The sequence below is a fragment of the Primulina huaijiensis genome, chromosome 14 (genome assembly GCF_012295235.1).
Source record: "Primulina huaijiensis isolate GDHJ02 chromosome 14, ASM1229523v2, whole genome shotgun sequence".
NCBI classification, from domain to species: Eukaryota; Viridiplantae; Streptophyta; class Magnoliopsida; order Lamiales; family Gesneriaceae; genus Primulina; species Primulina huaijiensis.
In genome coordinates this window covers 16,432,018-16,503,184 of record NC_133319.1, presented here as the reverse complement: position 1 = coordinate 16,503,184, position 71,167 = coordinate 16,432,018, and the positions used below count along the sequence as shown (strand labels likewise).

Below are 71,167 nucleotides of genomic sequence, written 5' to 3'. Positions count from 1 at the left end.
TTGATGGGGATTGAGCTCATATTTAGTTGAGGAAAGGAAGGAAATCATGGAAAGATCATTAGTTTATCTTAAAGTAAAGATTGGGAGTTTTATATCTCCGGTGATGGTTCTAAAAATGGAGGCCAACGAGATTTAGCAGAGATTCTAAATTTCACCCAAAAAAAAAAGTTAATCAACTTTTTTACTTTATACTTCTTTAATCAGTTCTGTGCTTTTGAGAGGGCACCCACTTTTGTTTCTATTCTTTTAAGGCGAAGAAAAGGGGAAGTTTCTTTCTCTGTTGTGCCTTTCATCAGCTGTTCATGGAGTTAACATAACCTCAAGTTCCTGGTTAGTTATTTATTTCAGAAACCCATTGTTTGTTTTTGACTTTTGTTACTTATCCCTTTTGTTGTAAGGTGTTGGTAATTTTTGTTCATTTCTGGTATTTTTTGTTCTTTGCAGTTGTGTTTGTTTGTTGCAGAAGAAGTCTTGGCTGAATAATGCTGAGTAATAGATCTAGAGCAGTGGCCAGCAAGCAAGCTCTCATGGCGGATCAAAGCAACTCATTGCTTTCTTCTCCTACTAGAACTCCCACCACACCGATTTCATCTTCCTTGGGATCACCAAGATTTTTCAATGGGCTTTTGACTAAGAATCTTTCTGATGCAGAAGCTAATGTAATGAGTCCAACTTCAATTCTTGACCCCAAAGTTTCATCCAGTTTTGCGAACCCTTTTGGCTATGACACCAGTCTATCCAATCCTCCAAGTAAACAAGAACAAGAAGCCATTGGACTGGCCCTTATTGATTCAATCGATGAGAAAAACGATGAATATGGAAACTTTAGCAAGCCATTGAACAGAATGGTTCTGTTTGGATCAAAGCTTAAGGTGCACATTCCCTACAGTAATCACCCCTCTTCACGTTCTCCGGCTGAATCGCCGAAATCTCCGGCGGATTTCGGAATCAAGACTAGGAATTCTCAGTGCTTCAGCCCTTTTTCGGGCAACCCGAAAAAGAGCTTTAGCAGGCAGCTATCTTTGAAAGAAATGGAGCTTTCTGAGGATTACACTTGCGTGATCACCCACGGCTCGAACCCAAAAACTACTCATATTTTCGATGATTGTATCGTGGAGAATTGTGGCGCAAATGATGATGAAATAACTTCAGATCCTCCAAGGGAAACGGAAAATGGTTTCGAAATCAATGTTTCAACTTCTCCACCAAATTTCTTGAGCTTTTGTCACACTTGCAGAGAAATTCTTGAACAAGGCCAAAATATTTACATTTACAGGTTAATTTAGTTTATTGCCTAAACTTTCTGTTAAAAAACATTAATGGCTTTATTTTTTTGTGGTTTCGCTTGTCAGGGGTGATAAAGCCTTTTGCGGCCATGAATGCCGCTGCCAAGAAGTGATCACTGACGGTATAAAGAATCCAGAGTTGGATGACAATATTTAGAACTCGAGTTGGATTTGATTCTCTCTTCTCCACTTTCTTGTTTCAGAGGAATTTAGCATCTTCAAAAGAGATTCTGAACTAAGAATCCCAAATTTTCCATCCCTTTAGTTGAATGGGAAGATAACGTGGCTTAAGGAGCAAGAGTTTCGTACATCAATGTGAAATATTTCTTGATTTTTTTTTATCCCTTTTCTGTTCCCTTGAATTCCCCTGTCGCACACGATGAGAGGCAGCAGAGATATAATGTAAACATTCTTATTGTACAATCCATCTCTACTACTTAACCCTGAAATGTTGGGATCTCAATAGTTTATGATGAACTATTAAAGGATTGCTCTATTCTCATTCAGATATCCTTTATGCAAGCGTACAAACGGCCCACATATGTCACATGAAGTAATTCTCTCATATCCCATTATACATATGGTGGGTCGTAATTTTACGAAAAATCCCGTTGTGTTTTATTCAAAGGTCAAGATTCAAGCATATCATACGAGAAAGAATCACTCTAAACTAATCGAGACTGAACCATTGTTATGATTGAAAGGAAAATGTTTTGCTGTGTAATTTATAGGATGCAACGGAGAAACTGACTCGTGACAAGGCTGTGACGAGAGAAGACGCGGAGGGAGTAATACAGGCTAAGATAAGGGACAGGCCGGATATGGCAGCGGACCCTGGTAGCGTGGCCACGTCCATGGCGAACACGGCGAGGCTCAACCAACAGAAGTTTACCCGTATTGAGAGGAACAACAATCACCAGATGTAAATGAAAACATAAAGTGTAATAAATAAATTTTTTTTAGTTGATTAGGAAACAAATATTAAATCTAATATTTATAGTATATAATCCATCTGCTAAAAGAAACAAATATCAAATTGCGAAAATACCCCATAACGTTTACGTGCGATGCATTATAATAGCCAATCAGTTACACCGACACTTTATGTTATTGGATGAACAGATTGTTAGGATAAGTGTTTTGCGAGTCAATTTGTGACATGAGTTTTATTAATTTTTATGTAAAAATTATTTTTATTTTATAAGTATTTTACGATTTTATGTAATTATGCTTTTATCTAATTATGACAATTACGTTATATGTATGGAAATTACATAAGTGAAGTCTTTGAGTATACAAAATTAACATGAGATCTGACTCGCTGTGATACATTGTACAACTTATGAATTCTATGATGTAAACAATATGTTTCATTGATAAAGACATGAAGGTATCTGTTCATACATATGAATGATCATTTGATGATACATTATACAACTTTCTCTCGGAATGTTCAAGTGTTTCTACTTATCGAATAGAATAGTCTACGGTTATGGTTGTACATCATTAGTCATTTTATCAGTACAACATAGAGGCACTATGTACTAACATGCAGTTTTGATCCGTTTAAACGACTCCATTGATGGTCAACAGACGGCAAGATTGGATGTAGTTTCGAAATACGTAGAATTCAATGCATTGTAGTAGTGGATTTACCGTTTGCTTACAGGTGAAGATATCTTATGTGATCTGATCAGTTAATAATGCAAAGAGTCTTTAGCCAGAGTAAAACATGTACTTCTAAGGAAATGTGTTTTCCTAGTTGTACATACGACGTCACTATTATTACTCAAAGATACATCAAATCATTATCGAATTCATTTGCAATTCTTGACATGTCAATGCTTGCAAATTCGATTGGGAGATATAAGTTGAAGGGAAGGGACCATACTGTACGCTAACTATAACTTTTGGTTCTTGCATGCACTATCAATGATACCTGAGGATCATGGAGCAATGTTACTAGATGCTCTTACCATGATCCGATGGGTGCGATCATATTTGAGTTCTGACATTCTTGATTAAGGGGTTGATGAAAAGAATGAGGCTATTAGTTAAATAATAATGTTAGTTCTGACATTCTTGATCAAGAGGTTGATGAAAAAAATTAGGCTACTAATTAAATAATAATGTTAGTAGGGATGATTACTATATGTACATGATTCTAATAGACTATTTTAGAGAAATCTAGAATTGATTAANTATTATAAAGAGTTGAGATTGCATGATATGTACTACATGAGAGTTTTAATTAATAATAATAAAGGAATCCTAAGAGGATTATGATTATGAATCCTAGTAGCATTGGGTTAGTACATTTTTATTAATATGTTATCAAAGGTTTGTAACATGTAACATGATTATACAAGAAAATTCAAAAATCTTCTTCTACAGAAAACAAATTTTAGGCTGACTTCAATTTTTGCCGGAAAAGTTCAGCCACCCACTTCCACCGTGCCATCATCCCGACTCCGCCGCAACACCGTCGAATATTTGAAATTTCGGTTATCCAATTTCGACGCTAAATCGTTTAGATCTCTAGTGCGAGATAAACGAAAGACTCAATTATCTCTGATCGTTGACTTTATTTTGATGAACGAATGAAGAAGATTCGTTCGTAGGGATACACGGAGTTGATTTATAAAAAAGACCAACTCCATTAATTTTGGACTGGTTTGATGTCGAACATTAAATACGTATACAATCAAAACACCATATGAATATTTTAAATCATATAACATTAAAAAAGATTTTAAACGTCAAAACAAAAAAAATTAATGATTACGAAAAAATATAATCCAACACAAACGACAATGTTTAGAAGGACAAATACCACATCTTAGGTATTTGAATCTTGTATTTTAAAGACGCATACTTCAATTATAGGCACGCAAATTTTGTTTGATTACAAGTTCTACTGTATGATACATATTTTACTCCATGGAAGTAAATATTTTTTGCTACGAATCATTCAGACAAAACATAATCAGATCAAATGCTAAACAACTTATTATCCAAAATCTCAACTGTGCTCCCAAAATAACGACGTAACAAATGACTTGAAAAAAGAAATAGCATACACGGTCTCTTCTAGAAAGGCGGCTCTGAGAAGAAAATTCTCAGCTACGAAAATTTTAATTAAACAAGATCCCAAAGTGATGCAATCCTATCATTCAAAACTACTGAAAATTGTAAGATTAAGCAAAAAACAACACCTTGTAGGACAATCTTCCAGGTTTCAAATCTAAAACGCACATTAGCACTCGGAGGTTTATTTCTTCTTGCCGGCCTTGGCTGCATCACCCGCCTTAGTCTGCACAAATTTAGTCAAAACCAAGGTTAGCAGAGGTAACTTAATATACAATTCTGTTGGAAGGGGACCTTTTTACTCCAGGAAAAATGGTTGCAGCAGCAGAATGGCTCCAAGACTTAAAATAAAAAAATTATGATTTGAGCAATGCGTTTTTTGTATGGCAATTTCTTAAGCAGCCTCGGTACATAAAGTGGATAAATAATATTGATTGCATGGCACATAATTGTACCTTCTTAACACCACGAATCTTCTTTGCTCTGTTCTTCCTTTCTTTCATTTGCTTCCTCGACTTCTCGACCTTGGTATCAAGACCATTCTGCAAACATGGGTTTCAGATATCTTGTCAGAAACATAGGGAGTTCTGGTATAATGTGCCCTTGTAAATGATTTCGGTGCTGTTCTTCGTATCAATACAATAACAGGTAAATGATTTTAAAAACTTTAACACGTTGAGAACTAGACAGTAAAAACCTTGAAACATTGAGAGCCAGAAATTTTATAAACTTTTCAGTACTTTTTGGCAACAATAATTAGTGAGGGGGGAGCAAAGAAATATAAGAGGCTAAGAGCTAAGATTGAGGACACAAACACATGGATCTCTTAATGTTCCACAAACTGAAGGAAAAACCAAAACTCAAGGCTTGTATTAATGGATTTCAAATTTCTTGACTTGCTATGATGGCAAAAATTGAAATTAATTCTAAATCCGCCTATATTAAGTTATGTACTTTCAATAGTAATTTTGGTGGATTTCAAATAGTTATTGGAAACACATCCATCAAATCAAATCATACATCCATCAAATCAACCGACGCCATCAATGCAGTTAATGTCAAAAGACAGCACCTTCAGAAGAACTTAGCTACAAAGTTCTAGAATCCATGAATGCTAACAATACAGCTTTAAATTCAAAAAAGTACTTTTACGAACAAGACTCAAATAATCTTTTTCAAAATGTTAAAATCAATTCCAGAATTAAAAGAAATAACAGCTAAACAAACAGATGAATTACCCTGATAAGCCTGTATTTGGGCTCAAATTTCTTCGCATTTTCAACAGAATCATAGATCAAGCCAAACCCAGTAGATTTCCCTCCTCCAAAGTGAGTCCTGAATTTGAATACGAAAATGGCATTTGGATCCTTTACCTCATACATCCTAGCCAATTTCTCCTTCAATTCAGCCTTCAATGGCACGATAAGCAGGAACAAAAAGAAAGTAGAACATTAAGTGAGCCTTCTGCGTCATAACCAGTCACAATTAAACTTTAAAAACAAACTCATAGTGCTCCATACATGCGCTAATAAAGAAAATCAGTATTTTAAATTTGAAGCAAAAAGATCATTACTCAACCAAGAATACCAGACGACTAAAGTCCGAAATTATAAAAGCACTCTTTAATTTCCTTTAATAATTCTATCACATATTGATAGAAATTCTAGAAAGCACCATTCATTACTAGCAATAGTGTATCGCATTGTTTAAAGGGTATGAAACAAAATAGAAAAAGCTTCCAAAACCTTCTCCATGTTTTCTAATTACTATCTTTTCTGGAGCCTCCACTACTCAAAATGAAAAAAATTATCCAATAATTCTCAAGGTGGAATCACTGCATTCCCATGGTACTCCAAGAGAAAAAGAAAAAAACATTTATCAACTAAATCCCATTGCCCCAAAAAATACAACAAAACTATGCAAACAGCAAAAGTGCAGTTCAAAAAACGAATGCAATTGAAAATCACACCTTGGAAACATTGGGCCTTCCTGGATGCAACACATCAATGATCTGAAAAATAAGTCCGAAAAACAAATAAACAAACAACCGTTAACGAAATGAAATACAAAAAATGTAAACACAACTACACAGGCAAAAGAAAAAACAACAAAATTCACATAAGCATACAAATTGTTTCCTCGATAGAAGACGATTTGTCATGAACTTCCTCGTTCTAATCGTTACTGCCTTGTCCGCCATTTTCTGAAAAATCAAAACCTCTTCATATTATCTTGATCTACAAACAAATACACAAAAATCACTAGCATTTAATGCAGGGGACAATCAGAAGTGAATGCGCAAACTTACAATTTCTTGCTATCGCACTCCCGCCTCGTGCCGATGCACTTGAAAAGCTTAGTTCTGTGTGTGTTCCGTGAGGCGTCTTCCTACTTCCCCCGGGACTCGAGGAGAATTTTCTCTAGGTCTAGTGTTTGTAAATGGAAGCAGCCGCTCGAGTAGTATATAAAATGTGGCCCAATTTGATAAACAGACCAGACCCGAATATCTAATAAACTCAAATTTAACATTATTGTGGCCCATGGCTAGGAATGACAACTTTTCCTACAAGTTTGGGGCAATCTGAAATTGAGACAGGGATCTCCGATTTTTTCGAGTTTGGATTCGAGTTCGAGGATTTTTTAAAATCTCCGAAATAGTTCGAGACGGATATAAGATTATTATCTTTATCTCCGAACATGTCCCGAAAGTAATATTAATAATAAAATAATAATAATAATAGTATTAATAATATTAATAGATAATAATAAGTTTTAATTTGAGAAAATATCTGAACTCGCTCTCATCTTGTCCTATTAATATTTTTGAAGCGATGATGAGAATTTAATCTTCGTGGTTTCGATTTCGGGGGAGATCGGGACGGATATGGAGTGAAGATGAAATTCAGTGACAGAGATAAGGATAGCAAACATGTCTCATTGCCATCCCTTCCCATTGCCATGTATATCTCTTTCTATTTTTATTAAGCAATTCAATCATCAAATTGCATATATAACCCCAAAATTGAAGTGCAAAATTATATGTTCTAAATCCAACTGCGTACACACCTCAGGGTATTTTTTTTTAAGCTTCGATCAACTCTTTTTTGAAAAAAATGACCTCCTCAAGTTTATTTGAAATAAACATGAGGAGATCATTTTCTTAAAAAAAAGAGTTACCGAGGTCATTTAACTAATTTCCCCCCTCGACTCCAACTTCTCCTTCACCAATGAAATCGACGAGAACAATTTTCTTCTCCAGCCTAAATTTCAATGTTCCCACGATGAAAAATTTCCAGCCTCTCATATTTACGCTGCTCAGATTTCACAGCAAAAAGAGAATTCGAAATTCAGTCATATTTTGATCTTATTACATCAAATCAGGCAAGGTATATTCTTTTCTATTTTCCTTTATTTCTTGGTAGTTGAATTCATACTCTTCGTATTTATTTTTCGGTCATTTTTATGCAAACTTATTACAATAGAAACCCCAAAAAAAATATAAATTGAAAAAAAAACAAGTGACATAGCGATACATTTTCCAGATAAACTATAATTGCACACACAAAAACTATAAACTACACCAACCTTCCCACTATCACAATTTTCAGCTTTGCTTGATCGTATCAAACATTAAACTACTGAATCACGTTGAATGAGATCTTCAAGCCCTAAAGGACACCAGAAAACGAGAAGAAAAGCTGGAATCCACGAGTAGCTAGGCCCTTTCGAAGCGCAGAACAATAGCTCAAGAACAGAACTCTATGGGGACAGAAACACACATAAAAAATAGCAATACATGGTTCAAATCAAAGCTACGGATGTGGGGAACAAAACAGTTCAAGAATATTTTAGTTTCGATATCGGATGAAGAAGTTATAACGATTCTTCTATTGCTGCTACAATAGTGACCGAAAAATGGTTAGGGTGTGAGTTTTCTTATTTCTTATTTCTTATTTTATTTTAATAAGAGATGAGTGTATGTAAACGTGTGTATTATATTTATTTACTAACAATAGTTAATTTGGGTTTGCATTTTTTTTAATGAAATATAATTTCCATTAAATGGTAAAAAAGATAAGTTCGGTACAATCAAAATGAACTCGAACAAGTGATATAACTTTATTTGAAAGAATCTTATCTTTGAAGTATAAAACACAAATCGAATATTCAGTATTCTATAGAGAGGGAACCACAACTGGCTAAATCACATGAGAAGGATCGAGCTCATACTTGAACGACATAGACATATGAAACACATTGTGGATGCAAGACAATGACCGTGGAAACTCCAAACGATAAGCACAAGTCCCAATGCGCTCAAAAAATCTCAAAATGGCCAACATATCTAGATGACAACTTATCTTTCATTCCAAAACGAACAACATACATATATGGTGAGATTTTTAGAAACAAAAATCTTCATCTTGAAATTCTAAAAGCCGGCGACGTTTAGTTGCATAACTCGCCTGACGATCTTGAACAGCTTTCATTCTCAGATGAATTAAATGAACTTTGTCATATATTTTTTGAACAATCTCAGGTCCAGTCAATTGATTTTCACCAAATTCATCCCAACAAAGAAACGATCAGCATCGTCTACCATGCAAAGCATCAAAAAGAGTCATACCAATAATAACTTGAAAACTGTTATTATAAAAAAAATTCCACTAATAGTAAAATTTCTTGTCAAATTTCCTCGAAATATTAATTACAAATCGAAGAAATCCTCGAGTGCCTAGATTGTACGCTCTATTTGACCATTTGTCTGAGGATGGTAAGCGACACTCATTGCAAGCCTTGTACTCATTTCTTTTTGGAAACTAATCCAAAACTTTGATGTGAATCGAGGATCACGATCTGAGACTGCTACAACTAGAACTCCGTCCAATCTAACTACACTATCTATGTACAAACGATCCATTTTTTATACTGATAAGTACTTTCATACCAAATAAAATGAGTCGATTTAGACAACCTATCCATAACTACCCAAATGACCTAGAAGTGACGAGATGTATTAGTCAAGTGAGTGAAAAATGAAGAAATCAATTAGATTTCATATCTTTACACACAATCCCCAAATACTATTCAATTCTCAAGAAACAACATATAAAATGATCATAATTGCGGAAGCGTACCCGAATCCATGATTTTGCAGTCAATTTTCGGTGATGATCTTCAATCTTGCAGTTTTCTTCCAAAACCAAAGAGTTCTGTTGATGGGAAACAAAACAATACGTCGTTCTGCAAAATTGGGACCATAACCTCATTTTATAATTAAACAAATTTCACTATTTCTAATTTGGCCCCTCAACAAACCAGAAATATCATATATGGTATCCACACAATAATATCATGACAATTAAGACATTAAGTCAATTCTTATTCTAAATTAGACCACATCAATTAATGTCTTATTTAATTGATGACATTAAACATTTATAATTACAATTATGGCCCTTAAAATTCTAACAATCTCCCACTGGCCATATGTGTAAACTTATAAATGTGTTAAACTTAACGAGCTCAAAAATTTTTTTTTGTCATCACAACCATAGGACTTCTTAAACAATCTCGTCCATTAATTATATCGACATAAGATCAATGCAGTCTTTGTTGTATCTATCACAACTGAACCATCAATGGTCACACATATCAATACAATCAAATGACATAGGTCAATCATGAATGTGTGGCATGAAAATTACATGCAAGGTGATCTATTCATGTCAATTTTCAACTTGTCCTTCTTTACCAAAGTGAGATCAAAACCTTAATTTCAGTTAGACAAAGTATAAAGTAAACAATGAACTTTATTTCTGATCAGAAAATATCTAAATACATAAGTTTGAACAACAGAACCAAACATAAAATGTATAGTACAAACTCCCACTAGATCTAGACTTCATCAAACTAAATAACACCCATATGAGTATTGTGCTCATGGAAAACATTGGGTGGCAAACCCTTCGTAAAAGGATCTGCTATCATGGAGTTTGTGCCTATGTATTCTATCAAAATCTGTCCACTTTGTACTCTTTCTTTCACAACAAGGAACTTGATGTCAATGTGCTTCGATTTTGTCGAGCTCCTATTATTGTTGAAATATAATACAGTTGATCTATTGTCACAAAACAATTTCAATGGTCTTTCAACCTCTTCTAGAATACGCAGCCCAGTGACAAAATTCTTCAGCCATATTGCATGATTAGATGCCTCATAACATGCTATAAATTCAGCCGCCATGGTGGAAGAAGCTGTTAGTGCTTGTTTGGCACTTCTCCAAGAGATAGCTCCGCCAGCCAATAGAAATACATAGCCTGAAGTGGATCTCATGCTATCTTGGCATCCCGCGAAATCGGAGTTCGAATATCCCATGATCACAAGATTATTTGACCTCTTATATGTGAGCATATAATCACAAGTTCTCTTTAGATATCTCATTACTCGTTTGGCTGCTTTCCAGTGATCCATTCCTGGGTTGCTTAAATATCTGCCCAACACTCCAACAATGTACGCAATATCTGGACGCGTACAAACTTGAGCATACATAAGACTTCCTACAGCCGAAGCATAGGGAATCTTTTGCATTTCTTGAATCTCAAGGCTTTCTTTAGGGCACTGTTTAAGACTAAACTTGTCTCCTTTAGCGACCGGGGTATTACCTGGCTTACAATCTTGCATACCAAATCTTTTAAGTACCTTATCGATATAGCTCTTTTGCGATAATCCAAGAATACCTCGAGAACGATCTCGATGTATTTGGATTCCTAGTACAAAGGAGGCGTTACCAAGATCTTTCATTTCAAAATGTCTAGAGAGAAATTTCTAGGTATCGTTCAACATGCCTATATCGTTTGTGGCAAGCAAAATGTCATCCACATATAAAACCAAGAATATATGTTTACTCCCACTGAACTTATGATACACACAATCATCTACTACATTTACCTCAAAACCAAATGAGATAATTATTTGATGAAACTTGTGGTACCATTGACAAGAAGCTTGCTTTAACCCATAGATGGACTTCTTAAGTTTGCAAACCATATTCTTTGGATTTCCAAATACAAAGTGTTCTGGTTGCACCATATAGATTGTTTCCTCAATGTCTCCATTGAGAAAAGCTGTCTTGACATCCATCTGATGGAGTTCCATATCAAACTGTGCGAAAAGTGCCATGATTGTCCTAAAAGAGTCCTTCGATGAAACTGGAGAGAAGGTCTCCTTAAAGTCAATCTCATACTTTTGAGTATAGCCTTTAGCTACAAGATTGCTTTGTACCTTTCCACATTACCTTTTGAATCCCTTTTGGTTTTGAAAATCCACTTACAACCAATGGGTTTCACACCTTCTGGTAATGGGACAAGTTCCCAAACTTTATTGTCTTGCATTGACTTATACTCCTCACTCATTGCCTCGGCCCACTTTTGAGCATTTGAATCTTGCATTGCTTGACGAACATTGCTTGGATCATCTTCCGCCATACCATCATTTTCCTCATGTTCTTGGAGTAGCACTATGTAATCATCCGGAATAGCGCTCTTCTTTTCTCTAGTGGACCTCCGTAAAGACACTTGTTCTTCAGATGCTGGTTCTTGAGGTTGTTGAGTTTGTTCGATTGGAACTTGATTGATAATGTCTTGTTGTTCTTGTATCATATCCTGATCAATGACAGGAATACAATCCTGAGCATTATCAGTATCAATCATAGGAATATGAACCATTTCCTCTTGAAGAGTATTTGGATTAAATTCCTCCTCGAAGACAAAGTCTGTTATTTTATTCTTCCCCCCAAACTCAATATCCTCAAAAAATACCGCAGTTCCCGTCTCAAATATTTTCTTTACTTTGGGATCATAAAATTTATAGCCCATTGATCGCTCAGAATACCCAATAAAGTAGCTACTGACTGTTTTGGAGTCCAGTTTCTTTTCATATGGTCGATATGGTCTAGCCTCAGCTGGACATCCCCAAATATGAAAATGTTTTAGACTTGGCTTTTGCCCTGTCCAAAGCTCATAAGGTGTTTTAATAGCTGCTTTAGTTGGTACTCTATTTAGAATGTAAGTTGCTGTTTTTAATGCTTCTCCCCAGAGTGACTCTGGTAAGGTTGAATGACTGATCATACTTATTACCATATCCTTAAGAGTCCTATTTCGTCGTTCAGCTACACCATTCATGCTTGGTGAGCCTGGCATAGTGTAATGTGGGACGATTCCACATTTCTCTAGGTATTGAGCAAAAGGTCCTGGACGTTGTTCCCCTGAACCGTCATTTCTACCGTAGTATTAACCACCACGATCAGATCTGACTTTCTTAATTCTTTTGTCGAGTTGATTCTCGACTTCATTGTTGAATGACTTGAAAACATCCAATGTCTGTGATTTTTCATGAATAAGTATTAAGTATGCATATCTAGAGTAATCATCAATGAATGATACAAAATATTGTTGACCATTCCAAGAAGGTGTTGGAAATGGTCCACAGATATCAGTATGTATCAATTCCAATATTTCGGTAGCTCTATATGCACCCTCTTTCTTTCTTTTGGTATGTTTGCCTTTGATGCATTCAACACAATTGTTTAAATCTATAAAATCAATGGAGTTCAAAATTCCATCTGATACAAGTCGTTCAACTCTATTTCTAGAGATGTGTTCTAATCGTTTGTGCCATAATGCACCAGACTTTTCATTATTAAACTTACGCTTAGTACCACGTGATTCCACATTTAGGGTTTCAATATAAGAAGCGTTTGTATCAAGCATATATAGACCGTCATAAATTATAAGTGAACCAGTTCCAACAACATCAGAATTAATAGATAACCTAAACATATTGTTTCCAAATGAACAACAATATCCTAATTTGTCCAAACTAGAAACAGAAATTAAATTCCGTCTAAACAACGGTACAACAAAAGTATCTATTAAGTCCAAATAATAACCAGTACTTAACAACAGTCTAAAATGCCTTATTGCTTCCACTTCGACCGACTTGCCATCACCTACATAAATGCATCTTTCAGCACCATTTGGCTTTCGGCAGCTCAGGCAACCCTTTCTTTGCACGCCATGCATAGTACTTAGGACAATCTTTCTTGACATGATCATCCTTATCACAGAAGAAACAACCTTTCTTGTCCTTATCTTGCTTGTTCTTCTTTGCATATGGACCTTTAGCAGCCTCATTCATTCTTTTCTTGCCCTTATCTTTAGAGGTGCTTGCATAATGGGCACTTTCAGTCTTGTCTCGCTTCAATCTCTCTTCCTCTTGAACACAATAAGAAATGCGCTCATTGAGAGACCATTTTTCTTTTTGACAGTTATAACTCATCTTGAACTGACTAAATTGGTTTGGAAGAGAAATCAGCACTAAATGAACAAGCATGTCTTCCAACAATTCAAGATTAAGTGCCTTCAACTGCGATGCAAGGTGGGACATTTCCATAATATATTCTCGGATATTTCCCTTGCCTTTATACTTCATGGAAATCAAGCTCTTCAGAATCGTGCTTGTTTCCGCCTTATCGCTTTTGGCAAAGTGCTTCTCAATTTCATCGAGATATTCTTTAGCTTTGGTGACTTTGTCGGACACCGCACCTCTAAAAGCCTCAGGTATGCCGCGTTTGATGATCATAAGACTCATGCGGTTAGAGCGATCCCACCTCTCACATATAGCCCTCTGTTCAGAGGAACTAGAATCCGTAAGAGCGGCAGGTTGCTCTGTCCTGATCGCAAGATCTAGATCCATGCAGCCAAGAACAATATGAATGTTCTACTTCCAATCCTTAAAATTTGTGCCATTAAGGATCGGCACTGAACTTATATTAGCATATATAGTAGCAACTTTTGCTGAAAAGAGAACATAATAATAACAACATAAATAACATGCTCATCTCAAACAAATTAAAATAAATGGCAAATCCCATCTCAAGATACCTAGTGCAATATCAATATTAAATCTTTGGACAATAATATTATATGCAAGTGGTACTCTTGTTGCAATAATCAAACATTAATAATAATATATGACAAACAAGAAACCTATCTTTGGATAGATTTAATATTTTCATGAAAAAAATAACTCATAAAACCTTATAATTGTTATATGTTTATTATCACAAGCAAATGAATCACTTTGTCAAGTATAAATCTTCCTTTGGGTCGATCAACACTCACATAAATATACTCATTTGCACTTTATATAAAACCTTAATAATATCCTAATATCTCAAATAAAAAAATTTAAATAACAGCGGTCACTTTGACGACATATAATTCAAATTTAATTTAATTTGAAATATTAGATATTAATAGATATATGAAATTCAAATCAAAATTTTAATCAATTACGGTAAACCAAATTATTTTACTCAACATGAGTAAACACAATGAATTTTTAAAAAATTTTAGGCAAAAATCAGTGCAGTTATCAGAATAAAAAAAATGTCAAAAGTTAAACGATTTCAACCAAAAAAAATGTTCATTGATTTGCAATTCCCAAAAGTCACTTACGGTAACTGTATCAAAAGAATCCAAACACATATAACAGATTATTAAACTAAATTATAACAAAATTATTATTATTTTAAATAATAATCATGCCCTTACCGAATCCAATGCATGTGGAACCGATTCAATATTCCAAGAAAACAAACAGCACCGATTCAATCATTTGGAGGAAATTTTTTTTTTCCACCGATTATTCCCTTAATTTTATTTTGAAGGAAAACAAAAAACCAATTTTGTTATCACTAATCATGCCATTAACCGATTCAATATGTATTTGGAAGAAAACAACAAAATTTTAATGTTTGCCATCATGACTGATCACCGAAGCAAAATTTGGAAACTAAATTTGTCATACACCGAAAAATCCACGATTACGCCCAAAAAAAAATGTCATCGCATCGGCAAAACAACCAGATTAATTGGAATAGAAAGTATAATCATAATTTTCCAGAATTCGGTGATATACCTTGGTGGATTTCACAAACGTAAATATATACACCAAAGCAAAACCGAATCAACAAAACAAGAGCAATATAATTTCTTAAGAATTTGAAATATAGGGCTCTGATACCAATTGAAGAAATCAATTAGATTTCATATCTCCACACACAATCCCCAAATACTATTCAATTCTCAAGAAACAACATATAAAATGATCATAATTGCGGAAGCGTACCCGAATCCATGATTTTGCAGTCAATTATCGGTGATGATATTCTATCTTGCAGTTTTCTTCCAAAACCAAAGAGTTCTGTTGATGGGAAACAAAACAATACGTCGTTCTGCAAAATTGGGACCATGATCTCATTTTATAATTAAACAAATTTCACTATTTCTAATTTGGCCCCTCAACAAACCAGAAATATCATATATGGTATCCACACAATAATATCATGACAATTAAGACATTAAGTCAATTTTTATTCTAAATTAGTCCACATCAATTAATGTCTTATTTAATTGATGACATTAAACATTTATAATTACAATTATGGCCCTTAAAATTCTAACAAAAAAATCCATTGCCACGTGCTCCCAATTCCACTGAGGAACTTCAAGATTGTGCAACAATCCTCCTAGTCTCATACGTTCTGCCTTGACTTGCTGACATACTATTGAACGGGATACAAACTCAGCCACATCATTTTTCATGTTTTTCCACCAAAATCGAGGTCTTAGAATATAGCAATTTCCTACCTCCAAGATGGATACTATAACGAGTGCAGTGAGCTTGTTTAAGGATAGTTGTACGCAATTCAAAACTATCAAGAACAACCAATCTTCCATTCAAACGATGAGAATCATCTGAATGAATTATGAATCCATATTGATGTACTTGAGACACTAACTCATAGGATCTGAACCTGGTCATCATTTTTCTGAGCTAACTTAACAATCTGAATCAACTTTGGTTCAATAGAAATATAAGACACACAAATGACATTTTCTTGAATCTGAAAATCCAAACCAGAAGTGCAAATATCCTCACGCAACTGAGAAACATGAATAGAGGATAAATTAACATCAGAAATTTTACGACTCAAATCACGAGCAATGACGTTCACTTTTCTTGGCTGGTATTGGATCTCACAATCGTCTTTCAAAATATCGATACAACGCATCTGTCTCATATTCAAATCGGATTGAGATAATATGCACTTCAAACTTTTATGATCTGAATAAATTTCAAATTTCCTGCCAAAGAGATAATGCATCTAAATCTTGAGTGCAAAGACAATAGCAGCCAATTCCAAGTCATGGAAAATATATCTAGATTCATGCGGTTTCAACTGACGAGAACCATAGGCTACAAATCGAACATATTGCATTATAACACAACCTAGGCATCGACTTGATGCATCAGTGCAAACAACAAATCCTCATGAACCACTTGGAATGGTGAGAACTGGTGCAGAAGTCAATCTCTTCTTCAATTCGACAAAACTTCTTCTTCTCTCTTTTGTTTTTCCACACACTTCTATATATTGATGATCTTAGTCTGGTATTTATAGAGGCAATGTGACCATACACCAAGACTCATCAAATATGTCTGTTGCAATTTGAATTCGTTTCTCGAAATGTGTCTGTACTTTTAGACAGCCATTCTGGAACGTTTTGGCTTTAAGCTCTGTTGTAACGTCTATTATTGTCCTTTGACTGGACAAAATATTTTCCTCAATGCGCACAGCTGGGTTCCATTTGAATAAGCTTATCGTGTTCTGCAAACTGATTGATTTCTAACTGATGTTCTGAATTGGTAAGTTGAACTTATCTTGAACTGGTTTGGTGAAATCAGTTGGCTCATCAGCTGAACTGATTTTGCTGCTTCAATTGAACTGGTAAGCTGGACTCTTCAACAGGTGAGCTCTTCATCAGCTGTTCGGGCTTCTCAAGGTCTTCTGCTGAACTGCCTATCAGCAGGTCAATCAGTTGAACTGATCTTTGATATATCATTTAAACTAGTTCAGTTTGGACAATCAGTTGACGCTTTCAGTTTGCGTCTCGATAACTTCAGTTGTGGCTCGATAATTGATCATTTCGAATCCTAATCAGTTTCAGCTTTTACTTAGGTAAATTCATTAGAAACAAAATAACAAGTTTTGTTAACATCAAAATCAAGATTGCGAATTATAAAAATATGACATATTGCTTATTTGATAATGACTTCCATGAATTATAAATATGATACCTAAAAAATGTGACATTAAAAATGTTTAATTTGACATCCCCAAATAATCGGATATATGTATTTATGGGGTAAAATCAACTATTTATAACTCGAATCAAGTTTTTTCCTTGTACCAATTTATGTATCACATTTTTATTTCACGAATGATACCATATAAAGTATTAACTTCAAACTATATTTTTTACATCATCAAATAATCAAATTTGAGTTTTTAAATGATAAAATCAAATATTTCTGAACTCGAATTAAGTATTATCTGTATTAATTTAGGTATCACAATTTTTTTCACGAATAAAATAATCAAAGTCCACTCAATATTACATTCAAACTATATATTTTGACATAAAAAATTAATTGATTTTTATTATTTAAGGAGTAAAATAAAATATTGGTAGACTTGAATTAGATACTTTTTGTACTAATTTAAGCATCACATTTTAACTTCATAAATGACACATCAAAAGTCGCTCAATATTACTTGAAACTATATTTTTTATATCCCAAAATAATCAAAATTGAGTCTTAAAAAAGTAAAATCAAATATATGTAAGATCGACTTATGTAATATGTATACCAATTTAGGTAGCATGCACATTTTTAATTCACAAATCTCATCATCAAAGGACACTAAATATTAACTTCAAACTATATATTTTGACATCTCCAAATAATCGAATTTGAGTATTTAAAAGGTAAAATCAAATATTTGTGGACTCGAATTATGTATTATTTGTATTAATTTAGGTATCACATTTTTACTTCGCGAATGTTATCATTAGTGTCACTCAATATTAACTTCAAATTATATTTTGACATCTCCAAATAATTGGATATTAGTATTTAGGGGGTAAAATCATGTATTTGTAGACTCTAATTAGATACTTTTTGTGTCAATTTAAATATCACATTTTAACTTCACAAATGACACCATCAAAAGTCACTTAATATTAATTGAAACTCAAGTTTTTTCTTACACATTTGAAGTAATCAAATAGCCAAATCAAATATTTGAAACCCCAGAATAGGTATTTTATCACTCAAAATAAGTACTTTTTATAATTTCATGATGAATGACATGAATAAGTCATCTTAACACATTTTCAATGAAAAAACAAATAATTATTTAATTTATGGTGATAGCTCGAAGATCTTGTATTTTATTATACATTGGAGTATTCAGATAGTCAAATCAAGTATCTGGAACTCAAAATAGATACTTTGAAGGTCAAAATAAATGCTTAATTTCATGATGAGAGATGTCCTATGTTTTTTTTTTTAAAAATATAAAATGACATGAATAGGTCATCCTAATGCATTTTTCTTGAAAAGATCAACAATGACTGAATTTATGGTGATTGTTCGAAAATATAGTATTTTCTTATACATTTGGAGTATTCAAATAGCGAAATCAAGTATCTGAAACCTCATAATAGGTACTTTGTATGTTAAAATATGTAACGTCCGAAAAACAAACCTACGTAAACTATATGCATGCAAATAAATTAAATTGCACAATTTTTTTATTTTATTGATTTTAAATGCTTGCATGATTCATATTAAAAGATTAAATGTATGATTGCATGATTAAATAATTATATGACATGATTTCATGAAATTGAAGAATTTTACCCGAATATTCGATAATAGGCTGGGGAAAGGAGACCGGGGATGACGAAGACAAGAATAACTATTTTCTCTAAATATTTTCAAGGCTTCCATATATGATTAAAAATGATTAAATTTTTCTAAAAACGATCGAGTTCGAATTATTTTACGAGACAAGCTCGATTTTACCCGAGAAGCCGGTTTTGGACAAACGATGAGTTTTTAAAAGATAAAAAATATTATTTTTGAAAACTAAATTTTATAAACTTTTTTGTTTCAATTAAATAAGAGTCATTGAGCCCAATTTAACTAAATTGAGCAGGCCCAATTGCTCCTATACTTGGAAGCCCAAAACCTAAGCCTATTAACATGCAAATTAAAATTTATAAATTTAAAACCTGGGCTTCTAAACACACATAGCACCCGAAAAATACACACCTACACACACAAAATACGAAATATAGGAGAGGAAGAAAAGCTAGGGTTCTTCGTCATTCTGTCGTCCATCTTCGCACCATAGCCAATGATTGAATATTCGAGCGTTTTAAAAGTAAAAGCACATTTTCTAAACCCTTTGACGCATCATTCAAACTATTATATGCATGTTTTATGTATTTTTGCGTGAAAAATATTGGAGTTTAAAACTCTAAACGTTTTGTCAATTATTTTCAAAGTTTTGAAGATTTTTACATATATATGAACGTGATATGATTTCCAACGAGTACGCTGCCAACATAGGATGATTATTGGATAGAACATGAACAAAAAAGGTGGAAACAAGGGCTGGTCGAGCATGAGGAGGCCTTGCATGGTGATGTAGAAAACTAGGGCTTTTCATGAAACTATGGGGGTTCAAGGGACGGCTAGCTTACATGGTCACGTGGGGCTCAACCAGGGCTTGTCCAGGGACATGGTTGGTCTCGGTCTAGGGCTAGAAAGAGTCCTAGCATGGCTAGGACTCTAGTTCGTAGGCTGGGGAAGAGTCCACGCGAAGAGGGACTCCTGCCCATGCTTGCGTAAAGGGGCTGCAGCCAAGGGGGCTCGCGGATAGGGCTGGCTGGTTCAGGGTTGGTCCATTAGGGGCTATGGATGTTGGTCAGGGGTCGGGTCAAGGGCTGGTGCTGGGTGGCTCGACCACAGCATGAGGGAACTCGCGCGGCTGCTCTTGTTCTGTTGTAGCGGCTGCAGCATGGACCAGGAGGACTCGGGGCTAGCTCGGTTGGGTCTGAGACTGGTTCAGGGTCGGTGAGGGTCAGAGGTGATCGTTGAATAAGTAGCTAATGGTCTCCTAGATTGATTAGGAGTCCTAGTGAAGGTAGGATGCTCTCGTGCAGCTCGGGTCCTTGTGCAGGGTTCGTGCGTGAGCTAGGGGTTGGTACCTTGGGTCAGGGCTGGTCAGGAGGGTCCATGAGAGGGTCGGTCAGGGTTTGGCTTGAGGTGGCTCGGGCGTGGATCGATAAAATTGGGAGAAGGCTCGGTGGGTTCATGCAAGGGTCAAAAATCGAGTTTAATAGAAAATGGTTCGAACCATGGGTCCACGGGGGTGGCTCATGACTCACAAGGGTGTTTTAGGTAATAAAAAAGTCTATGTTTAAAATTTGGAAAGAAAATATGCAAGTTTGAATTAATTCGGGAATTTAACGCACCCCAAATTAGTAATTAAGGAATTCAATCGAAAGCCTCGAATTTAGGTTAAACAAAATTATCAAAAATTTAATTTAAGCTTAAATAATTATTTGAGATAAACCCATGTCAATAAAAGTAAGAAAAAGTCAAAATCGAGAAAAATTACATTTAGGGGTAAAACAGTCATTTTACACTTGGGTATACGAAAGAGGTTGACAGTGTCCAGAAGGGGTCAAAACACATGTTAAATGATTTATTATGATGAATTTGATGAAAATATGATATTTTATGATTTGTGGTAAATCTGTGCAATTTTTACTGTTAAAATACTATTTTTGAAAATCATGATATTTTAGCTTTAAAAGAAAAGAAAAAATATTTTGAGAGATGTGAATTGACTGTGACAAAGGATAAAGGATATGTGGGGGATCTGTTTTAAGAATGAACGACGAACTTACAATTTTATGGGAATGTCGTGATGGAGAAGGCCCCAGAGGGAGTCCGTTTACGGGGAAAGGCCCAGAGAGTGCCCGAAGATGTATTTCCATGGCGGTGCCTAGTGCCCGTCCCCATGAGCTATGTGGAGCTGAAGACTGATCAATCGACCAGATGATAAAATTTTAGTCACTTTCAAGGATCAAACTTCACCCAAAATGATAAAGGATTGAAAGCTTTACAATTATATGATTTTACGATTTACGATTCATTTATACTTAAAAGTTATTTTAAGTAAAAGTATGCTTTTTAATGCTTGTGATTGTATATGTATTATTTGCTACTCATGTTTAGGACGTGATGAGTCATTAGACTCACTAACTTTGAATGTTGCAGGATTTGATGATTTGAGGGAGATGCTGACGATTGAGTGTATCGAGTGCGACAGTACACTCCCGAGATACATTTATTTTCCGCACTAGCTTGATAGATAAAATATTTGAATTATTTATGTTAATGAATTTATTAGAGATTTTTATGCTTTATTTTGATGTTATGCTATGTTTTTAAAGGCCGACGTTTGATTTTTGGTTAGTTGACGATTTAGGGATTTTTATGCACTTGAGATTCAAATTGTTAAATTATTATGATTTATGGAAATGTTAAGTTATTTTAATTAGTAATTTTCGAGTTTATGATTTATGTATAAAAAAAATTAGTAGATGACGTTTCAAAATAAGTATTTAATCTTATTCCATGATAATTGAGAAACAATATTTTTTTTAAAATTATATTTTTTATGGAGAAGATACATGTAAATTTTGTGGATAAAATAATATATTTATTTAAATAATAAAATGACAAAATTGTAAATTTGGGTTTGTAGTGAGTTAAAACTAAAAGTATAACATTGTCATGTATTGATTTTTAAAAAATTGTGGTTAAATTCTGTAGGGGTGTCAATCGGGTCGGGTGGGTCTGGTTTCGGGTCAACCCGCTAAATTTTTTAATTTTTTTTCCCAACCCAAACACTAACTCGTGATACCGTCTCACACAAGTTTTTGCCAACACACACGTATATGTATATGCAAATATTTCGTACCACGACTTTTTGCACATATATATATATATATATATATTAGACAACGTAGTATAAGTGACCCAACCCTAGATCTCCCATCCGTTTCCAATTGTTCGGATCTTATCATGGCTAGGATCTCATCCGCCGTAGAAATTCCGCAAGACCGACGTCGCAGAAATATTCGCTGTTCTCCCGAATCACGTCAAAGCAACTGGCGCAACCGAAGCTACAGCCGGAGCCGGAGCCCTAACCACGTAAGCGGTCGTGGCCGTAGTTACGGCAGTCGGATCCCCTACAACAACAACGGTTATGACAGGTACAATCGTTCTTCCCCTGACTACTCATATCCTACGATCGACGGAACTCTTAAGTCTGGTGAAAGAAATGAAATCAATTATGATAATCGAAGGAACGACTATCTCGATCGCGATTTTAGAAACGGGCATGATATGGATCCTCAATCCGATGAAGAGCTGAAAGGGCTAGGTTATGAAGAATACCGTCGGCTCAAGCGCCAGAGACTGAGGAAAAATTTGAAAACTTGTATATGGAATTGTACTCCTAGTCCCCCTAGGGATTCGTTTACATCGTTGGATGGGAAATTAGAAGATTACCACGGAGTAGAAGACGACAGTCTTGATAAAGAGGTTTGTAAAGTAAACCCAAGCATACAAAAATTGTCCGAGAGGGAATCTGTGTCGAAGCCTGCTGATTCTGAATCTGAGTCGGGTGATTCTAGGTCAAAAACGAAGAGAAAGGTTAGAAAATCTGATTCAAGGCGCAAGAGCAGGAGGACAAGATATGTTTCTGAGAGTGACAACGATTCTGAATTGGAGTCTGCCGATTCTGAATCGGAAACAGACGATTCTAGGTCAAGGAAAAGAAGGACGGTTAGAAAATCCAGGTCTAAACCCAAAAGTAGGAGATCAAAATCTGTTCCTGAAAGTGACAGTGATTCAGAGGGGTCCAGTGATGATGAATCGGAAGAAGAGAGGAGACGACGGAGAAGAAATCGAAAGAAGAGTAGTAAGATAAACACAAGTTTTAAGAGAAAGAGCAGCAGTAAGAAGAAGAGCTTATCGAGTGATCTTGACAGTGGAGACGAAAGTGAAACTCAAAGTTCTGATGTTAATGATTTTACGGTGTTGAAGAAACCGAAGCATGATTTATCAAAAAGGTCTACAAGAAGCAAGAGGAAGAGAAAATCGGAGAGCCCTGGCACATACTCACACGAGAGCCATTCTGATCCGGAAAAGGATGCAAATGGTGTTAAAGAAAAGGTGAATGAAGTTAATGTGAATGATGATGAAAATAACGAGGTGATTAAGTTCAAGGAAATGATTGAATTAGGGAAGAAGCCTGCGTTGGATGATGATGCAGTTGTGGGTCCGATGCCTTTGCCAAGAGCGGAAGGGCATATAAGCTATGGCGGTGCGCTCAGGCCTGGTGAAGGTGATGCCATAGCCCAATATGTTCAGCAAGGTAAGCGAATCCCTCGTAGAGGTGAAGTGGGTCTTTCAGCTGAAGAGATTTCTAAGTTCGAGACTCTTGGCTATGTTATGAGTGGTAGCAGACATCAGAGGATGAATGCAATTCGTATCAGAAAAGAAAACCAGGTTTACAGTGCAGAGGATAAACGGGCACTAGCGATGTTTAACTATGAGGAGAAGGCCAAGCGTGAACAGAAGGTCATGGCTGATTTGCAGCGGTTGGTTCAGCATCATATCGGGCAGGACTCAGCTCCTTCTCACGACCCATTCAGTGGAAGGATTGGTGAGGTTGCGGATGATTGATATGGCGTGTAATTTTTACTTTATTTCTTTCATAGTGAATATTCATCATGGTTACTTCTCTATTCTTCTCTATTTGGCTGACTAAAAATGAATGATCTGAGTGTTGGAAAAATGATATTGGATAAATTTATTTAGAAATACAGTCCAAGTCGTTGCTATTTGGTAATTAATTATTCGTCTACAAGTTAGACATGGTTGCATGCACTTGTTTGAAACAGTATTATGCTCTATTATTGTGATTTGCATCCAACAGGTGATAGTATGTAACTCGCTTGCATCTGTGCTTATTCACTCTTTGCTAGTAGACTGAACTGTCATAGCGAAGGCGTTCCTCACTGTGGACATATCTGCTTCGGCCTTCTTTATATGCATAATGCAACCGGATTGTGAATCGTGATGTATTTTTTGAACGAGCAAAGTTTTGGAAGCTCTATTTAATGGGCTGTAGGAAGAATGTTTATGCCTCCTTTACTCTTGTAGATTAGCCGATATCTTATATGCAGACTGTTTTGTTTTTTGTCCCAGAAAAATATGTGATGTCATGGAAGCACAATGTTTTTTTGAAGGCATATTACTTTCACTGAATTCCCAGTGTTTCTCATGTTGTACATCAACATTTGATACGTTTTATTCAATTTTGGTTTTGGCACCAAAGTTTGAACCAAGAGTTTCTGCATTTGTTACATATTCTAAATTTCTTAAAAATATATTGTAATATTTAAAATATATTTTTCTGTGTGACCAACTTCAGCTGACGATTGGCACTGCGGTTGAAGAGGGCCATTAATGTTGGCAAAAACTTGTGTGAGACGTCTCACAGGTCGTATTTTGTGAAAAAGATCTTTTATCTGGGTCATCCATGAAAAAATATTATTTTTTTTGCTAAGAGCATCACTTTTTATTGTGAATAATGATAGGATTGATCCATTTCATAGATAAAGATTCGTGAGACAGTCTCACAAGAGACCTATTTATTAATGTTTTGTTCATAATCTTAAATTTTGATTTCATTTTCAACATATATCTAAGCAAGATGAAAAGCAATTCACATTTTGCACTTCATCGTATCATCATGATTTATGGATTGAAAACACGAAAAAAGATCTCTTGTCTATTAGTAATAAATAAAATTATGTCAAATGGACTATTTTTTTTTTTGAGTAGGTCTCTCCACTTTTGTGATACGGTTTCACGAATATTTTTCTGTGAAACGGGTCAATCTTATCGATATTCACAATAAAAAGTAATACTTTTAGCATAAAAAGTTATACTTTTTCATGGATGATCCAAATAAGAGATTTGTCTCACAAAATACGACTCGTGATATCGTTTTATACAGATTTTTGTCTTTTTTGTACAAAATAATATTCCCTATTTATTGAAAATAATATGTAGGGGATAACTATTTATTTATTTTTTTTTTTAAAAAAAAGTATGACCTTTTAAAAAATTGTCGGTCCTCATAAATATCTTCAAAATATCGTATTGTCCTCCACATAAATACGTGACAATCGTCAAAAGGGTCAAATATCGTTCTTAAGACTTGAGAAAGAAATATAATTTATTAATTTAATTTAAAATATTTATTGTGATGACAAGAATATTGTTTTTTCTTAAAAAAAAAACTATAATAAATTATAAAGTAATCAATTTTCAAGTGAAAACTGTCTATTTTAGGACAAGATTCAAGAGTGAGAAGGATGTAAGCAAAACAAATCTGTCAAATTATTAATAGGCTCTTATAAGGAATTATATTTGTAATTTAAAATCATATAAAAATTTTGAAAAGATTTATTAAAAACCGAGGATGTTTAAGATCAATATTTTTAAAAATAATCTGACGATGTTCAAGTTATTCGAAGTCTCCCATTAGGGAAGAGTTCGAAAATTCAATTTTAATTTAAAAAGATATTGATTATATCATATCGGTTTCAGGGTGTTTTATATTTTAATTTTGGTCAATTATTTATTTTAAAAAATTATATCTTTATAATTATTTTACAATTTTTTGGGTGCCAGATGATACCTCTCTATACATCGTCTCATTCCCCATTTCTCTCGTCTATCTATTATCGTCGTCTTCATCGCAAATCAATTGCAACAAGAATTCTTCGGCAATTTTCCCTTCATTCGCCAAGAAATCACCCAAAACTAGACATGTAGGATGCTCAGGTTGACCAACATTTCAGTTAACTTTGTATGTGTTTCCATATCTATTACCTTGTAAAACAGTAGAACCATGAGTATCTTTAAATGTGCATGTGTGTTTATGGAAGGCTATTGAATATTCATTATCACAAAGTTGACTGGTACTTATTAAATTATAACATAAATTTCTACTAATAACACATTATTAATGATAACATTTGATAATCTTATCTTATCCACGGTTTTACCCTTGGAATTGTCACCAAATGTGATCTTTGGGCCATTGCAATTGATTACATTTGAAAGCAGATTGTCTTGACTAGTCATGTGTCACGAGCAACCATTGACTAAATACAAGATTGAGCTTCTGATATTGGTAAGTCTTTTCTTTACTTTTATACGCAAATTTTAGTAACTGGTACCCAATCTTTTTGGGTCCAAAACTGATCAGTCCCTTAGGAACTCACATTTATACAATCTTGTACGATTTTGTACTTCGAATAGCCTCAGGGTTGTGTGCAACAAAATATCTAATATTATTCTTAACAAAATACACTCTAGGATGTTGTTCTCTTTTGTTGTTTTTGTTTTTCAATCTATATCCCTTTTGAATTGACCTACAATTATAGCATCGATAGTGTTTAAAGTTCATTGAGGATTGTGCTACTGAATCTGATCCTTTACTGGATACATAGATTAGATGAGTTTTCCTCTCGAGTTTAACATAAACAAGACCAACATATCTGCTTTTGTTCATTTGATTTATAGGTTTTTCAACTTTAACATTGGGTTCATTGTGTTCATATACCGTTATGAATTTAAAAATGTGAATATATTTTCTTTTGCTCATATTCAGTTTTGGTTGAGTACTGGTTTCCAATGTACTTTCATGACTATTGAATCCAAGACCAATTTTGTCTCCGGATTGATTTTGTAGCTCTTTTCTAACAAAACATATGATTATTCCATGCATTTAGCAGTTGCAACAACTTTTGATTTTCAATTAGTAGTTCCTAGTAATCAGCATTCGCTATTTCGTTCTCAATATTTAACTTAATCACCTCAGCTTTAAGATCATTGCAAATGTTCTATTGTAAATAATTGAACTTATCGAATTGAACAGTTAAGCCCTGCTTTTCAGCTCTGACTTACTCAAATGATTGAGATAGCTTTGAGTACTGTTTAACCATATCACGCAATGCTTGAACTAAATCATCGCGTGTAAATTCTTCAGAGTTGAAATCAAATACCTCTTGAGTCGTCAAGGTTGAATCAGTATCTGCCATGAGACACTGAACTTCTTTAGCATAACTGTCTCTAGATTGGCTTTCCTAAGCTATCATTGCTTTGCGATCTTTTCGGAACTTCTTCTCATTGCGTTTATGTTCTTTCTTCTTGTAATCATCTTTCTTGGGCTTAAGACAATTCGCAATAAAATGACTGGTGTTTCCACAGTTGAAACTTGCCATATCACCAGAAGTTGACTCCTTCTTGAAGTTTCAATTGAGATCTTGATAGGTTTTGTGGCTCTTCTTCATATATTTTGAGAATTTCTTAACAAATAATGATATGACATCATTATTGATTTTTTCGACAGTCCTTTCAGTTATTATCTTAGCAGCAGCAGCAGTTGAGATATTTGGAAGAACAGCAGCAGTAGTAAGAGCTTTAGTTGATTGACTCGATGAAGGCTCTTCATCACTTCTTACTATTAATTCAAATTCATAGGTCTTCAAGTGTGCAAACAGGTCATTTAGTTCCATTTTGCTCAAATCCTTTGATTCTCTTCTTGTCATGGTTTTAACATCTCATGCTCTGGATAGTACTCTCATAACCTTGAGAGCAATTTTTCTGTTGCTATACTCTTTTCCAAGAGTTGCCAACTCGTTGATAATGCTAATGCTACTGAATCTTTCATCAAAATCGTTTGGAGATTCTTCAATCTTCATTTTAACATGTTAGGTCGGATAAGAACTGTTTCTTGCAAATTCAACTAGTTTTTTCGTCTTCACAGGCATATTCAAACATGATTGCTGAGAGGAGAAAGAATGTGACGAGTTGTGTTGAAGACACCTATGGTATGAAAACAGACAAATGAGATCTAAAACGGACAAAGAGGTTGAGGCTCAAGGGTGCAAGAGTGCAAGGTCATCAATGTACAAGCTTTTTGGATTGAAAACAAAGCACAAAGGCTTTTGTCTGCGAGGACATCGCAATTGATCACAAAGGAAATCCCATGAATGGGCAGGGCAATTGCTTGGAAATGAGCCATTGAGGATTAAGGTTGCGTTGTTTTGGCTGTAATCTGTCTTGTCTCGGTACTTTCTACATTGTTTGATTTGAGTAATTATTATATCGAAAAGCACTCGTTGTTTGCCAAGAAAAATAGATAAGGTGCTAGAGATATCTAAAATTGATAACAGCTTTATATCAATGTAATGCTAGATGTAGCATATCTTGAATTCTCTCCCAATTTTATATATATTTAGGTTGCAACGACGAAAATCATCACGTGATCTGATCATTGCTCCGTTCAATTCATTATATACTAATTATTCTGCACACGTGATGTATGTGTACAGTCTTTTTTATCATTATCGATGGACTAAAGTGAAATTTGACAAATTATCGAATGACTAAATTGATATTTAAATTGTTGAAATAAAATAAATAATAAATAATAAATAAAAATAAAAATGTTTGTTGAAATAATAATAAAAAAAAGACAAAAGTGTAATATTAATGTAAAGTTGAAAGAAAAAGTTGATGTCCTTTCTAGGTGGTTACTATCATGTACTCAACTTTAATAAAATAGAATAGATATAACATAATCGAGAGAGCACCAGTGGCAGAACGCACGATGATGCCTAACTTGTGATTCTGCCCCTGAAGCTAAATAATCGGAAGTCAATTACTCATTACAATTAATTGTTTGATTACATATGTCACACATAAAAAAAAAACAACAATTCAATTAATTTTAATTTTTCTAAGCAATGTCTCCAATCGATACTGTTCGAAGTTCCACAAATTTTGATTTTATTTTTATTTTTTTTACCGCATTTGTAGGCAAAACAAACTAAATGAATCCTCGCTCCGACAAAATAATCTATAAGAACAACAAAGTTTGACACCACCACCACGATTCTGATAACAACATAAAGGAAACTTAAAAACTTGGTTTCAGGGAAAAAAGAAGCAGAACCTTAGCAATCAGGTGTATAAAACATGTGAGCACGAGAAAACTTCCTGACTTGGCACTTAGCAGCCAATTCGCAGCGGCTCGCTCTTAGACTTGCTGGCTTTGCAATGTCAAGAAATTGAACACATTCCCATTTCAAAGGTTTATATTGACTACTTAATTAACAGGCACCATTGTTTCCTATTCTACCATATCGGCTTGTACTAGGGAACCGATGAGAAGATTGATCAAGCAATTAACAAAAAGTATTTGCTCGAACCACCGAGGACCTGCATCTTATGACTCTTATCCATAGATTGCATTGGTGTTTGCTACATTATGCTTTCACTGAAAATGAAGGAAACAGTCTTATAACGAGCCATGGACCACTACCTCTAATAATGCAATAGGAAGAGTTGGAATTCAAATGTCTCGTTTTGATAAACTAAGCAAAGCTTCTTTGTTTGTGATGAATACCACATCCGCATTTTCTGCATGAAGTGAGAAACCGGAACCTGGAGCGTCCTCATTAGTCGTTACTACTACTTTGATCGATATTGTAACTAGGCTCAGGTGTAAAAGAATAAGTGGATCCCTCAGATGTATGACTACCCTCATATCAGTGTCACTGCTGGTCATGGGTTCTTCTACAAAACTGATAACCAGAAACAGGAATCAGAAGCGAATGAAATTGAAACCCAAAATTGCCTGTAAATAGAAGTGAATTTCTGTATCTTCCTTCTGCAGGAAATTCTACAAACGCACATGAATCAGGCCCTCCTTGTAACAACAGTCCTAATGACACAAAACTGTGAAAAGGTTCCAAGCATAATTCAACATATAATTAAATAGATCTTGGGGGGGTGTAACATTGATGATGAAGCAAGACCCTCTCGATTTGATACATCCTGTTAACTGCCAAAAAAGTATTACATACTGAAATTTTGAAGGGAATATAAACAGGAAATTATTGGTGCATTTGGATTGAGGTATTTGAAATAATGGTTTCTTATTTGATTGTTCAAATGAATTTGTATAATTGGTTAAATTTCAAATTCACATTCTATAATTTAGTTAAAAATAATGATAATTGAAATGAATTTAAAATACACCAATGATCGGTGACATTTCAAATTCATGCTTCAAATTATTCCCCATATTAATTCCCTTCCTCAAAATAACATCATTTCATCCAAATGCACCCTAAGAGATTGGTCACGACAGAGAGAAAGGGGGGAGGATGAGGAATCATTCGTATATTCTCACAAGGGGCCTAAGGTATTTGATGCGCCGTCCAAGAATTGCCACAGCAACCGTGAAACTTCGGCCTGAATGACGCTACTTATTGACAAGTTAAAAAACATGCTCTCCATTCTTTTGTATTAATCCTCACTTACTATGAGATCTCTCAAGTGCATACAATCCCGCAAAATCAAAACCTCCAATAAGTTTCCACCCGTACAGCCACCAAGAATCCTGAAAGCAGACATGTTAGGATAAAGACATAAATGGCCAAGGTGCACTAACATTGCAAGTAAAGAAAAAAGTAAATGCAACTAAGCAATGTCACCTTTACAAATGCACGAAGTTTCATGTCCTGTAATTTAAATCCTCTAAGTCCCAATGTTGGTATATAAGGACAATGAGTCACTGCATCATGACATGTAGGTAATTTTTAAACTGTCATCTCTACCTGAATAGAATCAATACAGTACGAGAAAGATGACTATTCAGCACTTTCGAGAATATGATTCAATAAGAACCAACCTGTTTTTGATGACTCCAGTTTTGATTCGGTATTTTTTTTTCTACAATTAGTCATATTTGAATGAGTAGAGACTACAATGCACAAGAACTCGAATTAACTACGAGTCGACAAGAAACGTAAAAATGCATGCAACATATGAACTAGAATGACCTATTTTAGTATGAAAAATTGGCAATTATGAGGTTGGTTAAGCACCGTCTCACACAGTCTAATCTTACACAAAATTGATTAGGCTCGTCTCATCTTGTAACATAAAATAGATGGGTTAAGTTGGTAATTCCCGTCCCGCCTGCTAATCAATTCTGACATTACTACTTTTTTTGTTAATCATACACTATTACTTATATTGGTCGTCCAAATGTGGTGTTGCTAGTACATACGTGAACCATTTTCCAACAAGATTGCTGGACTAGCCAGTTTAGAGCAAATGAAGTGACGGGTTACCGAAAACAATGCCCAATATCTGAGAAAGATTGAATGCTAATACTTAGACCTTCAATCTCCCAAACTCTCCGGACACGAAATGTGCATTGAAAGAAGACTAGCCCGATCGACCGAAAGGTAAATCACCTTAAAATATACTGATATTTTGGTTTTGCGTATTCCTGATACATGGATCATTAGTGACCCCAAATATGTAAGCTCCATATCTTATGAACCCTAGGATGTGTACATTATCCAAACCTTTCCTCATAATAGAACATATACATGCAAATAAAGGTGAGTATGCATGAAGGAAATGAGATTGTACTTCTATTACAATTTCAACGATGGATAACATGTTCAACAGTGCTCAAGGGAGGCTAATGCGACAGTTCATACTTTCGCAAAAGGACTCCAACATTGCATTACAAAGCAGCATGTGAGCTAAGAGAGCTAAATCTGTGACATGCAGCATCTTTATATTAGCGACAGCAGTACGGGCACATGGAAGCAGAATTCAAATTCCCAAATATCTTTAACAGCATCACCAATCGAAACATTCAGGCGTGTATTTTGTGAAAATTCTCATCAGAATTACACTCAATCTTAGTGTTCATTCGCCAAGTTTCGATCCATAAAGTTATGACATAAAATTTGAATTTAATAATGATTGCTATAACTACTCTTCTTTAGGAGCAGGCATCAATAGAAGCTTCTCCTTTTGATGATTCCCTCCAAATGACATTTCCTCTGCTAACAGCGACTGCAAATCACTGCCATTTGCAAGACTGTTGAACTCAACAGCTTTGGAAGGCATAGTTGGATACCGACGTTGGGAGAAAGTCATCAGCCTCTTAACAGATTGCAAATACTTACGAGTTGTCTCATCGTTCATTATGTGTGCGACACTGTTGGTATAAATCTTTTCACGCGCAGAACGTTCGTGGATACCAACCATAGTAACACCAATGGGCCATGGAGCATTTCCAATCGCCAATTTGATGTACTGGTCCATTGCGGCAAGGTAGTCACGTTTCATACAACAATCAACAACCACCAGCAGTGCTCGCCGAATATCGTCGGGAAGAATCTATAAAGATTAAAAACAGAACGTAAACCACCAGCATTCAGATGTTAAATTCATGGATCATTAGAATGGTATAGAACAAGTAATTATCCATCTATGATCTACAGACTAAGTGAAGCGGCTGATAAGTGATAAGCAGTGTATCTTCATACACCCTCTTGACATACCACCCTATTACATTCGATTAATTTTACAATACCATGCATAAAAAAATATTTTAGATTGCTTTCGGGTAGGCGCTCAAAAGGCAGATCTTCAAAATTTGATCTAAAACAGTAAATATGGTGCCTTATCATCTATATTATGCTGCCTCCCTCATTAAGTTCCCAACCCCATTTCTGTTTAGTAAACAAGAAAACAGAACTTGATGCTCTCAGTGTTCTGGTAATGAAAGAAAAGTAGCAAACTTTCAATATGTAATAACAAAAAAGACAGTCACCTTCTTCCTACAGAACTTGAAAAGAGGATTCAAATAACGGGCACATTGCTTGAAAGTGGCTACCATGGACTTCCCTTTGGCCGTCCTCTTTTCAGCCTCACTCATCTCATCCAATTCCTGTTTCCACTCATTCAACAGCTTCTTAAAGAACACTAGAATCTTATCCTCGTGGCACAACTCCTCGAAATTCGCCTTCATTCGTTTCAAATCCTTGTCATGATCCACACCAGAAGAACCCCCATCCCCACTCAAATCATCATCCCGACTTCCACTCTCATCATCCTCCCCGGTGTCCTCCCTCCCTTTCCTCTTCCTATCACTCAGAATACCCGACTTCTGCCGATTCTTAAGCTCCACAATATCGCGCAAGAAATCATTAGTTTGCCCCTCCGTCATATCAGTATCATCAACCTCAAACAATCCAGCCTTTAGAACATACTTCAAACGGTCTAGTCTCGCCTCATCGTCTTCTCCAAAGAGGGTCACCGGCTGTTTCAAGAAGCGGAGGCGGCGGACGACTTCTTGCTTCGGTAGATTGAGACCGTCGATCTTTTTCTCGTCGGCCAGGGTCTTCGAAGAGGATGATTCGGGCATGGATTTGGGAATCTCGGGCTTGGAATTCTGACCTGAAGTTGAATTAGGGTCATCGTTCTGTTGTTCTTGCTGCGATTTCTTGTGGCGGAGGGCTTTGGCCTCGGCCTCCCGTTTTTCCTCTTCTCGCAGGCGCTGAAGGCGTTTCTGCTCGATTTCAGAACGCTTGAAAAACTTTTTGCCTCCGACATCCTCCGACAGGCTCTGCCTCTTCTTCAACAACTCCTCTTTCAGGATGTCCATGAATTTGATCTCACCGTTTGCTTAGGGTTCACCTTCTTTCTTCGACAAATATTGAGAGAAAAAAATAATAATAATAAAAATTTGATCTCAGCGTTTGCTTAGGGTTCACCTTCTTTATTTATCCTTTGAAGTTTTATTATTTAGTCTGTTTATGTTTTTTTTGTGCGATTTGTTTTGTATTTGAAAATGAGTTCTTTATGTTAGGATCGAGAGATTGATCAGATGGAGGGTGAATAAAAAATATATATAAGATATAAAAAGTTTGATTGAGTTAACAACATTTGAATTTTAATTCATGTCGGTCAGGGTTCATTAAACCGACAATCAGTCAAGTGTGCGAAAAAGGCTCACCAAATCAGTTTGAACAAAAAACGTTAAAGCTCCAGAATTGTTAGGTTAGCAAAACAGAAGTAAATGCAAATGCAGAAAAAAATTGTTTGTGGAAGTTTTAGAGAATTAAATACTCTTATGCCTCCATTTTTCTTTTTGGAAAAAGATTTCACTAGAAGATTTTTGTAATTACAAACAATTTACAACAACTCACTTTAGCAGGACTTATCTCTAACCTACTGAAACTTCTAGATATTCTTATAATTTAAAAAATCTGATCATTAAGACTTTTATTGTCAGTTGTAAATATTTTTGAATAAAACACACTTAGCACAATTATCCTCAATGATTTGATATGAACACTAAGCGTGTGCTACAAATTATGCTTGATCAATTAGAGTCTGAATACAGAATAAGACTTATGTAAAGAAATGTAGGTCGTGTGTGTATTCGAGAGAGACTGAAATATTTTCAAATTGATCTTTTATAGGCATAGTTTCCAACATTTTACTTTTTGAATCTGATCGCTGAATCTAAACCATTGTTCCACAAGCACTGGGATAGTGCGTATAAAATCTGACATTTTAACGGATTTAAAAATCGTTATGGTACGAATGATATTCATTCTGAGCTAATTAGCTAAGCTTTGATTCTGCAAGAGAATGTTCTCAAAAAACTTCAAAGTAAGTCCGTTGAATTTCATGACTGATTCAATCAGAAATGTCATCCGGTAGTCCTTGTGAATCAGTTGGCGTGGTGAATCAGATGAGATTTCACATATTATTTAGGATCAAAATGATATAATTATTAATGTGTTTTTGCTATAATACAAAATGATGATTATCTTGAAATACAATTTGTAGCAATTGTCAATAAAAATGATTAACAAATGACATGTGAAATATGAGCACACTTTAGCTCAGAGTTTCAAACTCAAAGTTGGTCGTGAGAAAATATTATCAGTTGTCATGGATAAGTTAATTTGATAGTGATATGTATAGAAAATCCTCTTAGGATTTAAGGTGTCAAATGGATTTCGAAAACTATTATTTCAATAGAACATGTCATTATACAAATTAAAATAATCATGATACATGTGATATTTTCATCTTTGTACTTTTGAAGAGTTTACATATTCTTAGTATATTACAAATAAAATAAAACAAGTTCTTGGTTAAAACAATTAACCATGATGTTCCTAAGGTTGAAGAGGGTGAAACCCTTGTATAGCTAACGTAGGAAGAGGCCGTCTTAGATTATCGTAAGAGAGGAGACATCTCTTTGCTACACGTTATAGAAAACCCGTGGAGGCTTGTTTCTAGACCTCCATAAGAACACTAAGTCGAGGATGTGGGAGATTAAGAGTTCATACTTAATCGTCTGTTACCCGAACCCCTTACCCTGAGGTGTTTAGGATTTCATGTATGTCGTTGTGTTTAGAACATATAATAATAATAAAAAAGAGTATGTAGATTATCTCACATATCTTTATTTGTGATATGATTCAATCATGTCCATATTTACAATAAAAAGTAAAATTTTTGACATAAAAATAATATTTTTCATGTACGCCCCAAATAAAAAAATGTCTCATAAAATTGACCTATGTAACGGTCTCAAAACTTACTTTTCCCTCCCTTTGGGATGACCTTGTAATTTTATTCCTTTCTTTATCTAGTGTTTTTTACTCTTTATTTTGTGTTTTGAATATTGGGGTTAATTTTCTTTAAATAGATTCCTTCGATTTTTGGTGTCATGGAAGATCTAATCTTCTTTTTCCCACTTGTTTACGTAGAATATCTTTATCCAGTTTGACCATGTAGAAAAGGTCAGAAAGTCCGCACAATGCATTTCAGGCGAGGAAATCGTGCGAGGATTGATGTAGGTGGTTCTTCGCGGAGGACTCTTGCACGGATTTCCTTTAACTATTGAATATGTTGTTTATATCAGGTCTATGTTCAGCGTTAGAGTGTTGAGTAGACGGAAACCGAGTCTCATTTCCAAAGGATGTGACGTCTCAGGCGGGGGAAGTGGAAACAGAAAGCAAGTAGTCCTCGAACCTGAACCGATGGGGTAGTTCAATCAAACATTTTATAGGGTTTGCTTTAAGATCAAATGATATCAATAATAGTAAGTTATTGGTTGGTTATGAAAATTCAAAGAGCACATAACCCCAGTTTCAGTCGATTTAACACAAGCGGATATGTAGTTATTTAAATTTCTCTACAGAATAGTACACGAAAAGATTTAGTTTTCTTTCCAGCTACAAGCCAAAAGACATGGTTGTCTCACTCGCATGCATAACAATATTCTTAGAAAGTAAAATATTATCTTGTATTCGTGCTGTATGTCTCAACTTTCAAAACATTTTCTTGTATTTGTGCTGTATGTCTCGACCATCTCACGGAAACAGTAAGAATTCAGATCTTACCTTTTCGAGGAATCGATAATTCGGCGTACAGATTGAGATTATTTCAATTGACGAATGCAATAATCCAATGAATGCAGTTCAACATCTCGTTTTATATGACTTATTTGGCACGTTGGCCGGATTATTTTCACGTGGCCGAAGCTCCTGGAAACCGAATCATGGGCTACGGTGAGTTCCCCTTCTATAGTTCGGCATCATTGTTTAATTCTAAAATGTTGTTAAATGGGGAAAAAAAGGATGTTGTTTTCTCAGGTTTCGGTCGCAATAGGATTGAAATTTCCGGATTGCGAGATAATTTGATTGTTCGTATAGTGCATAACTACAATGAGCATTAGACTGAGACGTGGAAAAAATTTAGAGGCGGCTGGTTTGATAAGCGGAGAAATCTTCTGTATTACCAAATTTGGAAGTGTGGCAATCCCCTCAACTAAAATCCTAGTTATGCTTGTACGTGGATTACATGCTCTACTGTGGAGTTCTTGTCTGCAGTGCGACAGGTAAAATGGTTATTTGTTCGTTAGTATGTTGAAATATTCAACATAGCAGGATTAGAGCAACTTTGTTTGGAAGAACAGTAACTGTTAAACTTGGGATCGGAGCAACCTTGTTTGAAAATTAGATACAATTTGTTTCTTGCTTTTAACGTGAGATGTGCGTTCTAAAATTGGGAATTCTAGATGTTTCCTCTTAATGAAACTGAAATGTTATTTAAAAGTGTTACAGTTCATGTTTTGGTTATAAAGTTTTGTTGGGCCTGTAACGTGACATATAAAATTTACATAAAATTTTTACTGGGAGTAATGAATTCAGTTGATAGATGAGGGGAAAAACAATAAAGACTAGGTGCAGTACATTCTGTTAATCATCCCTAAACTTCAAACTAATTGATTGAGTCTCAAATTGTTTCTCCTGATAAAGATGTTGCTGCCTGCTGTAATTTTCTCTTTATTGCTTTTAGTGGTTGGGAAGTTGGGTTATTTAGGTAAAGATGCCATTGACTGCATGCACGGAGAAATATATATCTGACGTCATCGGTTGCTAGTCTTTCTGCCTAAATGGTACTCTTTGTTTTGATTTGGATGTGGTGGTTCTGGTATTGTTCGAGAGTCTCAAAAATCCCTATTCTGTTTTCTTCAAAAAGATAAAAAAAAAAATCCCAAGTCTGTAATGAAATTTGACTAACATAAGATCGGCCTTGGCAGGTATCGAGTGCCAAAGGTTCTCATTTATAAAGCAGGAAAATGAAAATATTCCCGAACAATTGCTGTAACTATGTCTTTTGAGCACTCCAATTATTTTTATGAGAAATATGCACTGAAAATGGGCTAGCCCTTACTCTTTCACTTGGCGCAGGAAAGGGGATTCGTCCTTGTGAAATTATGATGAATTATTTATGAGTTTACTCTGTTTATCAACTAAAATAGAAAACGTGATGCGAATCTGGTTATCCAAGAAAGACAAACACGAACTAGACCCAGTCGCGCCCTCAGTTCTATGAACAACAGGATTTCTTTAACCCACAATCTTTAATCTTTGAAAACAAGTAACATGTATTCGCCCCTAAGTCACGCGATTTAGTAACCAATAACACAAATAAACAACCGAACTCAAACGAACCTTCAAAGAAAGGCAAAACGATGAAATTGTGAAATTGTGATGAACGAATTATGAGTTTTTATACCCTGCTTATCAACTAAAACAGAAAACGTGATGCGAATCCGGTTAACACGAACTAGACTCAGTCGCACTCTCAGTTCTATGAACAACAAAATTTCCTTAACCCCCGATCTTTAATAATTGAAAACAAGTAACGTGTATTCGCCCCTAAATCACGCGGTTTAGTAATAAATAACACAAATAAACAACCGAACTCAAATGAACCTTCAAAGAATTCTTATTTGACAATTCGAGTGAAGAACAATCGATAAACGCCACAAAGTATTAAACTTTAATAAGTTTGATTTGTTAAAACACAAAAAAGCATACACAAAGCCGAAGCTTTCTTGTTGAGAGAAAATTTCATAAATTCATTTAATAATCTTCAATAATCTTTTACAATATGTTTACAAGGTATATTTAACAAAAAAACATGGTAAAAATCATCCAAAAACGCCAAAATATTGTTTATGTAATTAATTTGCGTCAAAGTCCAGCGTTATTGAATTTCTGTTCGAGGGACACGCACTAGGGCGGGTAAAAATCCCCGTTGGGGCGCGTCTGGCTCGGATTGGGCGCTGGGGCGGGCGAAAATATGCGCTGGGGCGCGCCTGTCTTGGCCTGGGTGCCTTCTTTTTGCTCCTTAAACACTTAAATGACGTTATAATGACCTCAAACTTGATTGGTATGCTCTTGGTAGCTTGCCATGAATCTTTGAGGAGCTTCCTTGAACTTCTTTCCAACAATTAGCTCGTAACGCCTGGTCAGATTCATATCAAAACGGATAATAAGTTGAATTTCAAAGTTCACTTCACTGGCTTCCCCCAAGTTCACAATCTCATGCCATTGATTGACATTAAAAAAAATTAAAAAATCCATGACATTCATGCTAAAGTGAAGATTTAAGTGCCCCAAAGAATGTTGTTATAATCTGGTGCTGATTTGTGATGATATGTCTCTTAAGCGTATCTGCTTCGACTTTGATTGACATCGACATTTTTAATATTTAGATATGTTAACTCCTATACGGGATAACATGCTTTAACAATAGAACCTTAATGCTTGCTAGTTTGCAGTTATGGGGAAGGTTGAAGGACAAGGTGAGTGATACCCCCATAAGGATCTGGGTCATGGATGACCCAGGTTGATTAAGTGAATAACCCAGATAAGAGCTAAAATACCGGTTACTCTCCTCATCAGTCGGGCATCTCTTCTCTTCCCGGGCAATCAAGAGTCCGGGCCATCATTACGACCTTCCAGGTAATCGATAGCTCGGGCCCTCATCCAAGCACTCGGGTACCGTACTACTCGGGTCATCTCGAGAATTTCACCGCACTCGAGTGTGATTGATACGGACTGTCTAATCTGTCAGAGCAACATGGGTTTGGAGTGTTCTAGAAAACATCAGAAGCTATAGTATGGGCAGCCGACTTGCCATATTTAGTAGGTGGCACTGAAAACTTGGCAAGGTAATGAATGGATTTACTACTATAAATAGCAGGTATACTTCTCATTCACAGATTTTGAAATTCTTTACTCTCAAGAACACATATATTCTCACATATATTGCTTGTGTTCTTCCTCTACAAACTTGCTGTCTTTAGCATCGGAGTGGCCACGCCGGACACCCCTCCGACGTCCATTCACGAGTTCTTTTCTTGTTTGCAGGTGTTATTGAAGCCATTATCTTCACTCAAATTTCCTAAACACTAAATTACCTTCATTATCCAGTAGATTGCCCACATAAACTGTACCCGATTCACGTGGATATTATCATTGAGTCATGGCACGGTCATGTGACAGCTGTAACTGTAGCTCCTGAATATCGCAGGCAACAATTGGCCAAGAACCTGATGAACCTATTGGAGAACATGAGAGACAAGGTGTAAGAATCCACATTTTTTATGCATTCAAATGTGCCTTCATTCGGATGAGTTTGTAGAAATTGAATGACACATTTTACTTTTGTTCAAACATCTCAATCGATTCTTCAAGTTGTTTGCTCCTGCAATTTTAAGCTAATTATTATTTCCTTTGATCATGTCCTATCCATTTCTCATTTTTATTCTAAATAGTAGTGTTCCATTTGGATTGTATGTTCGTTGTAAGCAAATTTTCTTGATCATTTTGGCCCTAGCTAGTGGCATTTTCTCATTTTATTTCGTTGTCTGCCACTTTTTATGTTGCTTAAAACCTGAAAATGGAGCATGAATTAAAGAATGGACATTGGAAATTGCCACAGCTTTGAGTAACATGAGCCTTTCTTTTATGCATGCACTTGTTGTACATATGATGAAGCTGCTAGCATCTGCTTTATGAAATACTCAAGTCTCCCTCTCAAATACTTTGTTCTACATTTGGAAGTAACATCTTCACTCTGAAATGGCGTATGAAGTCCTTTTTTTTTGTTATGGGATTAGATGAGTTATGATGTATGATTATTTCTCTTTACAGTGACAAGGCTTATTTTGTGGACCTTTTTGTGAGAGCTTCTAATACACCCGCCATCAAGATGTATGAGAAGGTACTGAAAATTTTCTTTCCTCATACGTGAAAATTTATTCTGAAGACCAATGCCCTTTGAAATTTGTATTGAATGCATGGATGTGTTTTCTATTCATACTTGCATCTCCAGGCATGCTCATTTTTCTTTTTTTCAGCTTGGCTACATAGTTTATAGCCGCGTACTTCAATATTACTCTGGAGAAGAAGATGGGTTGGGTGAGTTTCTTTACACAAGTCTGAGAAAGTCTTATGTTTTGGCTTAATATTGTTGGCTTTTCTCAATGATCTTTTTTCTCGTCACGTTTCTAATCTTCAGATATGAGGAAAGCTATGTCAAGAGATGTCAAAAAGAAGTCTGTTATTCCTTTGAAGCGGCCCATCACTCTGGATGAATTGGAATATGACTAGGAGGTGTGTTTTCTTAATTTTAGCACCCAAATCAAAGTTAAAATGACATGTATTTTCCTATTAATACTAAAGTTATCGAGCAAAATCTTGGTTTAATACAACTGGTCGTATGAGTTTGGGGTTGTAATTTGTTGTGTGGTGGATTTTCATGTACTTGAAGAAAACAAATTTAGTGTCGTGACTGCTTCTTAGAGTTGTGATAAAGTTTTGTTGCTGTTTAGTGGAACGCGTTTTTATTTGGTTTCGGTGGAGTATTGGAGACCACTAAAGCCCAATTTAACTTGTGTTTTTGAACTATACATGAAACGTCTACTACTTAAAATATTACTAAATTTTTTTAAGCTCATTTTCGAAAATTATATCTTTATGCACGCATGCAATAGTATCTAAAAATTTCACATTTTAAAATAAAAGTAATCAACTAACATATAAAAATACTGCAGTTTAAAAATAGACAATTCGTCAACCATCGGCATACGTTTTTTTTAAAAAATATTTATATATAACAAATATGAAACGTGTAAAACCCTGTCAAACATCAACATAATAAAAATACATTGTACGAAAATATCCAAAATCACTCCATCTCATAAACATGATGTGCGAAAAATACGGTCCTCCGGTTCGCGTGCGCACAACCAACTCTGCCTACTCAGTTTTCGGCCCCTCCAATCTCCTGATCAATACGCTCACCTGCATCATTCACACCTAGTTAGTCTAAATACTCAACACACAAATAACATTATAACGAGTACATATACATCACATGCAACATTGAAAAGTACTGTAATCAACATACATTTCATGATCTTAAAAGCGTAAACGTAAACGTAATAAGGCATAACGTGACAAAATATGTCTCAACATATCATCATAAACGTGTTCATTTTCTTTAATTGAATTCAGTTCATTAGTTGTGAATTTCGTATCAGCTCTATCGTATCAGCTCTATTCGATGGATCAATCTACGTATAACCGTGGTATCCGGTGGCAAGGACATCAGCGACATTATTACCCATCCACTGAACCTTGGCCTTACATGTCATCGTATACATATACATATTAGTTAACACCAACTCTCATCCTTCAAAACATGCCATCATATTCATCACTTATCAAAATCATACATATACGTAATTTTCCTTAAAATCAAGCATGCAACGTATTTTTCATAATTGCATAAAAAGTCATATTCATGATAACATAAACATTTAAAACATGTCAAATCGTGTTTAGAGCGCTGACAGGACTAAAACTCGACCCAGGTGCAAAATGACCTGGAAACCCTAATTGACCATTTTACCCGTGGACCTCAAAATTTGGACCCGAAGCCTACCAAACTCCTTAAAACACCTCAAAACATAATAATAATCATTTCTTAGGCGTAAACTCGAGCCCGTTTCAAAACTTATACGATTCGTTTAAAAACTTGGACTGGGGTCCCGGTTTTAACCCGAATCAACCCGAAACTTAACCAAATTTTTCCCAAATTAAACTGTGACTCGAACCTACACGGCCAGCCCCTAAACCACTCATTTGAGACCCCTTAGGACCCACGAACGATGCCTGAAAGTTGCTGGAAAATTTTTCCTTTGCCATCCACAAAACCCTAGCGCACCAAGCCTTGAATCTTCGAGCCTAGCCCACCCTAGACAGGACCAGCCCCGAACCGGCACACCCTAGGACTGAGACCAAGCTAAGGACACTCTACTAGACCCACGCTAACCTCGCTTGCTGACCAAACACCCTGCCCCACGTGCTTCACCCGAAACCAAGTCCGAATCTCAAACCTAGTCGCCCCCTTGCGCTACGTTCAGCTGCTGGACATGACCAGCCGTGGTTGGGCCCCTTCCAGGCCATGTCTCAGACCCCTTAGGGCTTGCACCGTGGCTCGGTGTGGCTCCCCTACAGCCGGCCCTAGTCTTGAAGCCAAACTAGACCATGCGACGACCAACAACCCTAGCTATGATCGATCTCCTCCTAGGTTCAACCAACTCATGATTTCAGCCCCATGACACCCTATCTCACGCCATGAACAACCTTTAAACCACCAGCCATGGCAGCCCTTTGCATCATAATCAAGAAAAACGTGAGTTATGAGTCAAAAGATGCATATTTCATGTCAAACCTTTGCACAAATGATACTACATGATAAATCAAAGAATTCTTCATGCAAATACATATACATCAGCATATAAATGATGTAAATGATGAGAAAAAGAGATATATGGTGTGCCGTAACGTTTATGTGCTCAAAAACTTGAAGATATGCGCGAATGACTTGCACCGGAGAGGCGGGAGAAGATTTTTCTTGAAAACTATAAGGAGGATTTTCGAGAATTGTAGCTGAAGAACTTTCGAAGGGAAGCAGCAGCAAAGGAGAGGGACGGCCACAATGAAATATTAGGTTTAGGGTTTGCTAAGGCAGGGATTAAGTAGTGTACTTATGCACTAATGGGCCCTAATAAAAAATTAAAGGGATAAAAGGGATTTTTAGGCCCATTAGTCAACAAATTAATCCCAACAAGCTCAAAAACACTTTCGAGAAATATTTCGTTTTGGTACGTTTTGGAAAATATTGCCCGAACCTCAAAAGTCCCCCGATTCACTAAATTTTGCGTACCGGTTAAAAATATAATCTGACGAGTAAAAATACCCAACCAAAGATCATTTTCGAAAATCACACTTAAAAACACCATACATTAAATAATTAAAAATAATTATTTAATAAAAAATATTTTTCTTACTTATCACCAGTCTTCGTTCCTCGTTCGAGCGCGAAATGCAACTTAAAACCCTAATGCATGAAACTTTTACAACCAATGAAATAAACACCTAGCCATGCAATATTCATGCATTAAATACATAAAATCATTAAACACATATTTTAAATAAAAACTTTAGATTGCATGCAGTCAAGTTACGTAGTTCGAATTTCCTAGACCTTACGATCAGGGGCGGAGCCACCTTTGGGCTAGGGTGGGCTCCAGCCCCACCCAAATTTTTACTTTATTTTTTTTATTTTTATGTATTTTTTATTTTTGCTTTATTTTTGTGTTTTGTTAGCTTTACTTTATTGATGTAAATTTGAAGAATTTTTGTTAACTATGAGTAATTTTTTAAAATGATCTTCCGCAAATACTTATAATCAAATTTGACATTCGCTCGCATTTTGCTCAAAAGGTTGAAGAACCTAATGTAATTCGATTTTTAAAATTAGCTTTAAGTTCCAAATATATTTTTAGACTATATTTACAATAACACACAAATATGATAATACAATTATGCAGTTACTACATATTTTATTATATCTTTATTTAATTTCTATTAATACTAAAAGTTTTATAGGATTTTAATTTTTTTAGTATGAATTAATGTATGTTTATAAGTAATGATTTTGAGAAATTGCGCAAATTTTTCATGTGAATCATAGTATGTGATATTATATGATTTATCAATGATTTGAATGTTGTGCATAATGACTTAAATGATGTATCAAGCTTTTTGTTTTCTATTAATGTCCATATTATTCTTTGATGTTTGTCAATATTTATTTTTTTACCGTTGGTTTTAAAAAATGGTGTGAACTGACTCTGACTTTTGACCGCAATGATTCTTAAGAGTAAAAATTTTGAAAAATCCTTTTTGGAATTAAGATAAGGCCATACATTAATTCAGTCTATGGGTGAACAAAATATCGATTTCAACCCAAATAACTTATCGAGCTAAATTAATTTAAAAAAATCAATTTGTTTAATTGGAATTTTTGTTTTAGTTTTTAAAATCTGGTACAGGCCGTTCTTGTCAAAAAAATGATTCAATCACAGTTGAGCACCACTATCGATTTAATGTATTTACAGCTACAATAGATTTTCAAGTTGAAGAGTTTAATAATATATTTAAGGATGAGACAGTTGAATTTCTTAAACTTAGTTGTGTTTTGAAACCTAAAGAAAACTTTAAGCTTCTTAATGTTGATCATATCTATGACTTGTTGAGAAATTTTATTATATTGATTTCGATTCACAAGATTTGCATCACTTGAGAATGCAAGTGGATCACTATAAAGTTGATGTTGCTGGCCATGAAAGATTTCGGAATTTATCAACTATTTCTGAATTATGTCGAAGACTAATTGTCAGGAACCTATAATTTGATTGACATGTGATTTATACATTTTTATCTACGTCGTTTACTTATTTATCTAATCTGGTATATTTATTTAATTGACAGTTTGATTCGTATTGTTCTAACTCGTCCCGTTTCTACAACAACAAGGGAACGAGCATTTTCATCAATGAAACTTGTTAAAACAGCTCTTCGTAACAAGATAGAAGCATAGTTTTTCGAAGATTCAATATATGGTAATTTACATAGGACGAGATTTGGTTGAAAAAATTGATAACAATTTAATAATTAATGAGTTTTATTCTAAGAAGAATCGAAGAGCACAACTTCAGTAGTGTTTTAGCTACATGTTTTTGAAGGTATTAAATACTCTTGTTTTATGTTTTCATGAAGTCAATGTTTACAAATTTTTTATTTTAAATTTTTTAATTAAGTATTTATTTTATTAAATACAATATGGGACGGAGCCAGCCCCAGGTAATTTTGAATCATGGCTCCGCCCCTGTTTACTATACATTTGGGACAAAATGAGTATATTACTAAATTTTTGTTTTCAAAAATGAAATGTTATTTTGATTGAACACGAATGTGATGCGGCAAACTATCAGCATTTGCCCATTAGTTTTTGTATCTTAAGAACTTAAATTTCTTTAACAAATCTCAACCACAGTTGACAAGTTACAGCAATTTTCAACTTCAGCCGGCATTTCGAGTTATGACTTCAACTTGATAGATTCATCGGCGGTTCTTATTATATTGTTTATTTATTTAATAAAGTTGTAGAAAAAGATAGAATCGGAATAAAGGGTTGTGATATAACCGCCACACATTTCTGGATGCAAATAATATGCCAACAAGTAGGGAAAAAATTTGATCAAATATATTTATCACTGTGCTTCGTAATTGCAATTTTAATTGATTTTTTATTTTAATTGATTTTTGATTAAAATCTGTTACCTGAAATATCATCACGGATGTGATATTAATTTATTACGGTTAGTCCTTGTGAAAGCAAAAAATTGTGTGAGACGGTCTCACATGTCGTATTTTGTGAGAGGGATCTCTTATTTGGGTCATCCATGAAAAAGTATTACTTTTTATGCTAAGAGTATTACTTTTTATTGTGAATATCGGTAGGGTTGACTCGTCTCACAGATAAAGATTCACGAGATCGTCTCACAAGATACATACTCCCCTGTGAATATGGCCCCATAGCCTGTACAATTACGTTGAATTTTAATTCAACTTATGATTTACATACGCACGTGGTGTGTGTATATATATCTTTATTATTATTTAATAATGCATGAATCCTTATTATAGAAAAACTAATTTGATTATTTTAATGAGTGGATTTAAATATTATCTCTTTTATATATAAACAAAATCCAGAGAATAACATAATATAATGTCAGCAACTTGTTTTAAAATTAACTTCTCCAACAATAATAACTTTCTCTTTTCCACCGACCAATGTCTTTCATTTGCAACTATCATAGTGTATTATATATAATTTATCATGTTTTCTAAATATCATTCTGTTTCAAAATTTCATGTAAATAAAATTTGAATTTGAATATTAAATTTTTTCATGTGAATAATTTTTTAGGTTTTGAAGTCTAAATATATTAGAACATTTTTTTCAATGTTAATAAATGTTTAGTTTTTTCTTTTACACAAAAGGGTATTTTGAGAAGAGAATATTTTGGATGACAAAATCGGTATGTTTAGATGGAAAAACAATAGTACAGTGATATGAATCTAGTCGGGTGTGATGTGCTGAATATTGGAAGGAGATCCAGACAGCTTCGTTGTCAAGATCGTACAAGCAAGATTCGAAGCTTCAAAGAATTCGGCATGTATAGCAATAAAGTTGAGAGACATTTCAATGTTATTAAAATGCTAAATGATGAAGAGGATGTCAAATCAAGATCCCAGACCCGAGAGCTTCGTGCTAGGGCGGTAAAACTTCGCGCCCGAGCACGTGCTTGGCGCTAGGATGGTAAAATATCGCACTCGAGCGTCATAGTCACTGTCGAGTTCTAGAACACTCCGCGCTCGAGCGGTAAAATCTTACCGCCCGAGCGCGCCCAGTCCAAAACACTCGGTGCCCAAGCGGTAGAATCTCGCACCTGAGCGCGCCCACCTGCGGAAGATTTTATCTTTACCTAGTTTAGAGTCCAAATTATTTAGGTAACTAGATTTTAAAATCTTTTAAATTTGTAAACAATATATACACGAAATTTATCATTGTAAAGAATTAGATTGAGTTTTAATACAATTCTGTGAGTTTTTCTCTCAAATTCAAAGCTTGACTTTGTATACACCTTTGTGTGTTTCTCAAATCAGACTTATCAAAGTTTAATACTTTGTGGCGTTTGTCGATTGTTCTTCACTCGGGTTGTCAAAGAAAAATTCTTTGAATGTTCATTTGATATCGATTGTTAACTTCGTGAATATTTGTTGCTAAGCTTTTCGTAGTTTAGAGGTGAATATTACAACAGTTACTTGTTTAAAAAAAAAAAGATCCGGACAACACGACATTCTTTGTTTCATCGAATCGAGGACGTGACTCTGTTTTCGAACGCGTTTGCTTTTCGTGATTGAAAAATCGCATCATACAGGATTTCATATTTGGTAATATAATAAAGCAATATAGATAATATAGATGCTTAATATTTTCATATAATACAATTATAAAAAAAATAAATTTAATTGTAATTTTTTCATCTACAAATTTAGCTTACATCTTATTCTTATCGGTGTTTACAAACTCTAAAAAGATAATTCTTCATTTCACTTTTAAAAATTTGTTTTTACTCTTCAAATTCTACTTTTACTTAATTTAATTAAAATCTAAAAGTTGCTCTCATGTCAGATTCACCCTTTTCAAAGGTGATTCTAGAGTTTTGGTGAATAATTTAGTTAAGAACGATATTACGAAGATATTTGAGCATGAAAAAGATAAAACAATGAAATGATTGAATTCAAATGCTAGTCGGGTTGCATTGACTACTTATATGTGGACGTCAAATAATCAAAAAAGAGGATTCATGACAATCACTTCACACTTCATTGATGCTTCATGGAAATTACAAAGTCGGCTTCTGAGGTAAATTTTTTCTTCTCTCTTAAAATTTGTACTTTTATTTACCATTAATAATATTACTATCGTTGTTAAAATTTATTATATTTCTTTTTTTACTAGGTTTATATATGTACCGTGTCCCCACATACTGATGAGGTCCTTGCAAATTCCCTTGTTGATTGCATCTTGGATTGGAATTTGGATAGTAAGTTATCTACTTTAACTATTGATAATTGCAAAACTAATGATGCTATGATTGAGCTTATTCTAGATAAGCTTCCTCCGAGTTCACTTATTTTAGAAAGTAAATTATTTCACTTGCGGTGTTGTGCCCATATTTTGAATTTGGTTGTGAGGGATGGACTACAATTAATCAGTGGTAGTATTGAAACAATTCGATATAGTGTCGGATTTTGGACAGCAACACCGAAAAGTGATGAAAAATTTATTGAAATGGCTCGACAGTTGAAGGTTCCAAGCACTAAAAAATTGAAACTTGATTGCAAAACACGTTGGAACTCTACATATTTAATGCTTAACACTGCATTGGAATATAAAAACGTGTTTGCTCGTTTGAAACACCGTGAGAGTTTGTATAAAAGAGTTCCCACAGAAGATGATTGGTCAAAAGTGAGAGAGATTTCTTCTAAATTGGAGATTTTTTATGATGTCACAGAGTTGCTTTCGGGGACCAAGTATCCCACTATAAATATTTTCTTCTCAACTATTTGTGATATTAAGTTGGCAATTGATTATTGGCTTCTTTTGGATGATAATGTGGTGAATACAATGGCAACAAATATGAAATTAAAGTTTGAAAAGTTTTGGGAGATGATGAATTGTTTATTGGCAATTGGGAGCATTTTAGATCCGAGGTACAAGATGAAGACAATTCAATTTTATTATTCTCTTGTTTATGGTGATATGTCTTCATTTGAGATTGAAAAAATAAAATAAAAAAAAAGTTGTATGAAATTGTTGAAGAGTACAAGAAGAAATCCAAACAATCTCAGGAAGTGAAAGATTCACGATCTTCATATTTAAGGCCTCTACTTCCTAAACGTGGTAGTTATGCTGATAAATTTGAGATGTTCATGGATTCCAATACTAATACTGAAGTTGAGAAGTCGTAGTTGAATTATTATTTAGAAGAGTCTTTGTTACCAAGAAATACAAGTGACTTTGATATCTTATGTTGGGGGAAGACGAATGATATCAAATATCCCATTTTGCATGATATTGCAAAGGATGTGTTGGCCATTCCTGTGACGACTGTTGCTTCTGAATCAACATTCAATACTAGCGGAAGAGTTTTAAGCGCTCACCGTAATCGACTTCATCCTAAAACTGTGGAAGCTTTGATGTGTGTTCGAGATTGGTTATGGAGTGAAATTCAAGGTATTAAATTGTTTCAAAACAAATTGTTTATGATACTTTATTTATATTTTTAATTTATAATATTTTTTATTTTATATTTGTGTTATTAGGTTTTATAGCTTCGAAGGATCAAAAGTTTGACAACGATTCTGATATAGAGGTAAGTAATAAGTTGATTTTTTTATTGTATTAAAGTGTTTTAAATTTATATATTTTTTCTTTGTGTCTTATTAATTTTTAGGAGCCGGAGTCATGCACTAACAGTAATAATGATTACAGCATGGAGTGATGTGATGTGATATAATGGAGAAGAAAGTAATCTGATGATGCTAACGAGTTTGATCTTTTATATTTATTGGAACTATGGATTTTTTTTTTTTGTTGAAAATATTGAACTATGGATTATTAATGTTATGTAAGTTTTATGTATGTCGTTGAATTTTTGTATCAATACTTTTTAAGTCAAATTAAAAAGTTTTTGTGTCAATTCAATAAATACTTAAAGTTTCATAAATAAAAAAAAAATTCAAGCGGGGACGGGGATGGGGTCGGGGATGAGGATTCCTCGATTTGGTAGAATCGGCCGTCCCAGCCCATTGTCATCCCTACAGTCTTATCCTCAATATTTTTATCTAATCAAAAGCTACTCTTTACATTTTTGTTCACAATACACTATCAAACTTTATTTTTTTACAAATACTCCAATAATATTATTTTTTATATTTTATTAAAAACAAATATTATAATCACTTATTTACTAAACAAATTACCTTAAAATAATTTTAGCTTTTTTCATTATTTTCAAATACTGCTATTTTTTGTGTTGTCTTATTATTTTACAATCATAAATTTAAAAACTTATTTAAACGTATAGTTTTTGCAAACACTCTTTTAATATGATTTAATTAAATAATTTTTTTTTAAAAAAAAAACTATTTCACATTTCTTAATGATAATATACACGATGAATTTCCAGTTTCTTGGAAGAAAATTTAACAAAAATTCGAGCTACTGAAATAGAAAACCGTGATTCTTAATTTACGTGTAGCTTTCAGTTACGATTCTCAATATGACAACGTGCTGCAAGTAAGCCGCTCGGACGTCCACTCCTGCGACGCCACTGCACCGATCGCCGCCTACTCCCCATTCCCATCCGGAGCTCCGGTCATTACTTCTACATCTTCTGATTTGTGGGCCACTGCCAAGCGGGTGCCCAATTGAATTAAGTCCACTGCTCCACGGCCTTCTCCCATTTTTCGTTTTTCTTTGGTTGATAACCATATTCTGTATATAACATTATGCATAAACATAAAGAATAGTTTGAAAAGTAGTGATGCAGCTAAAATAAATGGGTCACGTAGGCTGCGGACGCGAGATCTGACTGGTTAGTAAACTGGTCCACTTGGCACGTAAATGAGCTCACCTGGCTGGCAAACGGATCCACGTAGACAATATACAGTTAATTTGCGGGGCGTCACCTGCGTCACGAACACTCGTTAAGTGGGCGTCGGGAGGGTTCCCGACGTAGACACTCCGATGATCAAGTCAGTAAGCAGTTCCAAGAAAACTCAGAGAACTAAAGAATTTTTATAAAAATGAGAGCATACATTGACTTGTCCGGAAACTCCTCTGTTTATAGATTTTTTAGAGCGTCTAATGGGCTTGGGCTTCTGCAAGCATAATCAATATTTTGGACCTCAATAGTGCTAAACCCAATAGATTTTATTAACCGAACAAATAATTAGTCTTATACCCATCAAGTAGGAAAAAATTATATAATATTTCTAAGCAACTGAGTTTCGAAATGTGAAAGAAGACATACAGTTTCGAAACATGGAAAATTAAATGAAGAAGAAATTACTTTGAATAAATACGCTTCTGAGCTTATAATATATGCATGAATAGCACCTTGACTTGGATCATAGTATCATTGTATCAAAGCCAATTCTCTTTTCTTTCTCTTAAACTTATGAATCAAATATGATTGTCATTAAAAAAAATGTGTTTCATTTCCCAAACTTCAACATTGTTATTACCATACATGATCGGTAACAAGTGATTTGAACATAAAGGGCGTTAATTAAACCGAGAAATATAGGAAAACGCATCTTCCATTCTCGAGTTAGAATCCTAGATGCAGATGGAAAGACGAGACCTTACATAACGAGAAGAACTCGTCAACATAGCCAAGAACAGCTTGCCTGAAGCTCCGCGGAGACCGATCGAATGTAGGCAAGTCATTCTTGGCTAGCAGACTGAAGCTCTTATCTTCATGTGAGGCCCCTCGATCTTCCTGTCATGGAAAATGCTTGTGATTTGGTTTGAATTTATAGGCGAAGTATTGGTATAAATTGGGCCTACTTATCTTAGCCAAAATACCTCATCTATGACTTAATGTCACAAGCCATGCAAGCATATATTCTTTTGAATGCTCTTTATATGGAATTTTGTGGAGATGGAATGTCAACGATAAACTTCTCAATTATTGGACCATATCTATCTAGTGGCATATCGTCAATTCCTCGTAAAATGAAGTGTGTGGTGTTGCACAATATATCGAACGATAAAGTACAGTAAATTTACGTAAAAACCAGTGAACTAAATGGTGAAGAAAAACAGTAGAGAAAAACTTAAAATGAACCAAACCGAAGTATGTACGAAGTACAGTGTCCTTAAAAGAGAATTCGTCCCCTCCTGTACGTGCTTCGAGGATCGTCTTGGACGTCTGTTTCTCAGGATACAACGGAACAACCAGCAGTGACTTAGCACGAGACACTACTACGACGAACTGAAAACGTACATTTACTTTATCACCGAAATTTAATGGAGGCCAAATGGAAAGCTAACAATATGAAATGCAAGAGAATGCTTGAAAGAGATCTTAAGTGTAAAAACCATTTTTATGCATATGGAATGAGGAAATGAACACACTATTTATAAGCCCCAAAATTCATACCAAGAGTTATGCAAGATTAAATAACTTAATTAATGTTGCCATCAACTCAAGAATATGAAGAGCCAAAAGTTTTCAATTAACTCAATAATGTGGAAAGTCAAAAGACATTTATATATATACATATATGTATATGAATATTTTATTTACCATTGTACACGATCAAATGGTTTAATTTTATTGGACCATATCTTGTACTTGTGGAAAATGAAGTTGTACACATTTATGTGAAATCATAGCGGTAATTAAAATTTTGATCCCTACTGTTTTGGCAGAAATAGTCCGAAAGTTATGAAAATGGAACACTTTTAAATTATTATTATAATTAAGGATTATGAAATTTAAGCATTTATAGTCTTCTGATGTCAGATGTACGTTGTGAATTTCCACTATAGATTAATACATGTAAACCAACTCATTATATTTTATATAAAAGTATGTCTCTTGTGAGATGTTCTCACGAATCTTTATCTGTGAGACGAGTCAATCCTACCGATATTCACAATAAAAAGTAATGCTCTTAACATGAAAAGTAATGATTTTTCATGGATGGCCCAAATAAGATATCTGTCTCACAAAATACAATCTGTGAGACCGTCTCACACAAGTTTTTGCTTTTATTATAAATTTAATTTAATATAATATTAATGTGTAACATTAGAACTTATTTTGACCATTTTTATAATGATTTCATACTTGTTGTCGATCTAGAAATTTTAAATACTTCACTTTGAGTGATATATAATCAAGTGTTTAATAAGATTATTTTAATAAAACAAAATTTATGATATAAAAATATTTATTTTCATTTATAACGTGACTTTTGAAATGTTTAGTCTTTTTTCCCCAAACACCAAATTTTTTTTTGTTTTAATCCAATCTCTTCTGCCTTGTGGAGTAAATTAATCCATTTTATTCACTCACTTCCACATAAAATTCAAAGGTATCCTCTATACCTTTTTAAATTTCTTAAATCTCCTCCTTTTGGCCAGATTTCTAAATAACAAATTAACTTTTATGTTATTTTAAAAATTGTCCTTCCATTTTGTGTTTATTAGTTGTTGATATTTTTTAATATTAAATTATTCCTATAAAATAAACATCCATATCCAAAAAGCTAGCTACAATAATTAATTATAAAATCTAAAAACAACCATTTACTACATTATTGCCAAAGTTTAAAAGCCTTCGATCTAACTCATCCGACGAGGTGTCAACACGAGCACGACACGTTTCGTGACTTCCAAAATTCGTATAAAAAGGTAATCTGAATTTAATTTCAGTTGAGCATCCTCAAAAGGCTATCGACGCACAAATGTATAATCTGAAATCTTTAAAAATATTTTGGTGATAGAATATAAGAATTATAAATAATGTTTAAATAAACGCATTGACTAGATATAAATAAGTATCTTAATTTGAAATATTAGTATATACTATCCATTTTGGCCATTATGTCGAGCGTAGACACTCTTGAACTGTTTAGAAGTACGTGAATACTAAGATATCCAATGAATATACATTCATATTTACGGTATAATTACTTGTCGTATGATGTATGGATTACTCTCATACATATATTTGCATCAGGATTATTAAGAAATTATATGTTTTGGTGATGTATTCTACGTAAGTGATTCACATCAGTAGCACTAAAAATCAGCATTACAAGTAAATTCAGTTACCACTAAGTTCAGAAGAATGAACAAACATTCACTTATTAATCATACTCTACTAGCTATTGTCAACGATCATATATGAGCTTAGACTTATTTTCTTAATAACTTAAGAATGAATTCAACAAATCAACTATTAAGATAATGTTCAGTATATCAGGAGGATATTTTCTAATCGATTGATAGTGTATGTCATAATAATTAATGCCACATACTAATTTTGGAACAAAACAAATGATACGTAATGATATGAATCTGGCTGGGCATGACGTGCTAATGGTTGGAAGAAGATGTCACGTGACATCTTCTACGATTTCAGTTATGATTATAGAATGAATGATTTATTGTCGTTCAATTTTGAACATTGGATTTTACCTATAAATAGGCCATCTCGGAATTCAACAAATATTCTCAACACACTTACATTATCTATCATCTACTATTGATTCAAAAATTTGCTCAATTCCTATAAAAGCACAATTTAAAGTTTTATCAGATCTTTTCAGAGATCACAATATGCTAATACATACTCATTGTTATCTTTGTATTCATTTGATTATTTGACTGAGTTATTATAACTGACAGAAAGAATATTTCTGTTCAAAAGTTTGTTAATTTTTTGAAGAAGTTGATACTAAGAGTTTTAGAAGACAATGTTTAAGCACCGTTGAAGTCGGAGTTGATGTGTGATAGTACCTTATAATTGACAAATCATTTAATTAGAAACAAAATTATTGTCTCATTATACATAATTGTGGTATAATATTATCAACTAAAGAATATTGACATAAAAATGAAGTGGTTTACATTGAAATAAAGTTGAATTAGCCAAATTATGATGTAAGTCTTCACTGACTAGGTAACAAGTAGTCAAATTTGGCCAAAGAATACCTAATATAGCTAGCTATATGGTACTTGAATTAACTTAATGTGTACTCAATTTAAGAATGATAATACCTCAGTTGTACCAAATTTATGAACACTCAATTTAAGAATGATAATACCTCGGTTGTCTAATTAATGGTAAACATGTAATTGATTATTTTAGGAGCTTATAACATGTAAGAACTTATTTTAAAAATAAGATGTTAAAGTATTTGGATGAACTTACTTGAAACAACTTAAAAATGTTGATGTATTTGGTATCATAAGATCTTTTTATTTTAAAAAGGTGGGTAACCCAAAATTTTTTTAAACAGCCTTATAAGTTGTCAAACATAGGGATGTAAACGAACTGAATCGAGCCGAATATTAGTAAAAATTTAATGCTCGAATTAAGTATATATGAGTTCGAGCTCGATTTGATGCTTGAAAATTTTAAAGTTTATGATTTGAGTTCGGCTCGAAAGGAAATTTGAGTTTAGCTCGAAATCTTCGAACACATTCATGAGCTATTTAAATTATTGTTCGAATAGTAATATTCATGAAAGTTTGAAACATCCTAAAGCTCTAAATGTATTTTGCAAATTGTTGAGAAGAAAGGAAATGATAAGTTATTAAAACAAAGGTTTTAATTATTGGGTTGTTAAGAAATTTCTTAGATATACAAGGTCATTATGGTAAATTTACTAAAAAAAAGCGCATTTATCCACAAATTAAGGCCCAACTCGTCTTCGTTAAGTACTAATCGTCGACCTCCATTGCGGCGGCTAGGGTTCACCGGCATTCTCTCTCGGCTCTGGTTCTGTTCAGCGCCTCTCCTTCTCGGTCACTAAAGTCTGAACCTGTGAGGGAAGCAGAGTAGCCAGACGTTTCGCGACACACTGCCAGTACTCCTTTCGGCTCTACTCAATAGGGTTTCAACTCTTTCTCAACATTCTATCGCTTTTGTTTTATTGTGTTTTCCTTTTGAATGTATTTCTGTGTTTGTCGACAATTAGGAGAAAGTTATTTCCGTGTTATGTTCAGATTTCAGGTGGTTAGTCTTTGTTTTGGTTGATCATCTTTTTTTTTTCCTCCCTATTTTTTAGTTTCTAAGTTGTGGGTGATTTTTGCTGAACGTGTGAATGTGGCATTTGGCTTGTTTTGTGTGAAGTCTGTATTGGTTTCTATGGTTGATTGCATAGGCAAAAAAAGCAAGGATTTGCGCCTTCAACGCATCTTACATGTAGGCGCACTACCCATGATAGAATCAAGAGCTCAAATTTAGCCATATATACATGGGTCCACTAATTTTTTTAAAATCACATATGTGTGTGAATCTTGTCCATCCAAACTATGTGGACAGTGTCCCCACATGTAGAATCGAAGCTACCGGTTTCTATAAAGTAGAGTAGGCAAATTGGTTATATCACAAGTTTTAATCATTAAGTTCAAGGTTTCAAATGTGTTAATTGGTTTTCTGCTGCCAACCGGGGTGTGTTTTTTTGGACTCCAGAAGAAGCATGAAGAGAGTTTTTAATTTTTAAAATAGTTTTAATTATACAAAGCAAAACAGTATATAAAATAATAATATACAAAAATAATAAAATAAAAACCTAATGTGTATATATCTCAAATTCTAAAAAACACAAGTTTCAAATTTATAATTATTAATAATTTTCTCATGATATCATGAGATTTATACAGATACTATAAAAAAACGTAATTATACAAAATAAATAAAATAGCTATTAAATAAAAAATATCATATTAAATAAATTTTTTTGTCAAATTAAATAATAATTAATTAAAGTTATGGGTATATAGTGGGCTTACACGAAGTAGTGGTACATTATCTGAACCAATCGTCCAGCTTGTGGATTCTTTCGTGGGTAAATTTGTAATTTATGTTAAATTTTAAGAAGTAGATTGTGAATCCTTCTTAATAAAAAAAAAGAATGTTTTTCAATCAAGTAGGGTTTTTGTTTACACGAGCTTCTTGATTAATTGGGCCCAAAAAAATGAGAGGGTTTAACAATTGTATTACAGAGACCTCCGATTGTTCCTCTAACATTGCTGAATCCTCCTGTGGACTATAACTCCAGAACATCCGCCCCAACTCAAGCCTTGTCGTTGTTTTTTCCCAATCTTCGCCCCTCATATTCACATTCATCTCTTGTCGGGTGCAGTAAAATTCAGATTTTTTTATGGATTTTTCTATAATTGTGCTGTACTCTACGAGATATACAATGAAATTCAGATTTTTTTTGTTTTCTATTTACCAGAATGATAGCAGCAATTTCCTGGGTTCCAAAAGGGGCATCGAAGTCAATCCCTGCTGTGGCTGATCCTCCCTCTAAACAAGAAATTGAAGAGATCGTGAAGAATGATATCTTTAAGATACAGTAAGATTTGTTGTTTTCATCCTATAACTGGTGATTTTTCCATTGAATGGTATTCTCAAAGTTGAAACCAAACGGCAAAGCTGATATTCGAATTGGAGTCGTATTGTCTTACATCTTTGTCGCATATTTTCAATTGAGAAATGTCAAGAGCTTTTCTAGTTTTTCTGCCATAATATTTGTATGTTTTTGTTTCAAACTTTTAATCGGTTGCAGCAATGATAATGGAAGTGATGAAGAAGATCACAATATGGATTACAATGCATCAAAGAAAGATGATGAACTTGTCAACGCTCTAGCTGCAGCTGATGCACTGGGTAAAGCTTCCAACAGCACAAAGATGGAAACTGATGGCTTAACTGATGCATTGAAGGAACTTGATATGGACAATTATGACGAAGAGGATGATGGTAATTTTTGTTTCCCTTGATACCATTCAATCTAACATTGACTTGATTATTGTTAAATGTTTACACCTTAAAAATCCTGAGGAAGATCTGTGATTGGGCGTCGTATTTTTTTATGGATGTTTCAAAATCTTATCTGCTATGAGATGAGGCTGCCTTGTTTAAACAGGTGTCGAGTTGTTTGGTTCGGGCCTTGGGAACTTGTATTATCCAAGTAATGACATGGACCCTTACTTAAAGAATCAGAATGTAAGTTGCTTAACCATGCTCTAGCTTCCTTTAAAGGTCCTTTGTGCTCTTCTTTATTGAAAAATGAATTTCGCCATGGTCTACTTTTTTCACTTGTTCTCTGAGCTTTTTACTTATCTATCCTTGCACTATTTTTGCACTTTCAGGATGATGACTCCGAAGAGGAAGAGGATATGACTATAAATCCCGAGGATGCAGTCATTATTTGTGCTCGTAATGAGGATGATGTCAGCCATCTTGAGGCATGTGACTGAAGTAAATTTTAAAGACAACAAATGCTTCAAATTCTGTTCAATTGTGGCCTCACATTAACTGGTGAAATTCTCATCCCAGGTTTGGATTATTGAAGATCCCACTGCAGGGGATGCCAACATGTATGTACACCATGATATTGTTATCCCAGCTTTTCCACTTTGCACAGCCTGGCTTGATTGTCCTGTCAAAGGTGGAGAAAAAGGTAAAGATGCCACATTCTGATGTTGACTTCTAATATCGGTGTTTCCTCACTGGTTTTAGCCTTTATCATTCTTTGTAGAGTTCTGAAATTATTGATCTTTCTATACCTCGTTTTTGTTTCCTTTTCCTTCTTAATTTGATCCTGTGAGAATGATACGTGTGGGGACTAATTGTTCTCCGTCATATGTTACTAGTTTGTCATTGTTAGTGTGATTCTCAAAGTGAATGTGATATTTGAGCTATTTTTGCAATTGAACAAAGATAATAACTTATTGCTTTGGATGCCACCACTGTGTGTCTGTGTCCTTTTAGAGTAAGGATGCTCTTTCGAGGAATAGTTACAGTGTGTACTTTCTTATATGGTATATGTTCACAATCCACATTAATTGAAACTCAGTTGTACTAATAATGAGGATTTTTTAATGACTGCCTGCATCCATACATGAATTTGCCACTCTGATATGGGATGAAAATTTAGGTGAGAGTTGGAAAAGTGAAAATATTTGGATATGTTTGTATATTTTGCTCTTAAAAGAAATGTTTGTGAGTTAACCATGTAACACCAAAGGTATGTTTGGAGAGAAATTTGTCATTTCGGGATACAGAAATTATTTAGGGATGTCCCATAAATAAAAATGGTAGAGCGAGTAATACCTTTTGGTTGGGACATGTCAACTGCAGCTTGTATGTGCAGTAGGGTAGATGTATTTAACATGGTTCACATTCAATGACACTATTATTTTTGTTAGTTGTGAAATTTGTAGACTATAAAGTATAGATCATTGTCTCTCATTCGATATTTTATTGTTGTATGGTATTTGTGGAATGAGTATAGATTATGTACTGAATGATGGTGGTGAAATTGCAATATTTGTAAATAATCATACAAAAATGTTGTGTATATATAGACTGTAAACTGTAGATAACTTTCCCTCCTTCGATGATTTTATCGTTGCATGGTATTTCTGGAATGAGTATAGAGTATGGATGGAATGATGGTGGTGAAATTGCAGAGTTTGTAAATAAATTATCATGCAGATGTGTTAGTGTTAGGGATCTTTAACCTTATTTTCTTTAGCAAAGTTCTTCAAGTTAGTTTCTCTTAAACTTTACTAATATGTATTTTCCACGGGAGAAAGAACTTCAAAGGTGGTGCCTTTTTACCTAGCTCTCTTTGGATGTGAACTTTTCTTGATTCTATATTGTTAATTGTTTTCAATTTTCATCAATTTATGCTTCCTGATAGGCAACTTCATTGCTGTTGGATCAATGGAACCAGCCATTGAGATATGGGACCTTGACATTGTATGTAGTTTTTTGTCATTTTGTTCTTATATCATTGATTCTTGAGTAGATGGACAGATTTAATGGATCTCTCCATTCTTTTATGCTTTTAGATGGATGAAGTTCAGCCATGTGCTGTATTGGGCGGTATTATTGAAAAGAAAAAGGCAAAGAAGGTTTGTGTTTTAGTTATATGTGAATGCATGCTCAAAATCCCTGATAATTGTATGTTCTGCTGTTTCCCGTGTGGTGCTAGTAGATCATTACTATTAGGTTTTACTTTATATCCGTGACCATTGCATCCAGAGAAATTTTTTTGGGTCAATATCCTTTGACTATCCGATTTTAAAAATGAGTGTGTACCTTGCGGTTGGCAATTTTGATGCGAAAGAGAAAATTATTCCAAACTCCAGAGTATATTATGGATGGGAGCAGTTCTACGCTTGCAGTTGTCTCCAGAACATGATAATTATATGTTTCCGTTATTGAACAAGTAAATCAAACAGAACTATTCAATCGATATTCTTCATAAAATATACTCTCTTTCTTGATGGGCAGAAATCTGTTAAATATAAAGCTGGCAGTCATACTGATGCAGTTCTTGGACTTGCTTGGAACAAGGAGTACAGGTATTTGGAGATTCTGATGATCTTTTAAGTGTTCAGAATTTGGGATAAAATTCTAATGTTCTGTATCGCTCAAATTATGTATACATCCAGGAACATTCTTGCAAGTGCAAGTGCGGACAAGTTGGTTAAGATTTGGGATGTGGCAACTGAAAAATGTGATATAACCATGGACCACCATGCAGATAAGGCAAGGCTTAACCTGCATCCATCGTGTTCTTAACATAAGAAATTCACCCCCTGCTCTTTATTTTCTCAATATTTTCCATCAGTTTTGCTCATAGTTGTTACAGGTGTGCACGACCCATGCACCTCAGAAACTGTCGGGCGCAATCCTTGCAAGAGGCACAAGCCTTTTGCAGGGTGCACATCGCCCATAAGGCATGATTATGCGAGCTTAAGGAAAATGGAACACAAATGCTCGTTTATGCTTAGAGAAAAAAGAAAACCCATGGCCAACACTTAAGTCAGGCCCAAGAACACAGCCCACCATAGAGCCCAAATGTTAGTTTTTGCTTAAAGAAAAAAGGAAACCCATGGCCAACACGCTTAAATCAGGCCAAATAACACAAATCCCACAACTTTTGAATTGATTAATTAACCCTGCAATCCTTGATTTTTCCGATAATAAGAATAAGCGTAAGCGCTGACATTATAGTGTAATTCATTCCATATATATGCGTTCTAAAAGATCATATCTGATGCCCCTTACTTCAATGTAGTGCGCAGATGCGCTTTATGCCTATGGCTCCATGAAACCTGTGAAGCTTGGCATGTGTTGCACCTTAAATAACTACGGTTTTGCTGAGTAACTTCAAAGTCAACTCATACGAACTTATAATCAAATTGTACATGCAAGTATGCAAAGTTTTTTTGTGTTTCATTTAGAAATGAGAATCCACATAATGTCGGAAATGAGAATCCACATAATGTCGGATGAGCTTACGGTTCAAAATCTATTTGAATTGATAACAGAAGTGTTTGACAGAAAAATCGTGGATCTAAGCTAATGTCCTAATATTTTCCAAAATTCACTCTTTTAATGATGTGATTTTGTTTTATCCAGGTCCAGGCAGTTGCATGGAATCATTTTTCCCCACAAGTTCTTCTCAGCGGTTCATTTGACCATTCTGTAGTTATGGTATATTTCACGAATTCTTGCACAATCTTTATGCACTTTTTTGTTCGTCGGTATGCAGTTGTAATTAGTTCAGCACTGTTGTTTGATCAACAATATTTTAAATCTCAGAAAGACGGCAGGGTACCTTCTCATGGTGGATTTAAGTGGCCAGTTGTGGCTGATGTTGAGAGCTTGGCATGGGATCCACACACTGAGCATTCATTTGTGGTTTGTTCTCCATCCTCGCTCAACTCCAACCAATTTATTGCTTAACACCCACATCCTAAAATCCATTTCTGCGATTGCAAGTTTTTCAAAATGCCCACTTTTTTTAATTATCTTGGATAAATTATCAACCAATGCCTGTATTTTGATTGTTCTCTCAGGTGAGTCTTGAAAATGGCATGGTAATTTGTTTTGATGTCCGTGCTGCTAGCTCTGAATTATCCTCAGAGCCTAAGCCAACCTTCACTCTCCATGCACATGAAAAGGCAGTTTGTGCAATTTCCTATAACACTGCAGTCCCAAATGTAATTCAATTTCCTCCCTTGTCATTTAAACATTGCACATTTTTCCTGTACTAACATTAGGACAAATAATTTTGCAGCTTCTTGCTACTGGTTCCATGGACAAGATGGTAAACATCTTTTCTCTTTGTTTTCTTTTAATTATTGTTCGCCTCCACCATACTCATAATTTTTTGTACCAATACTTTGATCAGGTTAAACTATGGGACTTGTCAAAGCAGCCATCATGTATCGCTTCCAAAAATCCCAAAGCTGTAAGTTACATTTTCGTATTCTGGTGGACTTTTCTTTCAGACAACGACTGCTACAAATTTGATTTATGATTTGTTTTTGTATTTTTTTAAAATAAGTTGATGCTAGCTTAAGTTGTTTGTGAGAAGCTGCTTCCCTTGGTCGTTTTCTCCATCTAGTAAATTGATGACGTTTGACTTATAGTTCAAACTTACATTATTGATTATTTTTTGTTGACGTACACGAAGTAACTCTTATGCTCGAATTGTATTTAGGGAGCTGTGTTTTCCATTTCCTTCTCGGATGATTGTCCCTTTTCACTGGCAATAGGAGGCTCGAAGGGAAAATTGCAGGTGAGCAAGAATCATGTTTCTCTGTTCTTTCTTTTACCTGATATATGTTGAACTTTGTTTTATGAAAGAGCTGGTGTTGGAATTTTTGTGCTCTTTTCATCTTATAAAAAGCAGTTGAAGACTTGTGCCATCTTTATTCATCATTTTACAGACGTGGGATCTGTTATCTGATACTGCGGTTGCTGGAAGATACGGAAAGTATGCCAACCAGCACAAATATCCACCTTCCTGATCATGGAAAGCAAAAATGAACATTTTGTCATCTGGTGTATATATTGAAATAGTAAGTTGAAATAGGCTTATTTATTAATTTATCTGTTTATTTTGCTAATGTGATCAAATTCCTGATGATACCAAACCGTGATTCCTGATATTTGGTTTCCTTCGCTAGGAATGAGAGGCAAAGTCCACAGCCCGATTTTGTTGGCGTGAACCATTCTACGGTTACCCTCTGAGAGCTACTTTTACTGAGAAAGATTCTGTAGCTTTAAGCCTTTAAGTCATAAATGTCACTGCATTTTAAATTATGCTCACCCTTGAATGCTACCTGGCTCTTGTTATGGCGAGACTCGTTGAAAGTCGCAGTCGTTAATTTATCACTTATGGAGATCGTACAGCAAACGACCTATCAGTTTTTTTTAGAATGTGTTATAGTGAAGTACTGGAGAGAGTTGTGATTTGTGAGCGAAGATCCCTATGAAAGTGCAACAATAATTCCATTTTTGCTTCTTTAGTTGGTGAGAATTTTTGTTTTGAATGTTAAACCTCCCTTCCATTTTGAAATTTACTTATACTTTCAATTCGTGTTCATGTGTGCAAATAAATACTATATATTAAATTAACGTGAAATTTATTTTAAGATCAAATGTCGTTCATTGATATAAATGGAACCTGGAGCTGAATATTGGGAGCCAAAAATCTTGACTCGAAAATTATGGTTATGGACGATGCTAGTCTCTTTGAACTGAAATACATGTGTAATAATTTTTAAAATGTTTCACCTATTTTATGTTTATCTAAAACAAGTCACGTTTAAGTTTTGAACAGATACGTTTTTATATTGGATAAATATTGTTATACGATGTTTGTTATACGGTATATTAAATTTGTATATCTTCGTGTGACAGCCCAAATATCCCTTTACCATTTCTCCTTCTCGTATGTTTTCTTTTCTAAACAAATTTAAATTATAATCGTAGATTTAAAAAATCCCTCGTACGATTTGATTAAAAATCATTTAATTTTTATGTTATTAAACAATTTTAAACGTTTTTCCACAGTATATGATAATTTTGCACCATCCTAATATCTTTTTCTCCTCAAGTTTCTCCCGATACGAACTAGTAAACAACATCAATATTTTTCAGGTGTTTCACTCTTAGTTTTTAAAATTTATATCGCAAGATAATAGAGGAAAAGAAATCAACTTCCATTCATTTTTTTTTAGTCATGTTCGTGTAGAAATGATTTTGATTGCATGTAGAATATTTTCGTTTTATTTCGTAGATTTTCAGTTCATGTATGCTAATTTTTAATTCAAATCGATTCAGATTCAGCTCATGTATTATGTAGACAACAATCATCAGCTGACTTTCAGAAGAACAAAGTCGACAATCTACTGAAATAACCAATCTGATGCCCTCATTCTTGACGTAGAAGACGTTGTTTAACTTCGGCACTGTCTAATTTCGGACCGGTTTTCCCTCATTGAACCGGCCAAAGACTTCGCTAATTTCTTGGATATGACTTCGATGATAATGCGAAGTAAAATAGTACCCTATTACTTCACGTGCGTCTACTTCGACAATTATCTACCTATGACTTCATTGAATATGCGAAGTAAATAAAAGAAATTCTACTAGTGCTAGGTCATAAATATCAACTTGATAGACATTTACAAATTTTAGTGTTAAAGTAAAAGACTTATTATCTGTAGGTTGATACATAACAAAGAACCTGAATTATCAAGGAACTATATGTCATGGAATAAAGAAATGAATAGTCATATCGCTAGAGTTTTAACCGATGAAATGGCTCAAGGAAACAAATGTGATGGAAATACTTGGAAAACCCAAGCTTTGCAAGCGGATGCGACGTATAATTTAAATTCCAAAATTCATGTTAAGTTGACAAAAGAGAATATAAAAAATAGACTAAGACTTTGAAGAAATATTACAGATGTTAAAAACAAACGGATTTCAGACTCGTTGGATTCAATGTCCAATAAAAGGAAGAAAGCCAAAAAAAAAAAAAGGATTTGGTTGAGGTTGTTACATGATCGTCGCATCTTTTCACGGGTTCGTGGTAAGCAAAAAAGAAATAAGAAAGACCAAATGTATTGAATTACATGAGGTTGTCTCTAGCATAATTGGACTTATGGATACCGAAAGATTTAAGGTAATCCAAAAATTAATGAACAATGATTAAAAGCACTTCCAGATGATGAGAAAAGAAAATGAGTGCATTTTCTCATTAACTCATTAATATTCTAAAATGTTTTTTCACAAACTAACAAGTCAATTCTCGGATGTTTCTTTATTGATTGATGTTGGCAAAAACTTGTGTGAGACGATCTCACTGGTCATATTTTGTGAGACGGATCACTTATTTGGGTCATCCATGAAAAAGAATTACTTTTTATTGTGAATATCGGTAGGGTTAACATGTCTCACAGATAAAGATTCGTGATACCGTGTCACAAAAGACCTACTCATTAATGTTTAGGTGGAACAACTCATGACTATTTTAGAATTTGGGTTTGATCTTTTTAGCTTATGAGGTTGAATAATATAATATTTTTTTTATATAATTGCTTTGTAGAGAAAATATTAATATTTTGGTGGATATTTATTTATATAAATTTTTTGTCTATGTAAATAAATAAACATCAACTTTATTTTATTAATATTTGTTGAATATCGAAAATGTGTTACTAGAATTTTTTTTATTGACGTGTATTAATAGAATTTTGATTTTATTATAGAGTCATTGCACGAAAAATATTTCTTATGTTAATCTTCGATAAATTTGATGGCTTTACATAGAAAAATAATTATTTGATAATTTAATAGGAGTTGATATCTTTATCATATGTAATTTTATATTATAACATATATATAAATATTTTGTTGAATATTTATTTATATAAATTTTAGTATTTTATGTAATTAAAATAATATTTAAAATTATTTCATTTTAAATTGAACACGGTTATTTTGTAATCATAATACTTGTTTAATTTCAAAATATATATGAATGATACTATAGTGAACTTTTTATGATTTTAAATTTTAAATTTTTTTTTATTAAAACAACATGTTTCCAAATTAATAGATTTAAAATCCACTTTGAAATTTTATGTTCATCCAAATAAAAAATTTCATAAATAGATGATTTCAGATTAATTTAGTTCAAACTCTCTCTCAAATCTAAAGACAAAAACTTGTGTGAGACGGTCTAAAGGGTCGTATTTTGTGAGACAGATATCTTATTTGGGTTATCAATGAAAAACATTACTTTTTATGCCAAGAGTATTACTTTTTATTGCGAATATCGGTATGGTTGATCTGTCTCACAAATAAAGATTCGTGAGACTTTATCACAAGAGACCTACTCAATCTAAATCTCTTCATACAAGAACTAAGAGAATTTCAAATTCATATATCAAGTCAATTGTAACCATTTGACTCAAATATAGGATAAAAAATTTGAAATCTTTTTTGTGGTCTAATACATTTTTATTTTTGCTTTAATTTCAAATATACTTTCAATCTAGTTAGTTGGATTCTCACAAACCCAAAGAACTCCGATTTTCATTTATTTATTTATATGTGTGCAACTGATCTCCCTGGTAGCTTTGTTTATGTTACTCATCGAGATAGTGTCATTATCCACTCACCACATGACATGTATGCTGAGTGGATAAATCATGATCATTCATTCAACCATGATATATGGATGAGATGTCATAATTTATCACTCAGTACATGTATAATTTGTTATATGGATGAAGACATTACCCATATGGATAGCATCTACCAAGCCCCACTGATTTAGAAACAATCTCCTAGTGAAATGGGAAAAAAAAAGAGCAAATGATCAATAAATATTCATCTCAATAGTTAAATGTGTATTAAATATTCTTTTCTACCATCTCTAAATAGCCAAAAAAATGTTTCTGCATTCCTGTGCCTATATTTGTTTTTCAGATGAAATTCAGTACAAAACGTTAAAAATCTGGAACAAATATATGCTATTTTAGAACTAAATATTTTAGATCTTATATGATTTTTTTAGTACCCAAACATGTATAATAAATTTTGAAATTAATCACGCTTCTTTTTTGGATGAAAATTCGGTACAAAATATTGAAAAACTAATATTAATATATGATATTTGAATACTAAATGTTTCAAATCTGACACTAATATATGATTATTGAGTATTCAAACATGTATAACAAATGATATTTGAGCACACAAATAAGTATAGTAAGTATTGATATTAATATAGTTGTTACCATTTTATACTCAAAATTTTATCTTTTATATCAAATTAAACCAATTTGTTATGCAATATCATATATATATATGGCAAAAACTTGTGTGAGACGGTCTCACGGGTCGTATTTGTGAGACGGATCTCTTATTTGGGTCATTCATGAAAAAGTATTAATTTTTTTGCTAAGAGTATTACTTTTTATTGTTAATATTGGTAGGGTTGACCCGTCTCACAGATTAAGATCCGTGAGATGGTCTCACATGAGACCCACTCTATATATATATATACGTTTCAGATTTTCAATGTTTTGTACCGAATTTCATCGGATTCAAAAATATCATATAGTTTTTTATAATGCGAAAAGACCAGTTCGCCCTCAAACACATGCCACGTGGCCAAAGGTGGTTGAGTTATTAAGGATAAGGGGCTATCTATCGGATCCAAGCTGTGTGGTTCACTGTAGTCTCTTTGACGCACAGATATTAGACAGCCACTCACTACCGGTAATAGCACCTTCTTCATTTTTCCCAATACAAACTCGGACTCGGGCTTTGAAGGAAAATGGCTGCCATCTCTACTTTCGCCTCCACCTCGCCAATTGCACGCGCCGCCCCGGCACAGAGAAGGTTCGCCGTGCGGCCCTCCGCCATCATCGGTAAATAATACCCACGTCTTTATCTGTGTACAACTCATGTTCTTACTGCCGAATACTAATCCAAATGGGCATTTGATTTTGAACCTCAGGGCTACCATCGATGTCAAATATTAACACGGGGAAAGTGAGGTGTACCATGGAAGGAGAAAGGGGTACAGAGGAGAGTGAATCGAAGTTGGGTGTGGCGGCTTCTTCGTTTATGGCGTCGGCCTGTGCGGCAGCCATGTCTAGCCCCGCCGCGCTGGCGCTGGTGGACGAGAGGTTGAGCACGGAAGGAACCGGGCTGCCATTTGGGCTGAGCAACAACCTCTTGGTGTGGATTCTTGCGGGTGTGTTCGCTCTGATTTGGGCACTTTACTTTGTGTACACCACTTCCCTTGATGAGGATGAGGAGTCTGGCTTGTCCCTCTAATTCTAACCCATCATTTCTCTGCATTTTACTTTCTTCTTAGTTATTATATGATATTGTGTAAAACAATGTTGATAATGTGATCATTTTGGCTTGACAATCGAACTTTTTTTTTTTTTTGTGCTTACATGTATCGACTACTCGTTTGAAGTTCTTTCAACATTCGATGAACTTGTTTCGAATTTAATTCAGAATCATCGTACTTAATATTCGTTCATTAAACTTCGTTCTTCGGTTCGAATTTTTCCAATCAAACACGTTTGATTAATTTGCTTAATTTTCATTCATTAAGCATCAAAATTATCAACAGCGTATAAATACAACTGAGGAATTTATTAGCAACTTGGAACAAGAAGAACAAAGAGTAATCAAAAACTCGAAATTTAAATTGGGACTCCAAGCAAATTTCTGAAAACAACTCAAAAGAAAAACCCGACACTAATATAACACATAACCGCGAGATGAGTTGGATCACGAACACAAATATTCAGAATGGCAACTTAGAATCAATCAAGTCCTAAAATGCAGGAATATGACAAGTGATTAAATATTCTTCATGGCACGAACAATTTAATAAGACAGCCAGAAAAATTAATCGACGTGAAAATCTTGGTAAACCACTCGGAAACAGGACTCCGACACTACGAAGCCATAATCTATATTATGTAGAAACAACCTAAGTAAAGTGGAAAACGAAGAAAAATATACAGAATATGGTTTAGAATTCAACAGCGTTAATCCGCGAAACTCGGACACGACAAGTTCATTAATCAACGGTAGAGAGAAATTGTAACGCCCGGAAACCCTAACACATTAATCACATGCATGCATGAAAATTTATTTGAAATTTATCTAAATGAGTTGTCTAGAAGCATTTTTAAGTATCTTTATGATTTAATGATTATTTAATCAAACGTTATGAATGTGAACTTCTTATAGTCGAATACGCGATGCACGGCAGAAGGCGAGAGAACTGGGGATGATTTTGATGAAGTTTCTACTTTTAGAAAGTTATAAATAGAAACTCTATATTTAGTAAGTTCAAAATAGGAAAGCGACAAATCTATTTATAGTAAAAGACGAACTTAATCGGTAGCGAACTTTTGTTAAAAAAATTAGTAGTTTCGGACGTGCAATATTAGAAACGAGTAGCACCCAATATTTTAAATATTGTTGGGACTTTTAATGGACAAATTAAGTATTTAATTAATTCTTTATTGGGTCTAGATTAACAAGGATTTAATTAATTAATTATGGCTCATTATGTAAACTTAAGCCTACTTAACAACTTAATGGTTTAATTAAATAAAAGCACACCCTACCACCCCAAGAAATTTACGTCTCCCACACTCTTCAGCAGCACGCACACTCACACACACACACACACACACACACACACACTCACTCACTAGGACTCTAGGGGCCGAACCATAGAGGGAGGAAGGAAGGAGAAGATTTGAGTCTCGTTCGTCTCTCGTATCTCGTAAGAATAAAAGAACAAACCATGATTTCAAACCCTTTTTCATGCACCATTCAATCCATAATATTGCATGTATGTTGATGTTGTGTGAAAGTTGTAAGGAGGATGGTTTTCAATTCCATATTTGTGCATCTCATGTTTTTGCAAAGGATCCTTAACGTTTTGTGAATTGTTGAAGGAGGGATGCAAACCAAGGTATTCAAGGGGTGGTCTAGATGTTTAAGAAGAGGATTTAAGGGACAAAGGATGAATCAATGAGCCCCATAGGGTTGTCCAGCCCTTCACGCAAATGAGTGCAGGCCGTGAGATCTAAGGGGGGCGCGGCTTGGGTGCTATGGGCCATGGGGGCTGCATGGGACCGTAGCCATGGTCTGGAGGGTTTGTTTAGGTTCCTAGGTAGGCCTTGGTTGGGTTCGGATAGGGCCTGGACGAGCTGCTAAATCACAACAGCCGTGACTCCTTAGGGCGTGCATGTTGTCTTGTTTTGGAGTCGTGTGGTTCCTTGGGCAAGGAGATGGTGGAAAGGGCTGGTCCAGGGGCTAGGGATGTGCCTTAGGGTCCTGTTGAGGGTCTAGTGTGAGCCAAAAGTCGAGTCAAGGGAAGCCATAGCCGCTAGAGCGTTTGATCCTTGGCTGCTCGTGAAGAAGCATACAACGTGCGGTTGTTGTGGGGAGGTTGGAGACTTGAGCATCTGGTCTGTGTCTGAAAGGGCTTGATCATGGTCTTTTTTAGTGTCTAAGGAAGAGGTATAGGGCCTGGTTCGAGGTCGTTTCGAGCCATGGTCCGTTCGGGGTCGTAATTTTCCCGAATGTATCAAAAAAAGGCGAATTGAGCTTATGTTAAATTTTAAATTCAAGTTTCGGTTTTGTCTTGGGCTTGGGAACTTCCAACAACTTAATTTGAGTCTTAGGATGTTAAGAAAGGTCTGTTCTTGGGTTGGTTCGAGTCGGAAGGGTAGTTTGGTCATTTGTTTAACCAAAAACTCGAAAACGGTAATAAAAGAGTCAACAGGTAAGTGAAACGAGTCGTTTTTGAAACGTAGGTCCTAAGATTAAT

The 71,167-nt window shown here is 34.5% G+C and overlaps 7 protein-coding genes and 1 long non-coding RNA gene across 14 annotated transcripts in view; 6 read left to right on the top strand and 2 right to left on the bottom strand.

Annotated features, from left to right (window-relative positions):
• The window catches only part of LOC140957258 (FCS-Like Zinc finger 8-like), a 1,929-nt gene extending 194 nt beyond the window's left edge, over positions 1–1,735 (top strand). The window contains exons 1-3 of one of the 3 annotated variants that reach the window (XM_073414414.1): positions 1–167; positions 445–1,276; positions 1,353–1,735. The exon at positions 1–167 is cut by the window's left edge and continues 194 nt beyond it. In XM_073414414.1, coding sequence (XP_073270515.1) covers positions 483–1,276; positions 1,353–1,443 — 885 coding nt within the window. In that variant the 5' untranslated portion in view covers positions 1–167; positions 445–482 and the 3' untranslated portion in view covers positions 1,444–1,735. Of the gene's footprint in view, positions 335–444; positions 1,277–1,352 lie in introns of all 3 variants that reach the window. The other 2 variants (XM_073414412.1, XM_073414413.1) reach the window with 2 other exon arrangements.
• Positions 1,736–4,166: 2,431 nt separating this feature from the next.
• LOC140957436 (small ribosomal subunit protein eS24z) lies at positions 4,167–6,838 on the bottom strand. Of its 2 annotated transcripts, none has more exons than XM_073414678.1 (6): positions 6,682–6,838; positions 6,502–6,576; positions 6,343–6,384; positions 5,612–5,782; positions 4,829–4,915; positions 4,167–4,599 (listed from the first exon to the last, which is right to left on the bottom strand). In XM_073414678.1, exons 2-6 carry the CDS (start codon positions 6,571–6,573, stop codon positions 4,558–4,560), a joined length of 414 nt encoding a protein of 137 aa, XP_073270779.1. In that variant the 5' UTR covers positions 6,574–6,576; positions 6,682–6,838; the 3' UTR covers positions 4,167–4,557. The 2 variants fall into 2 exon arrangements, with proteins under 2 accessions (XP_073270779.1, XP_073270780.1); XM_073414679.1 differs by having other exon boundaries at positions 6,502–6,610; positions 6,682–6,812.
• Positions 6,839–22,398: 15,560 nt separating this feature from the next.
• LOC140957347 (uncharacterized) lies at positions 22,399–24,795 on the top strand. The gene has a single exon (XM_073414560.1). It carries the CDS (start codon positions 22,452–22,454, stop codon positions 24,117–24,119), a length of 1,668 nt encoding a protein of 555 aa, XP_073270661.1. The 5' UTR covers positions 22,399–22,451; the 3' UTR covers positions 24,120–24,795.
• A 7,360-nt stretch (positions 24,796–32,155) lies between these two features.
• On the bottom strand, positions 32,156–34,062 carry LOC140957799 (uncharacterized). The gene is made up of 2 exons (XM_073415191.1): positions 33,166–34,062; positions 32,156–32,729 (listed from the first exon to the last, which is right to left on the bottom strand). Exons 1-2 carry the CDS (start codon positions 33,997–33,999, stop codon positions 32,319–32,321), a joined length of 1,245 nt encoding a protein of 414 aa, XP_073271292.1. The 5' UTR covers positions 34,000–34,062; the 3' UTR covers positions 32,156–32,318.
• A 2,656-nt stretch (positions 34,063–36,718) lies between these two features.
• LOC140957848 (N-terminal acetyltransferase B complex catalytic subunit NAA20-like) lies at positions 36,719–41,414 on the top strand. The gene is made up of 7 exons (XM_073415245.1): positions 36,719–36,741; positions 36,838–36,928; positions 39,493–39,522; positions 40,199–40,301; positions 40,871–40,940; positions 41,077–41,137; positions 41,238–41,414. Exons 2-7 carry the CDS (start codon positions 36,856–36,858, stop codon positions 41,327–41,329), a joined length of 429 nt encoding a protein of 142 aa, XP_073271346.1. The 5' UTR covers positions 36,719–36,741; positions 36,838–36,855; the 3' UTR covers positions 41,330–41,414.
• Positions 41,415–48,515: 7,101 nt separating this feature from the next.
• LOC140957862 (uncharacterized) lies at positions 48,516–50,436 on the top strand. Its single transcript, XR_012171707.1, has 3 exons — positions 48,516–49,943; positions 50,033–50,082; positions 50,164–50,436. It is a non-coding gene; the product is annotated as an uncharacterized lncRNA (long non-coding RNA).
• A 5,708-nt stretch (positions 50,437–56,144) lies between these two features.
• LOC140957306 (uncharacterized) lies at positions 56,145–63,800 on the top strand. Of its 4 annotated transcripts, none has more exons than XM_073414503.1 (17): positions 56,145–56,347; positions 57,698–57,817; positions 58,031–58,224; positions 58,391–58,470; positions 58,617–58,712; positions 58,804–58,927; positions 60,173–60,231; positions 60,324–60,386; positions 60,769–60,839; positions 60,930–61,026; positions 61,903–61,977; positions 62,086–62,184; positions 62,343–62,486; positions 62,564–62,593; positions 62,678–62,737; positions 62,990–63,067; positions 63,219–63,454. In XM_073414503.1, the coding sequence occupies exons 2-17, from the start codon at positions 57,699–57,701 to the stop codon at positions 63,297–63,299; spliced, it is 1,470 nt and encodes a 489-aa protein (XP_073270604.1). In that variant the 5' UTR covers positions 56,145–56,347; position 57,698; the 3' UTR covers positions 63,300–63,454. The 4 variants fall into 4 exon arrangements, 2 of the variants coding, with proteins under 2 accessions (XP_073270604.1, XP_073270605.1); XR_012171607.1 differs by lacking the exon at positions 56,145–56,347 and adding an exon at positions 63,481–63,800 and having other exon boundaries at positions 57,662–57,817; positions 63,219–63,350; XR_012171606.1 differs by lacking the exon at positions 56,145–56,347 and adding an exon at positions 63,459–63,800 and having other exon boundaries at positions 57,662–57,817; positions 63,219–63,350.
• A 4,199-nt stretch (positions 63,801–67,999) lies between these two features.
• Positions 68,000–68,731, top strand: LOC140957373 (photosystem II reaction center W protein, chloroplastic-like). Its single transcript, XM_073414601.1, has 2 exons — positions 68,000–68,222; positions 68,312–68,731. The coding sequence occupies exons 1-2, from the start codon at positions 68,129–68,131 to the stop codon at positions 68,632–68,634; spliced, it is 417 nt and encodes a 138-aa protein (XP_073270702.1). The 5' UTR covers positions 68,000–68,128; the 3' UTR covers positions 68,635–68,731.
• The last annotated feature ends 2,436 nt before the right edge of the window (positions 68,732–71,167 follow it).

What these genes read in the sequence shown, in the direction of transcription:
- LOC140957436 (XM_073414678.1), bottom strand. Translation starts at nt 6,573, where the DNA reads ATGGCGGACAAGGCAGTAACGATTAGAACGAGGAAGTTCATGACAAAT. An exon ending in GAAGGCCCAATGTTTCCAAG is followed by an intron (nt 5,783 to 6,342) that starts GTGTGATTTTCA and finishes GTGCCATTGAAG; the next exon opens with GCTGAATTGAAGGAGAAATT. An exon ending in AGATTCGTGGTGTTAAGAAG is followed by an intron (nt 4,600 to 4,828) that starts GTACAATTATGT and finishes AAATTTGTGCAG; the next exon opens with ACTAAGGCGGGTGATGCAGC.
- LOC140957347 (XM_073414560.1), top strand. Translation starts at nt 22,452, where the DNA reads ATGGCTAGGATCTCATCCGCCGTAGAAATTCCGCAAGACCGACGTCGC.
- LOC140957799 (XM_073415191.1), bottom strand. Translation starts at nt 33,999, where the DNA reads ATGGACATCCTGAAAGAGGAGTTGTTGAAGAAGAGGCAGAGCCTGTCG. An exon ending in TCAAGTTCTGTAGGAAGAAG is followed by an intron (nt 32,730 to 33,165) that starts GTGACTGTCTTT and finishes TAATCTTTATAG; the next exon opens with ATTCTTCCCGACGATATTCG.
- LOC140957848 (XM_073415245.1), top strand. Translation starts at nt 36,856, where the DNA reads ATGACTTATTTGGCACGTTGGCCGGATTATTTTCACGTGGCCGAAGCT. An exon ending in GAGAACATGAGAGACAAGGT is followed by an intron (nt 40,302 to 40,870) that starts GTAAGAATCCAC and finishes TTCTCTTTACAG; the next exon opens with TGACAAGGCTTATTTTGTGG. An exon ending in CCATCAAGATGTATGAGAAG is followed by an intron (nt 40,941 to 41,076) that starts GTACTGAAAATT and finishes TCTTTTTTTCAG; the next exon opens with CTTGGCTACATAGTTTATAG.
- LOC140957306 (XM_073414503.1), top strand. Translation starts at nt 57,699, where the DNA reads ATGATAGCAGCAATTTCCTGGGTTCCAAAAGGGGCATCGAAGTCAATC. An exon ending in AATGATATCTTTAAGATACA is followed by an intron (nt 57,818 to 58,030) that starts GTAAGATTTGTT and finishes AATCGGTTGCAG; the next exon opens with CAATGATAATGGAAGTGATG. An exon ending in CTTCCAAAAATCCCAAAGCT is followed by an intron (nt 62,738 to 62,989) that starts GTAAGTTACATT and finishes AATTGTATTTAG; the next exon opens with GGAGCTGTGTTTTCCATTTC.
- LOC140957373 (XM_073414601.1), top strand. Translation starts at nt 68,129, where the DNA reads ATGGCTGCCATCTCTACTTTCGCCTCCACCTCGCCAATTGCACGCGCC. An exon ending in GCGGCCCTCCGCCATCATCG is followed by an intron (nt 68,223 to 68,311) that starts GTAAATAATACC and finishes TTTGAACCTCAG; the next exon opens with GGCTACCATCGATGTCAAAT.